The sequence below is a fragment of the Crotalus tigris genome, unplaced genomic scaffold (assembly GCF_016545835.1).
Source record: "Crotalus tigris isolate CLP2741 ecotype Arizona unplaced genomic scaffold, ASM1654583v1 scf7180000017977.1317863, whole genome shotgun sequence".
NCBI lineage: Eukaryota > Metazoa > Chordata > Lepidosauria > Squamata > Viperidae > Crotalus > Crotalus tigris.
Genome location: NW_024096755.1, coordinates 1,100,999 through 1,173,087, shown reverse-complemented (window position 1 = coordinate 1,173,087; position 72,089 = coordinate 1,100,999). Strand labels below are relative to the sequence as shown.

General features: G+C 36.8%; 1 protein-coding gene and 1 pseudogene across 1 annotated transcript; one reads left to right on the top strand and one right to left on the bottom strand.

Moving 5' to 3' along the window:
• Nucleotides 1-6,861: 6,861 nt before the first annotated feature.
• Nucleotides 6,862-9,968, bottom strand: LOC120309060 (annotated as a pseudogene).
• Nucleotides 9,969-36,091: 26,123 nt separating this feature from the next.
• LOC120309059 (vomeronasal type-2 receptor 26-like) lies at nt 36,092-63,954 on the top strand. The gene is made up of 8 exons (XM_039345854.1): nt 36,092-36,416; nt 36,459-36,643; nt 40,627-40,817; nt 41,509-41,800; nt 51,035-51,829; nt 52,196-52,423; nt 62,488-62,614; nt 63,050-63,954. The coding sequence occupies exons 1-8, from the start codon at nt 36,092-36,094 to the stop codon at nt 63,952-63,954; spliced, it is 3,048 nt and encodes a 1,015-aa protein (XP_039201788.1).
• The last annotated feature ends 8,135 nt before the right edge of the window (nt 63,955-72,089 follow it).

Below are 72,089 nucleotides of genomic sequence, written 5' to 3'. Positions count from 1 at the left end.
GCCACACTTACTATCAAACAAGGAAAAATAGTGAAAACTGAAGGAATCAAGATGCCCCACGAAAATAACATTAAGAGTCTGGATGAGGAAGAGTACTACAAATACTTGGGTATCCTTCAAGCTGACAACATCAAGCACACTGAAGTCAAGAAAAAGATTAGAGGTGAATACATCAAGAGAGTGAAGAAGATCTTAAAGTCCAAACTCAATGGAGGAAATACCATAAAGGCAATCAACACCTGGGCAATCCCAGTCATTAGGTACACAGCTGGAATAGTGGACTGGACTCAAGCAGAACTAAAAGCAATGGATAGGCAGACCAGAAAAATAATGACAATGAATCATGCCCTTCATCCACGCAGTGACATTGATAGACTTTATCTACCAAGGCAAATAGGTGGGCGTGGAATGCTACAAGTACATCAGATGGTTGAAGAAGAAAAAATGGCTTTGGAAGAATATCTGAAGAACAATGATGAAGATGCACTGAAATTAGTATATCAGGAAGGCTTACTAACTACTGGAGAGACCAAACTGGCCTACAAGAAAGACCAAATGAAGAACAAAATAGAGGCATGGGAAGACAAAGCACTACATGGCCAATACATTAAAAAAATAGCTGGGAAAGCAGATAATAATAAAACCTGGCAATGGCTAAGAGCAGGAAAATTGAAGAAAGAGACCGAGGGATTAATTCTGGCTGCACAAGACCAAGCCTTAAGGACAAATGCATACAAAGTCAAAATTGAGAAGACAGCAACAGACAGTAAGTGCCGCCTATGCAAAGAAGCTGAAGAAACAGTGGACCACTTGGTAAGCTGTTGCAAGAAGATTGCACAGACTGATTACAAGCAGCGGCATGACAAAGTAGCAACAATGGTGCATTGGAAGATCTGCAAAAAATATCATTTGCCTGTAAGCAAAAACTGGTGGGATCATAAAATAGAGAAAGTCATAGAAAATGATAAAATTAAACTGCTCTGGGACTTCAGAATTCAAACAGACAAGCACCTGCAACATAACACCCCAGACTTAACAATTGTCGATAAGAAAGACAAAAAAGTCTGGATAGTGGACGTGGCAGTGCCTGGAGACAGCAGAATAGAAGAGAAAGAACTGGAGAAGATAACAAAATACAAAGACCTACAAATAGAAATAGAAAGACTGTGGCAAAAGCAAGCAAGGGTAGTACCAATAGTCATAGGCTCCTTGGGTGCAATCCCAAAACAACTGGAGCACCACTTGAACACCATTGGCATTGACAAATTTGCTATTAGTCAATTGCAAAAGGCGGCCTTATTAGGAACTGCTTCCATCCTGCGACGATACCTATAATACCATCAAACATCTACTTCTGCCTATCCCAGGTCCTGGGTAAGGACTCGATAGGTAGACAAAATGCCAAATCCAGTCTGAACATCTGGCTGACTGTGCGATGATTGATAATAATAATAATAATAATAATAATAATAATAATAATGACGATGTTAGAAGGAACCTGAGAGGTCTTCTAGTCCAACCCCCTGCTCAGGTAGGAAACCCTATACCATTTCAGACAAATGGTTGTCCAGTCTCTTCTTAAAAACTTCCAGTGTTGGATCATTCACAACTTCTGGAGGCAGGTTGTTCCATTGATTAATTGTTCTAACAGTCAGGAAATTTCTCCTTAGTTCTAGGTTGCTTCTCTCCTTGATTAGTTTCTATCCATTGCTTCTTTTTCTGCTTTGGAGAATAGCTTGACTCCTCCCTCTTCTTTGTGGCAACCTTTATGATGTTGGAATTACTGCTATCATGTCACTCTTAGTCCTTCTCTTCAGTAAACCAGATATACCCAATTCTACAAAAGTTTTTTTATATGTTTTAACCTCCAGTTCCCCAATCATCTTTGTTGCTCTTCTATATACTCTTTCTTGAGTCTCAACATCTTTTTTTACATCGTGGAGACAAAAACCAGATGAAGTATTCCAAGTGTGGCCTTTCCAAGGTGTTATAAAGTGGTATTAACATTTCACGTGATCTTGATTCTATCCCTCTGTTAATGCAGCCTGTTGGAATATTCATGAGCAGGAAGAGTCATGTGGTAACTCAGTCAGCCAATGTGGAGAAAGTGCTACTGAGTCTGTTCAAAAAAGGTATTGAGTTAGGAGTTGGATTTCCAGTCTTAGGTTTGTCTCTGTATCTCTCTGTAAGAAGTCTTCAATTGAGCTATGTTGCTGTAAAGAAGAATGTATGGTATTGTAAATATTTTTATATGAATATAAAGAAGTTATTTAGAATCAGCTAAATGTAGTCAACTGTGAGAGCTTCTGATTTATTTTTCACCAATAGATAAATTAAAATTCTGTAACAGGTTATGGGCCCAGAGCTTACTAAGGACTGCATTGTAATTTAAAGCTGGAAGAAATTGCCTGTGTATAGAAAGTATAAGAACAAGGCAGAATTAGCAGAATGGCTGCAATGGAATTTGAGGAAAACTCTGTGCCTCGTTTGGGCCAGAAGAATTATATTATATGGGCTGCAAAAATGGAATGTTTGCTGAAAGCTAAAGAGCTGTGGTATATTGTAGAAAATCCACCACAAGGATTTGCAGCTGCTGATCAGAAGAGTCATGATCAAGCAATGGCTTATCTCATCTTGAATTTTGATGATGAACAATTTCTAAATGTTGCAAATTTAAAGACTGCAAAGGAGATTTGGTTGAAGTTGAGAGCTGTGCACGTGAATGTTTCTGCATGCAATATAGTGCGATTGTCAAGAAAACTTTACAGGGCCTGTTTGCAACCAGGTGAATCTGTGGAACAGCATTTAAATAAAATGCAAAGTTTATTTTTGGACTTAGAACAACGTGGGATTAAATTCCCTGAGTCCCAGAAGGTTTTATTGGTGTTGAACAGTTTGGATAAAACCTGGGACACAGTTTCTGCAATATTTGAGTGTAAAGAAGAGCAAGAACTAAATTTTGAGCCTTTAAAGGCATGTTTGCTTAATGAAGAAAAAAAGCAACATTTTAGAAGCAGCCAGGAGGAGGTGAAATTCCTGAGGAGGGGGTCCAAACTGCAAGTCTCTGAAGAAGAAACATTTTGCAGGCAGAGTGCTAAGCAAGAAAGGAATTGCTACATTTGTGGAGCAAACACACATCTGAAAAGGAACTGTTTGCAACAAAGGACATTTGTGCAACCAAAAAGGACTGATTTGCAAAAGGAACATTTTGGTGTTGCAAAAGTTTGCTATAGCAACAACAGAGACAAGTGGCTAATAGATAGTGGGGCAAGTCAAACAATTGTTAATGATTCTGAATTATTTTGCAGGTTTGTTCCAGTAGCACAAGAAGCTGTGGCTTTGGCAAATGTCCAGAAAGCAAAAGTCATTGGAAGAGGCGATGTAAAAATTCCATATTTGGAATCAAAGTTTACCAATGTGCTTTGTGTACCTGAGATGGAACATAATTTGTTAAGTGTGTCTAATTTAGACAAACAAGGTTTTAAGATCATTTTTGTAAATGGGAAGTGTCTCATCAAAAGGAATGGGAATATTTGTGCAGAAGCATAAAGGAAGATAATCTATATGTATTGCAGGGACAAAAGGTTCAATGTTCCCATATATTTAAGAACGTTGCAGAGCATGATTCATGTGTTCATCTTCTACATAGAAGACTTGGCCATGCAAGCTTTAAAGTTTTGCAGAAAAATCCAAGATTTTGCAGAAGGGCTAAATTTGAAGGGATGCAAAACATATTTGGACTGTGCAGTATGCAAAGCATCGAAGTCAAAGGCATTCCCAGTTAGTAAATGTAGCACAAGACAAACAAAAAGAGTTCTAGAGCTGGTCCATGCAGATCTGGTGGGACCTATGCAAGCCAGTTTGGGAGGAGCAAAATATGCACTGGTAATTGTTGATGATTATAGCAGGTATAGTTTTTGCTACTTGCTTAGAGCAAAGACAGAGGTGCTACAACAATTCAAACAGTGGGTAAGTTTTGTAGAGAGAAGGTACAGACAACAAGTGTGTCTGTTGCAAACTGACAGAGATACTGAATTTATGTCAACTAAATTCCAACAATGGTTGGGACAGTTGGGAATAAGACACAGATGTACAAATCCTCACACAGCAGCAGAGAATGGTGTAGCTGAAAGAAGGAATGGTGTTTTGCAAACAATGAAAGATTCATTATTAGAGGATTCTGGTATGAGCAGGTCATATTGGGGAGAAGCCATATTGACTGCCAATTATATAGTTAACAGGCTGTGGAGTTCCTCCATTAATAATACTCCATATGCCATTCTATATGGGAGAAAGCCATCACTGGCACATTTCAGAATTTTTGGAAGTACTGCATGGGTACATATTCCAAAAACAATCAGAAGAAAGGGATAAAAAAGGCAAGAAACTTCAGGTTTGTGGGCTATGAGCCAGGATCAAAAGGATATCATTTTAGCAATGGAAATAAAAGAATTGTAATTTCAAGGTCTACTAATTTTTCAGAACAAAATTGGGACAGAATTAATGCAAATTCTGGGTATGTCTCACTTAATGATAGTGATCTATTTAATGACAATAACTCATCTAATAATAAAAAATGATTATTGAAGATGTCAATGTTCAGGGAGGAGAGGCTGAACAAGACATGAAGCCAGATAGACTTGAGACACGGGAGCAGTTATTACCACGTAGGTCAGAGCAATGTAATAAAGAAATTCTGCCTGATAGGTATTCTGCCAGCAAGGTAAATGTTTGCAATGTGTGGTATGAGCCAAGAAGTTATAAAGAAGTGTTGGCATTACCAAAAGCTGAACAAGAAAGATGGAAGGAGGCCATGGATAAAGAGATGAAATCCACGGGAGACCATGAAGTATTTAAATCAGTGACTTTGCCACAGGGAACCAAAGCTGTGAGTTTTAAGTGGGTATATAAGAAAAAGATATTGCCAAATAATGATATACAGTATAAGGCCAGGTTAGTGGCACAAGGTTTTTCATAATTAAAGAATATGCACTACGATGAAGTATTTGCGCCAACTGTGAAAAGTGAGAGTATAAGATTAGCACTGGCGTTGGCAGCAGCATATAAGCATAAAATCTGACACTTTGATATCACAACTGCATTCCTCAATGCTGAGTTAGATGAAGAAATTTATATGATCCAAGCACCAGGATATGAAATTGCAAAACCTAACATGGTATATAAATTAAACAAGGCTATTTTGGGGCTGAAGCAGTCAGCCAGAAACTGGAATATCTGTTTAGATAATGCTTTAAAGGATACTGGATTTAAAAGTTGCAAAGCTGATAACTGTATATATACTGGACAGTTACAAGGAGGGAATTGTCTACTGTTATCATTTGTGGATGATCTTTGCTTCATCGCAAAGGATGCATCACAAGTCAAAAAAATTGCTGATAAATTAGGAAAGAAATTTGAATTAAAGAATTTGGGAGAAATAAAAAATTATCTCGGTGTAGAGATACAGAAAAATGAAAAAGGTGGTTATATTCTCAATCAAAGGAGAAAAATTGAGCAGTTATTGGAGAAATATAATATGAAAGATTGCAATACTGCTCCCACACCCATGAGTGCAGATTTTTATAATAGTTTAAGTGCGGACAAAGGTGAAACCTGTGATCAAGAGATATATCACTCGGCAATAGGGAGTTTGTTATATCTATCACAGTGGTCCAGACCAGACATAGCTTGCGCAGTAAGCATTTTGAGTCGTTTTACTGCTGCACCTACAATGTTACATTGGATGGGTATAAAAAGGGTTCTCAGATATTTAAAGGGAACTATAAATTTGGGTCTTCAAATACAGATTACTGAAGAATTGAAATTAAAGTGTTATGTAGATAGTGACTATACAAATGACATAAACACAAGGAAATCAAATTCTGGGATTATAATATTGTTTGGAGGGATTCTGATTGGATGGAAGTCCAGAAAACAAACAACTATTGCTATTTCAACAGCGGAAGCAGAGTTTATTGCTTTATCTGAATTGTGTTCTGAAGTAACATGGTATGTACAATTGTTGCAAGATTTAAATATTAATGAGAATATTAAAGAATCTGTAAAGGTATTTGAAGACAATGCTGCCTGTATAAAAATGGCAACTGGTGACAGGGTGAAGAACAGAAGTAAACATGTAGACATTAAGTATTGTAATGTCAGGGAAGCTGTAAACGGAAAATTGATTAGTTTACATCATTGTTCTTCTGAGGATAATTTGGCAGACATGATGACTAAACCATTGGGTAGTGTTCACTATGGAGAATGTATTAAGTCAATAGGTCTGATGTCTCTTCCTGTCATGAAGGGAGAAGTGTTGGAATATTCATGAGCAGGAAGAGTCATGTGGTAACTCAGTCAACCAATGTGGAGAAAGTGCTACTGAATCTGTGCAAAAAAGGTATTGAGTTAGGAGCTGGATTTCCAGTCTCAGGTTTGTCTCTGTATCTCTCTGTAAGAAGTCTTCAATTGAGCTATGTTGCTGTAAAGAAGAATGTATGGTATTGTAAATATTTTTATATGAATATAAAGAAGTTATTTTGAATCAGCTAAATGCAGTCAACTGTGAGAGCTTCTGATTTATTTTTCACCAAAGAGAAATTAAAATTCTCTAACACAGCCTAGCATTGTGTTTCATAAACTGAAGTTAACATAGTTGCAAATAATATAGAAAAGTCTATCAGGATATTTCAGATGCACTTAGCTTTATATGAATTGTCAAAATGAGAAAAAAAGGAGGAGGATTATTGAAATCACCATCCACAATGGAAGGGAAAAACAAAAATTATTTTTATTATTATATTAAGAATGCAAAATTGATACATTTTAAATAATAGCAAAAGGCACCCTCAGTTAAACTCATTACTTTTTTCTATTCATTAATTGTTCCCTGTTGTTAAGGTTGGGCTTGAACACAATAATATAACATTTGGGGAAAAAGATGCAGCCCAGCAAACCAGCACTAGAGATTAAGATGGAGAAGATCTCCACAGCTACCATGTACTTTCCTTTAGTGCTCAGATAAGTTGGAACAAAGGATATCCAAACACTGCAGAAGAGCAACATGCTGAAAGTAATGAACTTGGCCTCATTGAAAGTATCAGGTAACTTCCTAGCTAAGAAAGCAACAATGAAACTAATAAAGGCCAAGAAGCCCATATAAATTAGGACACAATAGAACATAATCTCAGATCCCTGATTACATTGCAGAATGCTTTTTTCAACCATCGAATGCATGTCTAAATCAGGGAATGGGGGAGATATTGCCAGCCAGAACATACTAATGATTGTTTCAATAAGAGAGCAGGAAATGACCATGGAGTTGGCAAGTCTCTTTCCCACAAACATTCTCATTCTGGAAACTGGCTTGGTGGCCAGGAAAGCCAGAACCACTGTGACAGTTTTTGCCAACACTGAAGAAACAGCCATGGAGAAGGAGATGCCAAAAGCAGCTTGTTGGAGAAGACATATCACTTTCTTGGGCCGACCAATGAATAATAATGTAGAAAGAAAGCAGAGCAGGAGGGAGAAGAGGAAAATATAAGTGAGGTCTTGGTTATTGGCTATAATAATGGGAGTGTTGTGGTTTTTCATAAAGATTACAAGCACCATCACTGATACCAAGGAAAAGAAAAAAGCAAAGAAGGCTAAACTGATCCCCAAGGTTCTCCATAAGACAAAAATATGATAATTTTAGGATTGCAACTATCTTGATTTCTGTTTGGATAGCTTCCATCTTTACAAGCATAGCATTCATTACTATCTGAAAAAAATGAAGAGGCAGACAATGAGGTTTTCATCTTAGGAACCTTTCAATAACGCACATTGTATAGTTCAGCAATATACTGCTAGATACTGTATGTGGCAGGAAGGAGCATCTATAATGTATAGTGTATGTTCTTTATGCGTTTACATATATTAAAAATAATAAATGTAGCAATTATACACTTATCTGTGCATATTTGTATATATAAAACAGTTACATAGATATATTCATATGAATAGTAGTAACAATATTGTACCTCCACTAAAGGAATAGTATCTCATTATGATGAAGGCCCTGCATGTTCTAGTGATGCTAAGGGTTAAACTGAACAGATGCTACCTTATTAGAGACATTGAATTGAAGAGTCAGCCTAAAACTATTCTCAAACACCATTTAATGTGGCAACAATATGATTCAAATTCCATGCCAGATTGAATATAAGGAACAGTATCTCATTGTGATGAAGGCCCTGCATGCTCTAGTGATGCTAAGGGTTAAACTGAACAGATGCTACTGGGGTGGGATTCAGATATGTGAACAACTGGTTTTCTGTGTGGATGATGCTTCCGGAAGTCCATTCTAGGCCTGGGCAACAAAAAATTAGCTACCGGTTCTGCCGAACTGGTGTGAACCAGCTGAATCCCACCACTGATGCTTCCTTATTAGAGAGATTTAGCCTAAAACTATTCTCAAACACCCATTTAATGTAGCAACAATATGTGATTCAAATTCCATGCCAGATTGAATGTTGCTCAGATTAACAAGAGTCAATTTGATACTAAATCTTCTGGGAATTCACTGAAAAATGTGCTACAGGGCTCAGTTTCTTCTGTAAGGCAACCAGGGCATGGAGCTGACATGGAGCATGGAGGTTACTGGAAGGCAATCGGAAGAATAAATTTGGTCAAAGGAACAAAAATATTTCATTATGGAATCCTTTCCATCAATCAAAACAATTGAAATGAGGGATTCAAAATTAAATGTACCAGCTTTGGAAAGAAAGACATCCAGATTTAGAGATTAATGAGCAGAGACTGATAGTCCAAGGTGCATAATTTTGAAATACAGGTTTTATTGCTGAATTGAGGCAATTGAAAAACAAAATTCAGGTTTATTTAGAACTGTCCTCTAGATTAGATTGTCACCATTTTCCTTGCTGAATCCAAGCAACACATTTCTTACCTTTCTTCTCTAAAATCTTCCCCTCTGGGCAAGGAATGCAGTCATAACAGCAAAAGGGTTCTCCTTCCTTCACCTTTTTGCTGGAACCAGGATGGCAACTGTCACTGCATACTGAAAGAGGCTGAGACTAATATATAAATATAATAATATAGTATAGTATAGTATAGTATAGTATAGTATAGTATAGTATAGTATAGTATAGTATAGTATAGTATAGTATAGTATAATGACAATCTTGAGTATTTGACTTTGAGATATCTTTTCAGATATCTTTATTATTAATGGGCTCAGTTGCATGCACTTTAGTAGGTGCTAGTATTTATATTTATTGCAAGAATTAATATTGTGCATAGGAGTTTAGAAAACTTTTTTTCATTTAGGAAATGCAGTGGTCAATTCATTGCTCAACACTGAGTGAGAGTAGGTATTAAAATCCCACTAGCTAAAACCTAGTGGCAGACTTTACCATCTGTATAATTGTTCCTTGTCTTGATTAACAATCTATTACACTTAGATAAAAGTATTATGTCATTATGATTAATGTTCTGGAAACTACATTTTTATTCTGATAGACAGTAAATAGAATAAAAATAAAATTTTACAATACCGTTTTAAAATTATATGTTCATAAATACAAAAAGTGAGGAAGAAACTTGAGGAGCCTTATCTTACTATAATTACTATTTGTTCACAACAACATGAATTCACAGCTACCAATTCTTAAGGTGGTGTTGGCGTTAATATGCATGGTTGATGTTGTCAACTTGAAGGATGTTTAGGTATTTGTAGTAATCATCTTCATCCAGATTCTTGATGTTATTTCCAAAGAGCATCTTCATTACTTTAGTTTTTAATATTTACCTGTTGATGATCAGGCACACTTTCCAGTCCAAACCATACTGCAATAACCTGTCTGAATATGGACAGAGTTCAGCAGTGATTCCATTTCACATAGTGTTTTTTCTAAAGCTTCAGTTGACTGATGTAAAGGAGATGGGACAGCCTGGTAGATGTTTTCCATGTTTGATAGCTATGGCTTGACTAGTTCAATATCCTTGATGGAGGGATTAGTGCAATGACAAATAGTAGTGGTGATTGTTAATATCTTTGAAAGCTTCTTCTCTTAATATTAACCTCTTTCACTCTATCATTGTTGAACTTTTATTATGAATAGAACAGAACAGAATAGAATATTGTAGAATAGAATAGAATAGAATAGAATAGAATAGAATAGAATAGAATAGAATAGAATAGAATAGAATAGAATAGAATAGAATCTTTGAATCTTTGAATCTTTGAATCTTACCTGGTTAAACCAGCTGTGCCATGTTATGACATCACCGTTAATTGTGAAACTTTGATTTGTGGAAACTCCAGAATCTACCTTCCCAACTTTCACTCTAACAAAGGACTTGTTCAAAAAAAGAATCCAGTTCATTACATCCAGACCAGCTAGTAGTTCTCCATTGCAATTAAGAGAAACCTCATCCCCAGCACTATTATTAAATGAAAGACTTTTCAAGAAGTGATGCACCTAAAATAAAAAAAAAGGAAAGGCAGAGTTTTAGAAAAATATAGTGGTATGTTTGGGGGAAATATCTAGTAGGGCAAGGAGGAATGTGGAACTCATAACTCAATTGAAATAAAATTTCCTGTTAATAGGAAAGAGGAATGGAAATGGAATAAAAGATGGTTTAAAACCTCATTTAGAATATGTTACTTGAGGATCCTCTTGATATTTACAAGAGCATTGTAATTTACCTGATTACCTGAGGATATTCTTGCCATTTACCTGCCAGGCAACTTGATTAAGAAGGTTCAAACTCCCTTCAACTATTGTATTCCTATGTCTAAATCTAGTGACAACATGGCATGTAAAGCATAGGCCACTGCACAGACAGAATTATAGATGCTGTAACTGTGACCAATCATGCTTGTTTCAAAAACAATTTTAGGAAGGTTTTCCATATTTTCTCTCCCAGTGCAGAGATCTCCAACCACCTTGTCAACCAGTGAAGTTTGAAATATACAATTGAAGGCATGTTGCCAGAAGTCTATGATAAAGCCATCTGTTTTTGGCTTCAGAGGATTTCTACTTTCAAGAAAAGACTTGAATTCTGGGGGGTTGTGGCTATGAATTGTGAAGGACAGAGCACCATGGATTATTTGAGTATCCCAGTCCTTTTGATAGACAGTTGATGCAAGTTCTGCTTGAGAATTCAATATCCATACTTTTCCTTTTGTTGCATCTCTATCATGTTCTTTGTTTGAAAGAAATGGTAACCATCTTAGGAAAACCAAGGCATTGGACTCACCATAGATAATCATAACATTGCTTTTGGTTGTCATGATTTTATCATATAATTTTGCACCTTGTTCAAAAACAGAAGATAATCCATTAACTGAATATAGGTAGGCAATTCTTTTTATGAACGTAAAGCAAATGCCATGCTTAGAAAATAGTGGAATGATCATATCTAGAACTCGTTCTCCAATATCATTATCCATCACAGTAATGCCAATCCATGTCCAGTTGAAATGGAGGAGCAAAGATAGAATCCCGTCATACTGAAGTCTTTCCATAAGGTTCATTTGGAAGAAGGAAAGGTCTGGGGTTTTATAATTCATGATTGGAGCAGAGCCATAGATGAGCTGAACCAAGTTTTTTGGGGGGCGGAATGAAAGAGGGAGAGAGAGAGAGAGAGAGAGAGAGAGAGAGAGAGAGAGAGAGAGAAAGAGAGAAGGAAAAAGAAATCTGTTTCACAGATTTAAAAAATCTTGTAGACATATAAAATGATAGTATTCTCCAATACTTATATATACTGTGTTTCCTTGAAAATAAGGGATGCCATGTAGTACATTGCGCCATTGCCACTGCTCACAGCAGGATGCTGCATGGTGCTTCAGCCACAAGTGGCAGCAAGCAGCCACAGAAGTCAGGTAGCTGAGTGACAGGTATTGGGGTGTGGGAGATCTGGCTGTGGTGTTCTAAGGTAAGACACCCTCTTAAAATAAGACCTGGTGCCTCTTTGGGAGGAAAAAAATAATATAACACTAGTTAAGTAATTGGGTGGGGGCGTGTGGGGCAGCTTCACCGCCTACCTCTGCCCTAGCTCGATTTTTAGGGGTGTACCTCACACTAAAACTAGGGCTTAGTTTTGGGATAGGGCTTATGTTAGGCCCACCCTCAAAAATCAAGCTAGGTTTTATTCAGCTAGGGCTGAGTCTTCTTTTCGCGAAAACACATTATATACTGAGGCTGATATACTCTACCTGTAGATATCCAAGATATTTGCAATGTCAATTGAGGTTTTAGAGTCTAGTCCCCCAATCACTGCTATCAGATTATTGTGGATGCCATAGATGTAGTTAGGAACAAAACTCTTCAAGTTGTAAAGCAATAACATTATGGCATAGTAAGTCTTCTGTGAACTGAAATAACTGTCAAAAATGTGAAACCCAAGGTGACATTTGGTAAGAGATGAGGGTTTTCATTGATCTCTTTTACTGAAAATACCAAGGCTATGATGTGTTGGTAATTCTTCGGCACTAAACTACAATAGAAATTAGACTCTATGTGAAAATATATAGAGCTTTCCTTAAAGAAAATTAAAAGCACCAAAACCAATCCAGTCCTGTCTCTTCCTTATAATCACATTTTTATATTCATCATTTCTCTTTTATTAGCTCATTATGGCTCGTTCTGTAATTTAATCATTTTCAGAAATTTATATCAATATAAAAATCTTTATTAATTCTGTTTTCTTAACAGAAAGTATCAGTTAGAAAAGATTGCAGATTTCAGAGCATACTTTTTTAATATTAAATAAATAAGATCCTTTTCTTATTTCTTGAGGATTTTGATGATTTAGCCCGCTTTCTTATGTCCCATTATTTTAATACTGCAAAGATCTCTACAATTCACTAAGATGATTTCTGAATTAAATAAATCAGTATAATAAAGTAGTCTTATACATATGGTAGTTTACTATTAAATAATTTCTTGTATTAAAACCGAATATTTCAGGAGGTAATATATAACTCTGAAGAATGGATATAAGTGTAGAAGAAAAGACTCTCTAAAGAAGAAAAGCAAGTTTTGTCCCATCTCAAAATCTAGAATTGGAGATAGATGATCTAATAATGTGTCTGAATATACAGAAATCCTTGAGGAGAGAATAGAACCATATACTAAAGTGGGAAAGTTGATGGACAGTCTATATAGACATAGGAGAATTTTCTCAGTCTTTAGTATTCTTTCCTGATGATCTATTTACCAGGTAAATTTGCAAACTTTACAATAATTTATTGTTGTACAACGTGCTGCCTTTTATTGCTTCGGGCTTCCACAAAACATCTTCTATGATATGAGTTTACTATAGTGAGTTTCATGTTTTCTTAATTTATTTTCACAAAGAAGGTATCCTTCAAAAAATAGTATGTTGATAAAATAAAGCAAAACTAGGAATGAAAGATTTTTAAAAAGACAAATATAACTTCATTCCAATACATTCTTATTTTCTAATATAGAATTCTCTACTTTACAACCTAGTATTTGGGGAAATTAGTAAGTATCTTCTAAGAAATAAACATGAATATACAATAAAATTAATTATCAAATGAAAGAATCAAACTATGTTTTTTCTTACATTCAAAATTAAACATGGAGAATATATACGGTATATATATCACTCATTAATAGAAATAGTACATCAGAGGTGAGTTTAATGATATATGTAATTGTTTTTGACTATTAAGCATAGATTTTTTATTGTTTGCATTAAATTTATTTATAAAGGTTGAATAAAGCAAATTGGTGTAATTATACTTTAAATTTGCTTCTCAATATTACTTAAGAGAAATTAAATCCAAGAATGATTATAGGTCAAATGGCCATAACTCATGGCTAAGTACATACTTCGTTTAACAAATTTTACCCTCTTATGAAAAACTGACTAACTGGAAAAAGAAAATTCCTAAGGAATTAATTGTAGTAAGAAAAGGAAAATCAGATATCTGGTTTCTGAAATGAAACCCTTATTTTTTTCTCATTTCACTCTTTTCTCTCTCTCTCTTATTTTGTTTGGTACTTTAATTGTTGTCAAATAATATTTTGTTTGTCCACTTTTCTTTTATCAATATGTTAAAAATCCTTTAAGTAAAATACAATTGAGACCTTAATAATAAATACTAAATAAAGAATGAACACTTTATTGTACAACAAATACTTTAATGCCATCTGTAGTGGGATTTTTTATGTTGTATTCATTAACATTCACTAAAGCAAATTTATTCATTCCTTTAATGCTATATTCATTCTTGTTTAAAAAAATATTACACTTAATAACATTGATATTCTAAAGTTTAGTTAATAGTTAAATAATATATCTGTTTATTTTATTTTCTAAATTATTTAAATATTAGCATATTAACAATCCTCAATCAATACTAAAAATATTACTGCATCAAAATAATTGAATGTATTATGATTTACAGCAACATAATAAAAACTTCAAGGAGGAGCTCCATTTATTTAATATTCTATTCTATGAGTATTTTCTATATTAAGCTAATTAAACTTTATTTGGGCTGCAGATATTCTTTTGGACTGCTAAGTCTTCTAAGAAAATATACAGAAGTAAAATTTCTTACATAAGGTCTTCATACAAAGATGGTGGGGGATCTTCCTTGAAATTTAAAGCATTGTTCATGAAATATGCTAGAGTTGCTATGCTGCCAATCATTACGTCTCCTGATTCAGGATAAGTATGCTGCAGCTTATTAAGAGTTTGAATTTTACATTTTATATTATAAGCATTGCATGCTTTAGGAGACAACAATGCTACTAGCAAATGTACTACAAGGAGCATCTTTAGTGCAAGTCAAATCTTTTTTCTTCACTGGCATTTATTATTTATTTGACAGACATTTAATTCACAGAATTTTAATTGGCAGAAACTTAATTCACAGATTAATGTGATATCTTACTATAAGTTCTATTACAATCAGAACTCTTGTGATTAAAAAAAAGAAAAATATACCCCACATCAAGTTAAAGATCTTAATATATTTTTATTCTTTCTTCAGTTTAAATAGATGCCTGTATTTTCACCTTCTTTTGTACTTGGAAATGGAAAATCCAAGGAAAATGGAACCAAGAGAAATATTAATTATCAGTCTTGGAATAATTAAGGTAATTAAAGAGTAAGATATTGGCCAATTCAGTCCCCATGGTGCATGAGGAAAACCTGTTGCCTTCCACTTTTAATGAACTTCAGCTTTATCAAAAAGAACTATATACTAAAATATCCAACAGCTAAATAAACAAACAAATAAACAAATAAATAAATACTGGAAATATCTAAGCCACCCTTGCCCAACATGGCATCCTCCAGATATATAGAACTACAGCTTGAAAATTTCCTGTCATATAGGAAAAAATGAGAAAATTATTCAGATATTAATGGTCTGGATGTTGCCAAATTCAATGCTGCATTTTTTAAAATTCCATTAAAGATTTGGGAGGGAATTGTCTTGATCTATCTTTCCACCATAAGCAGAAGTCACCAATCCTCACAGATATACAAAAATAGCTAATTTGTGATTATACTTGAGTATATTGGGCCTTCCCTGTTTTCATTCTTCCACCTCATTTTTTTGATCATTAACAACTTAAAAAGGGAAATCAATCTGTATTTCAACTATAAGATCAGCAGTCAGGAATGAATGAATGAATGGTGAATGTGATATCTAAAAATTTCAATTATTTAAAAATAGAGTTTTTAAAATTAAGGTTTTGATTTCTGTGTTTAGATGTATTGCAAATAAAAATCACAATTAGATAGAAATAAGAAGACTTTGGGATTTAGCATACCACTTGGTTGTGTATTTCATTTTAAACAGACTGAAGAAAAAAGTAGAAGGGAGATAACAAATGGTAGACTTGCATTTTGAGAAGAATAGAATATGGAAAAGCCAACATTATCATAAGATTGAAAGATTTTAAACCAAATTATTATCGATAATAATTGATAATAGGAACAAATTTAATAACTGTGTAGGATGAAGAAAAGCAGTTAGGGGGGGTTATTTTATACAATACAATCACCTAGAGAAAAAAAAATCCCAACAAAAAGATCCCTCTGGACTCTAAGGCAGAATATCAGCAAATAGCCCAAAACTGCAAAGATGAAATGAGGAAAGCTAAGGCTCAAAATGAACTAAGACTTGCGACAAAAGTCAAACACACAAAAAAACCCTTCTTTCAACATGTAAAAATAAGAAAAAAGTTAAGGAAATGATTGGTCCATTAGTGAGAGAAAGTGGCAAGAAGGTGAGAAGCAACAGGGAGAAAGCAGAACTATTTAACTTGTTTTTTGCATCCATCTTTACACAAAGGGAAAAAACATTCCAACCTATCAAAACAGAATTGTAAAAAACAGATTAGAAACATAAGTTAATATAGGCAAGAAAATGGTAAGTGAGCACCTGTCCACCCTGGATGAATTCAAATCACCAGGATCAGATGGATTACACTCCAAGATTCTGAAGGAATTGGCAGATGTGATCTCAGAACCACTGAACTATATCTTTCAAAGATCCTGGAACACTGGGGAACTACCAGAGGACTGAAAAAGAGCTGATGTAGTTCCAATTTTCAAAAAAGTAAAAAAAAAAAATGGATCCAGGAAACTACAGACATATCAGCCTGACCTCAATACCTGGGAATATTCTGGAAAAAAAATTAAGCAGTGAATCAATGAACATCTAGACGCAAACAAAATCATAACCAAAAGCTAACATGGGTTTGTCAAAAACAGATCATGCCAGACAAATGATATTACATTCTTTGACCAGATGAAAAAATTATGGACCAGAGAAATGTTGTGGATATCTTTTACTTGGACTTCAATAAGGCATTTGATAAAGTAGACCACAACCTACTACTTGATAAGATACAAAAATGTGGGTTAGATAGCACCACCACCAGATGGATTCATAGCTGGCTGACCAGTTGTATTCAGCATCTACATGGAAGGAAGTGTCCAACGAGGTCTCCCAGGGCTGTTTTGAGCCCAGGGCTCTTCAACATCTTCATCAATGATTCGGATGAAAGGATAGATGGGGAACGTATCAAATTTGCAGACCACAGCAAGCTGGCAGTAATAGCCAACACTCCAGAAGATAGGCTTAAGATACAGAAGGATCTTGACAGACTTGAACATTGGGCGCTGTCTAACAAAATAAAATTTAGTGGTGAAAAAGGTAAGGTTCTATCTTTAGGCAAGAAAAACCAAATGTACAGGTAGTACCTTGCTCAAGAATAGTAACAGTGAGAGGGATCTCAGAGTCCTAATGGACAATCACTTAAATATGAGCCAACAGTGTGCTGCAGCTGCCAAAAAAGCCAACCCAGTGCTAGGCTGCATTAACAGAGGGAAAGAATCAAGATCACGTAAAGTGTTAGTACTACTTTATAATGCCTTGGTAAGGCCACACTAGGAATACTGCATCTAGTTTTGGTCACCACGATGCAAAAAAGATGTTGAGACTCTAGAAGGAGTACAGAGAGCAACAAAGATGATTAAGGAACTGGAGGCTAAAATATATAAAGGTTGATGGAATTGGGTATGTCTACTTCAGGGGTAGGCAACCTTGGCTCTTTTGTGACTCCTGGATTTCAACTCCCAGGATTCCTGAGTCAAGGTTGCTTACCCTGGTCTAGTTTAATGAAGAGAAGGATTAGGGATGACATACTAGCAGTGTTCCAATGTCTCAAGGGTTGCCACAAAGAAGAGAATCAAGCTATTCTCCAAAGCACCTGAAGGCAGGACAAGAAGCAATGGATGGAAACTAATCAAGGAGAGAACTAAGGAGAAATTTCCTGACAGTTAGAATAATCAATCAGTGGAACAACCTGCCTCCAGAAGTTGTGAATCGTCCAACATTGGAAGTTTTTAAGAAAAGATTGGACAACCATTTGTCTGAAATGGTATAGGGTTTCTTGCCTGAGCAGGGGATTGGACTAGAAGACCTCCAAGGTCCCTTCCAACTGTCAGGGCCCACTTCAAAATCTCATCCCAAGGAATAGAACTCATGTAAGCAGTTTCTTCCCAAAGGATCTTTTATTAGGAGAAGTTGATAGCAGGCATACTAGACAGGATCTGAGGGTTTCCCCACTCAGTTCGATAGGTTAAAGTGTCCCATGCAAAACCCCACCCCATAGTTCATACGGTCAGTTGAAACAGCCCAATCCCCAGGTGTTAGGTTCCTCATGGGAAAAGGAGATGCGATGTTTTGGCAGCTCTTCGCACCTTCTCCTGAGAGCGCACCTTCGCACCTTCTCCTGAGAGCGCAGAGATAAACCAGTTGCCAGAGGTTGCATTCCATTATTTCCCTCCTTTTGCTAGCTGACATTAAGGGATGGGAAAGTTCACAGAAGAATAATGCAGGAAAGCAAAGAGCTACATTGTAGCGATAGAGGAAGTCAAGGGAATAACCCTCAGGCACTCTCCCCTCCCCACTAGGAGTATGACAGAACCCAGGAAGAGGAAAGAGTGAGATTCAGGTCAGGATGAAAAGTAAGAAAGAAAGGATTGGATTAGGGGGGGGGAGGATAAGGGAGCTTGTAGATATGGGTTCTATTGTTGTTGTTGTTCCAAAATCTTGCATCAAATTAAATTGTTACATCAACAATTGTCTATATTAACAGTTCAAGAAATAGAAACAAAATTGAATTATGTAAAGCAAAGACATTTTAAGTCTGCAAATAAACCAGGAAGATGTTTGGTGTATAAACTAAGAAAGGAATAGGAAAAGAGAATGATTGAAAAAAAATGTGAAGATAATAATGTAATAACAGATAATGACTCTATCAAAAAGTATTTCCATGATTTTTATTCTAATCTTTATAAAAAGAAGGAGCTATATGTGTCTAAAATAGATGAATATTTGTTAAGACCATGGTTACCTAAACTCTCACAAACTCAAAGGCAATTTATGAATGATTCAATAACTACCTTTGAAATATCAGAAGCTAGCAAAAATGAAATTGGGCAAAGCTTCAGGTCCACATGGTCTTACAAGCCAACATTATAAATGCTTTGAAGATGAACTTCTTCAGACACTAAAGGATATAATGAATGATATATTACAGGGGGGGAAATGCCTCAGACTTGAAAAGAAGCTAATATTCTTGGTGTTACCAAAGTAAGACCAAGATGTCACAAGGATAGTTAATTATAGACCAATTTCATTAGTAAATAATGACTATATAGTTTTTGCTGCAATTTTGGCAGAAAGATTAAAGAATATTTTACAGGCATATATTCATGAAGATCAAACTGGCTTTCTGTCAAAAAGATAGTTAAGGGATAACTTGATAATTGTTTTGAATATTATTGAATATTTACAGTATCATAATGAGAACCAGGAAACTTTAATATTTTTAGATGCAGAAAAGGCCTTGGACAATTTAAATTGGGCTTCTAAGTTTAGAGTTTTGAAAGATATGGATTTGGGGGAGAATTGTATTCAAGGGGTTAAAGCAGTTTATACATCACAGCAAGCAAAGATTCGGAGTCCTAGTAGACAATCACCTAAATATGAGCCAGCAGTGTGCTGCAGCTGCCAAAAAGGCCAACACAGTGCTAGGTTGCATTAACAGAGGGATAGAATCAAGATCACGTGAAGTATTAATACCACTCTTCAATGCCTTGGTAAGGCCACACTTGGAATACTGCATCCAGTTTTGGTCACCACGATGTAAAAAAGATGTTGAGACTCTAGAAAGAGTACAGAGAAGAGCAACAAAGATGATTAGGGGACTGGAGGCTAAAACATATAAGGAACGGTTGCTAGAATTGGGTATGTCTAGTTTAACGAAGAGAAGGACAAGGGGGGACATGATAGCAGTATTCCAATATCTCAGGGGCTGCCATAAAGAAGAGGGAATTAAGCTATTTTCCAAAGCACCTGAAGGCAGGACAAGAAGCAACGGGTGGAAACTAATCAAGGAGAGAAGCAACCTAGAACTAAGGAGAAACTTCCTGACAGTGAGAACAATTAATCAGTGGAACAGCCTGCCTCCAGAAGCAATAAATGCTCCAACATTGGAAATTTTTAAGAAGAGACTGGACAGCCATTTGTCCGAAATGGTGTAGGGTTTACTGCCTGAGCAGGAGGTTGGACTAGATGACCTCCAAGGTCCCTTCCAACTTTACTACTATTACTATTACTACTAATGGAGATTCAACCAATTCATGGGAATTTCAAAAAGGTACGAGACAAGGATGCCCCTTATCTCCCTTGTTTATATTGGTGCTGGAAGTCTTGAACAGAGATATTAGGCAAGGTGAGAAAATAGCAGGTATAAATATCAACAGGGTAGTTTACAAATTGGGGCATTTGCTGATGACCTGGTTATATTTTTGCAAGACCCCAAAAATAATATAGAATATTTGAAGAGAAAATTAAATGAGTTTGGGGTTTTAATGGGTTTTAAAATAAACTAACAGAAAACAACAATGCTTATTAAGAATATGACCTTCTGGGACTGTGATATAAGGTTAAAATCAGAAACTTTTGTTTTGGGTTTAATAGAAAAAGACTTGGAAAAAATAGAACTTTGGTGTTATATATGTTGATGGCAGCAAGATTACTTTATGCACAAAAATGGAAGGACATTTTGATTCCCACAATAGATGAATGGCTGCAGAAGGTGATGGAGTTAGCAGAGATGGCCAAACTGACTGCTTTGATTAAAGACAAAAACACAATTACTTTTGTTTCTACTTGGAAAACAATTCTGGACTTTGTGCTTGAGGTGGGAAAAAATGAAACTTTGATTTTGGATTTTAGTAATTAAATATGTTTGTTGTTATAAAAATGGCTAGTTTATACTATTATGTTAAAGTGCTTCCATATACTTAGATTTTCTGGACTGAAGTGGCATAGAAGTAAAATAAATATATACTACAACTTATGAATTTTTTTGAATTTTAAATATTTTTGTATTAATGTGACCTGAAATGTGTTCTGTTCTCTTAACAATCCCTAAAATTAGATAAACAAAACCCAATTAAACAAATAAATAGAAATTAATATGTTGGTGAGCTTCCTTGTAGGAACTTCCCACTTCAGGTCCTTCCACAAGAATTCTAAGGAATTAAGGTCAGGATTTTATTTGGTCATCACAACAGATTAACTTTCTTTTGCTTTAAGCATTCTGTATGGTTTGTGTCCTTTGGGTCATTGTCTTGCTGCATGACCCACTTTCTCTTGAGCTTTAATTTATGTTTGGATATCCTGATAGTTCAAATTTGTTGGTTAAATTCAGAATTTGTAGTTCCAACAATATTGGTAAATTGTCCTTCTTTTGCCCAGCAAAGCAGACCCAAACCATGTTACTGCCACCACGATCTTTCACAGATGGAATAAGGTTCTTTTGTGAAATACAGTGTTTCCCTTTCACCAAATTAGGACTTCTAATTCAAGCTAAAAGTTATATTTTGCTCTTTTCCAACAGCCTTTTAGCTTATCCATTTGCGATTTTGCAACCTACAGTACATGCAGATTGCAATGTTCTTTTGGAGAGTAATGGCTTTCTTCTTGCAATCTTGCATACCACTGTTGTTCAGGGTTCTCCTGATGATCATTCTCTCTGACTTTCACCAATGTAAGAAAGATTCACCCACCTAAAATATTATATGCTTTGAACTTGGTGTGATCATGGTTGTTCAACCATTTGGGAGAGGGGGGAATGACAATCAGGTTGAATTGGTTCCATTTGTACATGATCTGCTGACTGAACTTTTCCAGCCTGCTAAGCATCAACAACTGTTTCTGGAGGTCTTATTTGTTCAAGTCAACACCTTTCCACATCCTTTGCTGCAAAGGCCAGACTTTGATAATGAATACCCAGAATTTTGTTCTTCCAATAAAGCAGGACCTTCCAACATGCATATCTGATTCTCATGGCAATGATTGAAATGCCTGGTTCAAATGTCCTCTTTAAGCAAACTGATAAAATATGTAGCTTTGGATCATTATCTTCAATAAATAAATCAACAAGTGTAATGCTTGTAACATTTGTTTAATTATGATGTCATTAATCTAGGTTTGGGAAATGTATAGTCAACAGATCCTGTTTTAGAACATATTTATGCTGAAAATTTAAAAGGGCTTGCAAACATTTAAGCACTACAGTATTGTTATCGTAAACTGTCTTCAACATATAAATATTAATCAATATTTAAATTAATATAAATTAAACAAATTTCAGTTTTCAATTTCATATTGGCCTGAGATATGTAGGCTCATTAAAGGAGAGAATACCCAGTCCAGTAAAAGATGAATTAAATCTGTATGTACAAATATTGGACTTCACTATTAGACGTTCAGACATATCTTAAGAAAACTGAAGATAGATTTGGTCATCTTTTATCTGGGGAGTCAATGGAGAAGATTGGGAGAATCAGTATGTAATTAGTCTGTCTGCTACTTTGCAAATAGGAGAATCACATGATGTACAACAAACCAAAATTCTATTTCAGCAATGGAAACCAGACCTGGGAGAGAAATAAGACATTATCACATGTCTTATTTGTGAAGACAAGCAAAGTAGAATTATTTCTTTATTCTGGAAAAATATATTGGGTTGTATATTTTAGATGTCTTTCACCTGTAGGTCAAAAGGTTGGGGGAAGGTAAAGTAAAGCATAACTTTTTTGTTACTGATTATTTAAAGAATAAATGTTCTTTCTAAATGATAGAAAAAAGTTTGTTCTTTGTATGTGAACACAGATTAGATACAAAAGAGGTTACATAAAAGGTGAATGAAGAAGCAAGAACAGTGTACACCAACTATAGCTCCTGTAGAAAATGAATATTTTATTTATTGATTAAATGTATTTTATGCAGCCACAATCAAAATTATTCTTGAAGTCTTATGTAGAAACTATACAACATAAATCATTGGCAATAAACTGTAAATAATAAATACACAAATAATACAACAATGCAAAGAAAAAAGGATAATGGAAAATGGAAGTGTCAAAAGACGTCTGGGGAAAGACTGTCCAAAACATTTCAAAGGCCAAGAGCTTAAAAATTTTCTGCAGAATCAAGAGCCTCTTTAATATTCAATTGTTGAATTGTACACAAAACTCTATCAAGGGCCTCTTTAACATTTAATTAAATTCAGAATTTTCCCTGCTTAGAATTCTTCTTGGAAATGAATCTGCAAACCAAATTCGCAATAAAGAAAAGGGAAGGGGGATTTTTTTGGGCAACGGTAATTCTTACAACTATCCTGAATTGTACACAAAACTGGAGACATCTGTAGATATTTTCACAGCCCTCTTTCTGGCTTGTGCAGTATACAAGTCCTCAATGGAAGGCAGGGTGGTTATAATTATTTTTCTCTGCAGTCCTAATTACCCTGGTCTACAAGGAAAAAGCCTCGGAAATTAAAGTAACTAAATTTTACCAGAATTGGGTCACTAATAAAGGAAGATTAAGTCCTGGGTATTAATTAGCTCCAATTTCCAAGATATAGCTTCAGGTCAAAATTGCATCAAAATAATTCAAAATTACGAGGGGGATGTGCAATTATGCTCTGTGATATAGCAATGAGAATAGTGCCACATCAATCATTATAAATGTATCTTTTTGTTGATACCAACAACATAATTTTCCATTCATTTATTGTTTTTTCATGTAACATTTTCATGCTTTTCCACTCTGCAAGAGGTTCCACTGTTATAATCTGGAGCCTATAGTTCTGCCTTACTCTTAGGCAATTCCAAATTAGTTCACTCTGTGAAATTAGATGTGATTCAGTGGGAGCATACAGTGGGCTAAAGTTTGGGTCCTCTGACATAGATGACTCTGGACTTTTCTTCCATTGCTGGCATCCTAGACATAAACTGTATCAACTACTTCTCTCAGGATACCCTTTCAAATCATTACATGCCAAAACAACTAGACACAGAGACATTTTCCCCTTCCTTGTGCCACTACTCTGCTGAAGATCTAATTCACACAGTACTGTCTTATGTCTAAGTATATTATTATGGATCATCGCACAGTCAGCCAGATGTTCAGACTGGATTTGGCATTTTGTCTACCTATCGAGTCCTTACCCAGGACCTGGGATAGGCAGATGTGGATGTTTGATGTTATTACAGATATCGTCGCAGGATGGAAGCAGTTCCTAATAAGGCCGCCTTCTGCAATTGACTAATAGCGAATTTGTCAATGCCAATGGTATTCAAGTGGTGCTCCAGTTGTTTTGGGATTGCACCCAAGGAGCCTATTATTATTGGTACTACCCTTGCTTGTTTTTGCCACAGTCTTTCTATTTCTATTTGTAGGTCTTTGTATTTTGTTATCTTCTCCAGTTCTTTCTCATCTATTCTGCTGTCTCCAGGCACTGCCACGTCCACTATCCAGACTTTTTTGTCTTTCTTATCGACAATTGTTAAGTCTGGGGTGTTATGTTGCAGGTGCGTGTCTGTTTGAATTCTGAAGTCCCAGAGCAGTTTAATTTTATCATTTTCTATGACTTTCTCTATTTTATGATCCCACCAGTTTTTGCTTATAGGCAAATGATATTTTTTGCAGATCTTCCAATGCACCATTGTTGCTACTTTGTCATGCCGCTGCTTGTAATCAGTCTGTGCAATCTTCTTGCAACAGCTTACAAGTGGTCCACTGTTTCTTCAGCTTCTTTGCAAAGGCGGCACTTACTGTCTTTTGCTGTCTTCTCAATTTTGACTTTGTATGCATTTGTCCTTAAGGCTTGGTCTTGTGCAGCCAGAATTAATCCCTCGGTCTCTTTCTTCAATTTTCCTGCTCTTAGCCATTGCCAGGTTTATTATTATCTGCTTTCCCAGCTATTTTTTTAATGTATTGGCCATGTAGTGCTTTGTCTTCCCATGCCTCTATTCTGTTCTTCATTTGGTCTTTCTTGTAGGGCAGTTTGGTCTCTCCAGTAGTCAGTAAGCCTTCCTGATATACTAATTTCAGTGCATCTTCATCATTGTTCTTCAGATATTCTTCCAAAGCCATTTTTTTCTTCTTCAACCATCTGATGTACTTGTAGCATTCCACACCCACCTATTTGCCTTGGTAGATAAAGTCTATCAATGTCACTGCGTGGATGAAGGGCATGATTCATTGTCATTATTTTTCTGGTCTGCCTATCCATTGCTTTTAATTCTGCTTGAGTCCAGTCCACTATTCCAGCTGTGTACCTAATGATTGGAATTGCCCAGGTGTTGATTGCCTTTATGGTACTTCCTCCATTGAGTTTGGACTTTAAGATCTTCTTCACTCTCTTGATGTATTCACCTCTAATTTTTTTCTTGACTTCAGTGTGCTTGATATTGTCAGCTTGAAGGATACCCAAGTATTTGTAGTACTCTTCCTCATCTAGACTCTTAATGTTATTTTCGTGGGGCATCTTGATTCCTTCAGTTTTCACTATTTTTCCTTGTTTGATAGTAAGTGTGGCACATTTGTCCAAGCCAAACTCCCTTACAATATCTTGGCTATATATACGGACAGTGTTGAGCAGCGATTCTATTTCAGATGATGTTTTTCCATACAGCTTCAGATCATCCATGTAAAGGAGGTGGGATAGTCTGGCAGATGTTTTTGATGTTTGATAGCCATGTCCTGAGTTATTCAGTATTGTTGACAGAGAAAACAGTGCAATAACAAATAGTAATGGTGATAATGAATCTCCTTGAAATATTCCTCTCTTGATATTAACCTCTCCCAGCCTCTCACCATTGATCTGCAACTGTGTCTTCCATTGTGCCATCGATCTTTGCACAAATTTTCTGATGTTTCTACTGACTCCTGTTATTTCTAGGCACTTTTTTATCCAATCATGTGGCAGAGAGTCAAATGCCTTTTTGTAGTCAATCCATGCCACATTCAGGTTGGTCTTCCTTCTCTTGCAGTTTTCCAAGATCATTTTGTCTATTAGGAGTTGATCTTTTGTTCCTCTGCTATTGGGGCAGTTTCCTTTCTGCTCAGGTGGAAAGAGATTGTTTTCAATTAGATGCTGTTGCACTGCATCAGCTACTACACCAGTTAGTAATTTGAAAGTTGTTGGTAAGCAGGTAATTGGCCTGTAGTTACCTGGTGTTGCCCCTTTTGCTGGATTTTTCATTATTAGGTAGGTTTTTCCCAGTTGTTAGCCACTTTTCAATTTCTCCTCCTTGTAGTATATTGTTGAAATGTTTGGCAATGAGTGGGTGTATAACAGTTAGATGTTTCAACCAAAACCCATGCAGTTCATCTTCACCTGGTGCTGACCAATTTTTGATTTTCTTTGCTCTTTTTTCTCCCATTTTTGTTGTTATTACTAGTTCTTTCATTTCAACTTCTGTTTTATTTGCATCTACCTCTTTTAACCAAGCTGCATCCTTGTTGTATTTCTTTGGGTTATCCCATATCTGTTTCCAGAACTGCACTGTTTCTTCCTTGTCAGGTACTGACTGATTCCTTGCAGTTTCTCCATTGATGGATTGGTAGAAACGTTTCTGATTGGATTGAAATTGGAGGTTCTGCCTATAGTTTGCAATTCGAGCTGCATATCTACTGATTTTCCTGGCTATAGCTGTTATTTGTTGCTTTATTATTTCCAGTGCTTCCTTGATCTTCCTTGTTTCTAAGTGGTATTTCTTGATTAGGTATTCTTTGGTCTTCTTGTTCTTCAGCTTCTTTTCTTTCATCTGTTCTAGCTTGCTTGCATGTGATCTTAACTTGCTGATCTTATTTTCCAATCTAACCTTCCATTTTTGTGGTGCACTGTTTGTTTGTTTTTCTTTTTTGTTGATTTTACATCCCAGGTATTCTGTTATAACTGCAGCTGTGCTGTACATTAGTTGATTTGTTTCTTGCAGTGAATTGGTGCTTATACTTGATATTGCAGTATTTGCATCTTTTAATGCTTGTGCTAGCTGTTTCTTTGGAACAAGCTTCAATGCAGGCAGCCTTATTCTGTTGTTTTTGTTCTGTTCTAGATGCTCAATTATTCTTTGTTTCAATTCTTTTATTTCTTTAGTTAGAGGGTTTTGTTCTTCCTGAGGAAGAGTTGCCTGGTTTCCAAATGAGAACAGTTGTATATCTCTGCTGGATTCCTTCACTGCCAACTTCCCCTGGTTTGCCTCTACATTCTGAATTACTTCTGGTAAGGCTTTGATTTCTTTGCCCTGGGTAAACCTTTGCAGTTCGTCCAATTCTGTTTCTGTGAATATTTTATTTCGTGTTATAAATCGGCGTTGATCTGCTAGTATCTGTTCTGTTATTTCTGATTCTGGATGTTGTTCTTTCCAGAACTGGTGCATTCGTTTTAGATATCCTCTTCTTGTTGGACTTGATCTGTAGTAACAGATCATTATTTCTTTGTTTTCCATCACTGTTTATCTGCGACGGGTAAACACCTTTTCTTCCAGTAGTTCTGCAGCTGCTGGCCCTGGTTGCTCAGCCAACAGTCCTGAGTCCTGTACCCCATTTTTCACCAGATATCCAGGAACTCCGATATCTAGCGCGGACCTTGTTAACCCGGGCGACGTCCGAGCCAGTATGGCATTCTGCAATTTACGTCTCACCATATTTTTTAGGGGAGAGACACTCTTTGTCTGACTCCTCTGATGAGACCTGTCCAGTATGGTTGAACCTCTGGCATAGCTCTCATCTTCCTCAGAGTACACAAGCCCCACAACCACGTCAAGGTAGTGCCTCACTGGGGGTCAAGGTAGTGCCTCACTGGGGGTCAAGATAGTGCCTCACTGGGGGTCAAGGTAGTGCCTCACTGGGGGATTATTATTATTTTTATTATTATTATTATTATTATTATTATTATTATTATTATTATTATTATTATTATTCTGTTCAACTACCTTCTCTTATTGGTATCATTATTATGATGATTATTACTCTATTGTTTTGTAAGTACAGTTAGAGCTTCTGCACTGGAGACAAATTCTTTGGGTGTCTAATCATACTTGGCCAAATAAATGTGTTCTGTTCTATTCAGTTCTGCTCAGTTCCATTATATTCTATTCCAGGATTTCCACTGCACTAAATTCTTCTTAGACCCCCACCACCCCAAATTAAAAGTCATTTTCTAATCTTTCATCTTTTCTTTTTATCTAGCTACACTCCTGTTTAAAAGGTCTCTCATTTAATAACAGTGCTGGGGATCTGCTTTATATTGACTACAATAGAGAATTATTAGCTGGATATGATATACTGGATTGGATTGTTTCTTCTAATGAATCCTTCATTAGAGTTAAAGTTGGGAGGGTAAACCCTGCAGTTTTTTCAGACCAAATATTCACCATAAATGAAGCTATGATAACCTGGCACAGTTGGTTTAACCAGGTAAGACCCTTCTTCTGGGACTTTTACTTTGTAGCTAGATGCGTGAAAAGAATAATTCAGAGCTGATCAAATAAGAACATGTACTAGAATGCAACCAATAATGTCTACAAAGCTGTTGCTTCAGTTGGGCTTTTCATGAATTCATTAATTACTATGATGAAATAATATATTTGATATGATATCTGTGGAATGGGATTGGCCTACCTCATTTGTGCTGGCAGAAGGGGCCTTCTCCCGAACTCATAAGCCAAGGAATTTCAGCTGGTGGGACCCAGGCAAAGAGTCTTTTCTGCCAAGGCTCCTGCCCTTTAGAACATCTTGCAATGGGAGACAAGATCTGTCCCGTCTCTTTTAGCCTTCAGGAAAGTCTTAAAATGTGGTTGTGCTGGCTGGCATGGGGTTCTGAAGGAGAAGCTGTTGGCTGCTGGTGGTTGGTGCACCAACAGACAAGGTGCAAAATCCCCTCCATCCCTTGTTTTTTTAGTTTATTTTTATTACTGTAACCTTAATCTGTATTTATATTTATAATTGTCAGATGTATTTGTGTGTTTTCTTGTTGTAAGCCACTAAGAGTTGACAAATAGACAAACAGACAGAAAGATCAATATTTCATATATTTTTAAAAACCCTAGATTTTTAAAGATATAAATTTCAATTATATTGTTCATGGTGACTTAAAACAATTCATTATAATTATGACAGTTTATTGAAAAGAAATGTTTTGCATTTTAAAAATTTTATTGCATAACTGTGGGTCTGTGATAACTCCTTTTCTTTGAATTTTAATGTATAAATTATAGAATAAATGACATAGTGATTTGGTTAATCTTATCTGAATCTCTTCTTTGGCTATTTCAGTAACACATATACAAAAAGGTTTTGGTTTTTTTATCAATACTTACAATTAAATTTCAGCTGCACAAAATTTATGGTATTCTCACCCCAGTTTCAGGACTAAATTGTTAGTCAGAAATTGATCAATGAAGCCTGCTTTAACTATCTTTGGAATAGATATTAATTCGAATGGGAATTGGACGGTTCATTTTTTATATGAAACCCAAAATGCTGAAACAAGGAGTCCATCTCTGTTTAAGATTATCCAATCATGATCTAAGAAAAGCCTAAAAAGAAAATGCTGTATTTCTAATGTAGTACTTTATCTGGAAAAGGTCTGCCAAACTTAAAAAAATAATGTATGAGATTGTTTAATATGAGTAAACCTGAATTTCCAACCTCTGTGCTTGGCCTACTGATTCTGGTTGATTCCTTTCTTACACCCAGGAAATTATGGTGCAATAAAGTCTTCTCCTGAAGAAGCCTTTGGATATGGGATATGATCACGTAATAAAAGACAACTTGAAATGGAGATTCATTGATATACATAGGTAGGAAGATCAATGCAGAATTTCTGCAAGTGTCCCAGCTAGTTAAGTGACTAGGTATGTCCTCCTCAAAGCCCAATATTTTAAAAATCTCACTTTCTCAAAAGTTCTGGAAAATTTTCACCCTTCATCACTTTCATATGCTTCCATCAGCAATCCTTAAAGTAGATATGAGATCTCCCAGATTTAAGAACTCATCAAATCACAACAATAGCATCCCATCACTGGTCTTTGCAAAAAGCAAAATCACATCAACCAATACCAAAACTGCTCAGTCTGTCTCAATACACAGTGAAGAGTTGCTATCTTGGTGCCAGCAAGAAAATAAAAAAGGCATTATGTGGACATCCTGACAAAGGAATGATCATGTGACCTAGCTATAGGTTAATTGATTACAAGTAGAACTCAGTGTAGGACCAAAATTGGGAGTGAAACTTCCATTACTAAGGGAAGCAGTTGTTAAATGAATTGCACATGATTTGATGACCTTTTTTGCTATGGTGATGGAATCTGGCTGTGTGGTCACAAAAGGAGGTCATGTGACTGTGGGATACTGCAATCATCATAAATACATACCAGTTTCTAAGTGCCTAAATTTAGACCACATGACCATAGGGATGCTCTGACACTGTAAGGGCAAGCACTGAGCATAAGTCACTTTTGTCAGCATTGTCATAACTTCAAACAGTCATTAAACTAATGGTTGTAGGTCAAGGACTCCCTGTAGGTCTCACAATTGTTTTCCCTGCAATAGTAAGTATACTGCTGAAGTTTTGTACATTGTATATAATGTGTTCTGTTCTATTCAGTTCTGCTCGGTTCCATTATATTCTATTCCAGGATTTCCACTGCACTAAATTCTTCTTAGACCCCCACCATCACAATTGTTTCCCTGTAATAGTAAGTATACTGCTGAAGTTTTGTACATTGTATATAATGTCTTAAACATTATTTTTATGTAACCAAAAATGGCTAGTGAACAACTTCATGAATGGCTGTTGCAGTTCCTCTTTAAAAATAGCTGCAAAGCAGAATACCATACAGTAGATTGTCAAAGTAAATGTTTTGTATATTTGGAAAGGCTGGAAATTGATGCATATTTCAACAGACAATACTGTGGTAGTGGGGTGTATGGGGTATTCAGGGAGGGGTAGTACCTCTGGTGTAGGGCATGTCGTGCCTTTTAGGACAGCTCGTACATCTTTCGTCCCCACCTGACATTCAGCTCTCACCTGTGGCTCCTAGTAGCTGTAACATGCGCAGCGGCCACACCCCGGGCAACAGTTTCGACAGGCTGGCCAAACCAGGTTGAGAGTAGCTGTTGTGTCCTCGACACTCGGTGAGCAAGGGATTTGTCTATCCCAAGCATGTGAAGACAGACTCTGGTGGAGTGAGCAGATGAGATCTATTAAAATAGAACCGACGGTCATGAAGGCAGTTTCTGCAAGAGACGTGGTATGCTGAGAGCACGGCAAGACACGAAAGATGCCCTGGTCAACCACTGCACCCAGCTCATCTCCAATTGTCTTGACTTTTGTCCTGCCATTGGAGTAAGATGGAATCTGGGAAGAGAGAGTGAGGCTGACTATGCGCACCTCTCCCTCACTTAAATCCAATCCATGCGCAAGTCTTGACATCTTGACTTTCCCTAACTCTGATAAATCTTCAAAGTCCTGTGGCGATAGGTGAGCGAAGAAGCAGCAGGTGTGGAATCACTGGGAGCTGTGGACGCGGACCTTCACACAGGCGGCTCAGATCTAAAGGTCACTTCTTGCTGACGAAGCAACAGCTGGATTCAGCGTCTATCTGAGCGACTGAGCAGCCCTCTTTAGGATCATACTGCTCACCTCTGTAGTATGAAGAAGGGGCTAGAAAATGTGCCCTAAACATTGTTGCTTCTTTCAAACCCTGTCCAGCTTACTGCGGTTGGAGGGGATCCCATACCATGCAGTCAAAATACAAAATTTAAGACGAAACACACGGTATTACCACTTATTATTGGTACATGGAATGTACGTACGCTTCAAGACAATCCATTAGCAAATCGCCCAGAAAGAAGAACAGCTCTGGTAGCCATAGAGCTTGCAAGATTTAACATTGACATTGCGGCCCTGTGTGAAACACGTCTAGCCAATGAAGGCCAGCTCACAGAAACAGGAGGCGGCTACACATTCTTTTGGTGTGGACGTAGCAGTGACCAACGTCGTGAGTCTGGAGTTGGCTTAGCAGTTAAGAACCATCTTGTTCACCAACTTGCCAGTCTTCCTAAGGGTGTGAATGATCGACTCATGACACTGCATCTCCCATTACTAAGTGGAAAACAAGCCACAGTGATCAGTGCCTACGCACCCACAATGACAAATCCAGATGAAGTAAAGAACAAGTTTTATGAAGATCTTGATGCCCTACTTTCATCTGTGAAGTGCACCGATAGGCTGATTTTACTTGGTGATTTCAACGTGAGAGTGGGGTCCAATCACTCTACCTGGGATGGCGTTATTGGTAAAAATGGAATTGGCACGTGTAATAGCAATGGCCTGTTGCTATTGAAGACATGTGCTGCTCATGATCTGGTCATTACTAATACCATCTTTCACCTACCCACTCGTAAAAAGACGTCCTGGATGCATCCACGCTCCAGACACTGGCATCTCATTGATTATGTCATTGTGTGGAGGAAAGACATGCAAGATGTAAGAGTAACTAAGGCTATGCCGAGTGCTGACTGCTGGACTGACCATAGACTCATCATTTCCAAGTTAAATATTCACATCAAGCCAAAGAATCATCCACAGGGAAACAGAGTTGTGATGAAAAAGATCAACATCAGTACACTGGAAAACCCCAACGTAGTAGCTTCATTAGTAAAAGATCTTGACAATAAATTCCTGGAGCTGCAAATACAGGAAAATGCTGAGAAGGACTGGGAATGTCTCCAGGACATCTTGCATTCTTCTGCACTTAAGGTTCTTGGACCCTCATATAGGAAGCAGCAGGACTGGTTTGATGAAAATGATGAAGACATTAAGGCCTTGCTTGCCGAAAAACACTATCTCTATCATGCTCATCAGAACGACCCATTGTCAACTGCAAAGAAAAATGCTTTTATAAACACTTGCAGGATTGTACAGAGCAAGCTCCGCAAGATGCAGGACTCCTGGCTAAGTGCCAAAGCAGATGAAATCCAGAGGTTTGCTGATAGAAATGATGCCAAACGATTCTATGAAGCCCTTAGATCCCTGTATGGACCTCAGCCCTTAGGAAGCTCTCCTTTACTGGATTCGAGTGGTGCAACTCTTATCACTGAGAAGACCCTGATTTTACAGCGTTGGGCTGAGCATTTCCACTCTGTGCTGAACCACCCATCCACCATCAATAATGAGGCGATTGACAGGATACCCCAGGTAGATATGAACTATAGCCTGGATGCCCTACCATCAGAGGCTGAAACCTCACAGGCCATCAATCAATGTTCCAGTGGTAAGGCGCCAGGATCTGACGCAGCGGAAGTCTATAAGGCTGGCGGTGCTGTGCTTGTTGAAAAACTTACCCAGTTGTTTCGATCTTTCTGGAAACAAGGTTCCATTCCTCAGGAACTGAAAGATGCGTCCATTGTGCACCTCTACAAGAGGAAAGGAAATCGATAAGTCTGCAATAATTATAGAGGAATATCACTTCTCTCTGTTGCAGGCAAGATCTTTGCATGAATGTTGCTAAATCGCCTGATTGACCATCTAGAACAGGGTATATTACCTGAGACAGTGTGGTTTCCGCAAAGAGTGTGACACAGTGGACATGATATTTGCAGCTCAACAGCTCCAGGAGAAATGTCAGGAGCAGAATCATGAACTATACACCATCTTCGTGGATCTCACCAAGGCTTTTGACACAGTTAGTTGTGAAGGACTATGGCGCATTATGTCGAAGTTTGGGTGCCCTGACAGGTTTATTCTGATGGTACGACAGTTCCATGATGGCATGGCGGCTTGTGATCTGAGTAACGGTGGAGCCGTTACTAATGGTGTTAAGCAAGGCTGCGTGTTGGCACCAACCCTGTTTAGCATGATGTTCTCAGCCATGCTGTCAGATGCCTTTCAGAACAGCTCAGTGGGAGTTAATCTGAGGTATAGAACCGATGGGAAATTGTTCAACCTGCGAAGACTTCAGGCTGTCACCAAGGTAAAGGAGACTGTGCTATGAGATCTCCTCTTTGCTGATGACTGTGCCCTTAATGCAGGATCGGAGCAGGAAATGCAAGCCAGCATGGACAAATTCGCAGCCGCTTGTGACAACTTTGGCCTCTTCATCAACATGAAGAAAACTGAAGTGATGTACCAGCCAGCTCCAAAAGCCCAATATCAAGAGCCTACCATCACAGTAAAGGGACAAAAGCTGCAAGCAGTGGACCAATTTACGTATCTTGGTAGTACCCTCTCCCGTGCAGTGACAATTGACATCGAGGTCAACTGTAGAATTGCCAAGGCAAGTTCTGCATTTGGCAGATTGCGGACTAACGTGTGGGACTGCCGTGGAATAATTCTTGCTACCAAGCTTAAAGTTTACCAGGCAGCAGTGCTAACTACCCTATTGTATGCTAGTGAGACCTGGACAGTGTACAGGAGGCATGTTAGGCAACTGAACTACTTCCACATGACTTGCCTTTGTAGAATTCTGAGGATCCGGTGGCAGGATAAGATACCAGACACAGATGTCCTCTCCAGAGCAGGTCTATCATCAGTTTACACTCTGTTGATGAAAGCCCAGATGCGCTGGGCGGGCCATGTTGTAAGGATGCCAGATCATCACATCCCTAAACAGCTCTTCTATGGTGAGCTGTCTCAAGGAAAGCGATCACACGGGGGACAAAAGAAGCGATACAAAGACACGTTAAAAGCTTCTCTTAAGCCCCTGGATATTAACACCATCTCTTGGAAACTTCTGGTGCATGATCGACCGAAATGGCGCACCTTGGTGTACCAAGGTTGCCAGACATATGAACACAGAAGGACAATCTTGGCACAAGAAAAGCGAGCACTCCACAAAGCCAGAGCTGCAAATGCTGAATCAACAGTGTCTACATTTCTGTGTTCAGTATGTGGCAGAACATTCTGTGCTAACATCAGTCTTATTAGCCACCTACGGACACATCGTTGATGGCCCACAACCCACAAGATGTCAAGGTCTTCATCGAAATTGATGGACGAACAACAACAATGGTAGTAGGGTAGTGTCTATGTAAGTAGAAGACAGCATTTTAAAAAGATTATAGAAAACAATGATGCTTTAGTGGTAAAAGGAAACCAGTGGCTGGACATCATCACAGCTCACCCCGACTAGAGCATAGAACAACACAAAGAACTAGTGCAAGATCAGAAGATGTGGAGAGACCTGATTATAGAATCACCAAGAGCCAGACATAACTGAATGGATAACACCATCAACATGGTCATCATGATCCCGACCATCATCATAATCATCTAAATGCATGTTACATTCATTCTAATTCCCTTGTTTTATTGTTAAGAGCTATTGAATTGGATATCATACAAATTTAATAACTTATTAATTATATCCTCAGACTGATGTGATATCTCTAAATTGATGTTTGTTTGTTTCTGCTTCAGTCCCAGTCTGTTTCAGTATGCACTGAGAGTTGCCCTCCTGGTTCCAGCAAGAAAATGAAGGAAGGGGAGCCCTTTTGTTGCTATGACCGTATTCCATGCCCAGATGGGAAGATTTCAGAGAAGGAGGGTAAGAGATGTTATGTTGGGATTTATCCCACACAATGGTAGCAATTTTCAAATGCAACCATGTATACCTGAAGGCTCTTTTTTAACCAGTATTTTGTCCAATATTTTGAAAAGGATTGAGATACAGTAGTGTTAGAGCTTGCTGAAGACAAATCAGGTGACCATTATTATCCTATCCAGTTCAAATGCATAGATAATATGGAGAATTATATAATTATATAAAGAATTAAAATTATAAAGATCTTTTACACATCAAAGTTTTGAAATTAAAATACAATATCACTCTGATTAAACAGATTGTTTAAAGAGTTAGAGTATTCTTGAAATCTACATACTAATATTCATTTGTTCATTTGGGAATAAAAGCATTCTAAGTATTTTTAAAATATATAAAGAATATTGTTAAGATATACCTTGCTCAATATTCTTCAAAAATCTTCAAATCATTTCATTTTTCAGATACAAACAATTGTTATTTGTGTCCAGAAGGAAGCTATCCAAACAAGAATCAGGATTCCTGTATTCCTAAATCTTTGACATTTTTATCTTATGAAGAACTTTTGGGGATCACTTTTGTTTTGTTTGCCCTTTTCTTTTCTTTGGTCGCAGTGATGGTGCTTGGAATATTTGTGAAGAACCACAACACTCCTATCATCATTGCCAATAACCGAGACCTCACTTACAGTCTCCTCATCTCCCTCCTGCTCTGCTTCCTTTCTGCATTCTTATTCATTGGTCACCCTGAGAAGATGGTATGTCTCCTGCAACAAACGACTTTTGGAGTTGTCTTTGCAGTGGCTGTTTCTTCAGTGTTGGCAAAAAGTGTCACAGTGGTTCTGGCTTTCCTGGCCACCAAGCCAGGATCCAAGATGAGAATGTTTGTGGGAAAGAGACTGTCCAACTCCATTGTCATCTCCTGTTCACTTATTCAAATAGGTATCTGCATGACATAGCTAACAACTTCTCCCCCATTCCCAGACAGTGATATGCATTCGGTAATTGAAGAAATTATTCTGCAGTGCAATCAAGGCTCTGTGACTATGTTCTACAGTGTCCTAAGCTATTTGGGCTTCTTGGCTGTTATTAGTTTCATAGTTGTCTTCATGGCCAGGAAATTACCTGATACTTTCAATGAAGCCAAGTTTATCACCTTCAGCATGTTGGTATTTTGTAGTGTTTGGATATCCTTTGTTCCAACCTATTTGAGCACCAAGGGGAAGTACATGGTGGCGGTGGAGATATTTTCCATTTTGGCCTCTAGTGCTGCTTTGCTGGGCTGCATCTTTTTCCCCAAATGTTATATAATTGTTTTAAGGCCTGATTTGAACAATAGGGGAAATTTAATCAAGAGTAAACAATTCTGATTTTGATTCATAATGTCCTTTGTGTAGTTTATAATTAGGAAATTAGGAAAACTATATCATCTTTCTCCATAGTCATAAGCCTGCTTCATCAATTTTTCTTTATTAAACTAAAGAGATACAATTTTTTGTATATATACCATACTATTAAGAATTTATTATAAAAATATAGAGAAAAATGGGTATGGAAATTCTCAACAATTATATAAATTATAAAAACAAAGAAGTTTTAAAACTGTTGACCACATTGCTGAAAACTCTTCTTTTTCTGGTTCTCTACTGGGAAATAGAATAAATTACAATTTTTATAAGTAATACATATTGGCAATCCATTTGTTTTCTTCATCAAATTCAGATTTATTATTCCACTGAGGATTATTTTTTTTATGAGCATCTAGAAGTTTTTTAAGTTTTTGATTAATTCTTATTCCTGTCATTAAAGCAAAGGAACATATGCTGTCTTGACTAATGATGATCCTCAATTTATATTAGCAATCATATGGCTTTTACCCCATATATAGCAATGGAATGATAAGTTTAGACCAGTGGTTCTCAACCTTTTTAATGCCGCGACCCCCAACCGGTCGTAAGTCAAGGACTACTCAACCGGTCGTAAGTCGAGTTCTACTCAACTGGTGCAGCACCGTTTGTAGAATGGGATTATTGGTGGGATCAGCAGGGCAGAGATAGCCTGGACAATTCCTATTGGCTTTTGAAAGCCAATAGAATTAGACTCTATTCAAGAGAGTCTATTCTATTGGCTTTGAAAAGCCAATAGAATAAAAGGGAGTAGCACAGCTAAGGAAAAGGGGGGGAAAATGGCAGACTGCGTTGTTTGGCGACCCCCGTGAAATGGTCGTTCGATCCCAAATGGGGTCCCGACCCACAGGTTGAGAACCACTGGTTTTTCTCACCTATATTTTCTTAGAGCAAGAAATTGCAACCAATTCTTATTCAATATTTGTGCTGTCCTACTCAACTCACATACACATTACAGGTGCTAGAAGTCTTTATTTAGGCTTCCAAGCCTGAATTAGTATTCCCCAGCAATTTGTTTTCCAAAATCAGCACCGCTCCAATGAGTTCAACAAGCTACTCAAGAGAAGCCAGCATTAGTCCACAGGGCAGAAAGCAGACAAGTCCCATAAGCAAAGGCAGTCCACATGCCACATCTGGGTCTTCTAACAACTACTGGGGTGGACTGAGGCTAGAACAACTTTGTAGCTGATGTGTGAGAAAGTGTTGCCCTAAGCACCAGGAGTTTTTATTATAGTTGTTTAAATTGTTTGCTTGTTTGTTTCTGTTTTTATTGTTTTATGAACCACTCAGGGTTATAGTTCATAATATGGGTAGTTATCAGTCTTTTAAATAGATTCATATATAAGATTTTAATCAGTAAAACATCAACATTACATCTGCAGCCCAATATTTTCTATATGTGTCATATTATATTACAAACAAAGATTAAAACCAATTTTCCCATAGACCAGAAATACATGGTGGCAGTGGAGATGTTTTCCATCCTAGACTCTAGGGCTGGTTTGATGGTTGCATTTTTCTCCTAAAACATTATGTCATTGTCTTGAAGCCCAATGTTAACAACAGAGAACACATAATGAAGAGAAAGAAATTACAATGTGAACAAATGATTTTCTTGTTCTTTGTGATGAAGCAGTTGTTGTATGGCTACTAAGAGAATGTTCAAAAGGGCTCTTTCAACACTTAGCAACACATATGAAAGCCATCTCTTCTAACATCTGACAGTGAGAACAATTAATCAGTGGAACAGCCTGCCTCCAGAAGCAGTAAATGCTCCAACACTGGAAGTTTTTAGGAAGAGACTGGACAGCCACTTGTCCGAAATGATGTAGGGTTTCCTGCCCGAGCAGGGGGTTGGAGTAGATGACCTCCAGGGTCCCTTCCAACTTTACTACTATTACTAACATTAGGATCGCATAGTTGCTTTGGAAAATACTTTCACATTACTTTGTTTCATTGTGCATGAATAGGAACTTCATTTTGTTTTGCAAAATGCAGCACAAAGTGAATGTTCCTGCACAAACGAAAATGTTCAAAAGTTTTGGAAATTACAGTGGTTTGTGTATCTACATATACTAAAATGATTTAAAAAATCTTTATCAAAACTAAGTTAATGGGAATAATAATATTGTGTGAAAAATCATTTACTTTCTCCTATTCAGATTTATCTGCAAACGTTCTTTCAGTATTTTTGATTATGTCAGATTTTTATGGCTGAATGGATTACATATATATTTGTAGACCAATATCAATCATATTCACTTTAATCCTAAAAACTGGAATTCCAAAACTGGCCAGAATTTAGTGGGTTAATATATTGTCTGACAAGGTGAGCAATGGCAGTTGATGCAATCTGCAATTCCTTTCTTAAAGCAATGTGATGGTAAAGTAATTGTTGAAGATGAAATATATTAATATATTTGAAATAATTTAAGAAAATACTCTGATCTGAGCTGTGCTTTTGTGTTTATTTTGTATCTAATTTGTGCTATCTCTATTATATGTGTATGTGAAACTGTATTTCTCAGCTCTCAGCAAAGCAGTCTTATTGGCTTATTTTTGTCTTCTACTTAGCTAATTGTAAATAATTTACATAGAATTGCCAGAAAAAATTTACATGGTATTGCCAGCCATCTACAATCCTGAAACAACCAGCTCATGTGGGAGATGAAGAGTTGTTAAAAGTAGAGACTGATCTAATCAACAAGATCTTTCACCTCATAAAACCCAATAATCCAAATTAGAAAATCTACATCATCCCTTAAGAATACATTAATTCCCATTCCAAGACTGATGGTTTCTCAAAATCTTAAATAAACTTTTCTGAGGGATCAGTTCCATTTTCTCATTGACAACTATCCAGATGTTGCTGATGTTCCTTGCTTATGTATTTCAGATGCTATTACTTCAATATTAAATAATCCTACATTTTATCAATAATTTCATCTCCTTTTAAAAAAATCTTCTATGCTTATTGATACTACAGTATGACCAGAAATCTAAGAATACATGACAGAAAGAAAACTTTCATATTAATAAATAACCCCCATGCAATTAAAAAGTTGGGAAGTATTAAAAGCAACACAAAACTCCATTCAAAGATGACGAGAGTATCAGTTTAGGACTATCCATAGTTCAGTCATGTGGTGTATCAGCTATGCTACTGTCCAAATTTTAGAGTCACATTCAAGGTCATGCAGGACAGGAGTGTTACAGTTACATCATTCTAATACAGCATGTTTAACAGAACAGCTAAAAGCAGTACCCAACCTTTCTGTAGAATACAAGCTTGAGGGAACATTGTCTTGGGTATTTTTTTAAAAAAAAAATCTTTTTCATATTAAATGTCTTCATTTCAAATGAAATAGAAATATTTTTTCTATCAGTCAAAACATGTTTCCTACAATTCTCTTGAGATACATAAAGTAATTGGATACTATTTAATTTTGAAAGGATGGTAATTTATTTGTTTATGTTCAACCAGAAACAGAATTTCAGTGTCCAAGGACAAAACATAAAGAATATTATAAATGTCTCAACTTTTTTATGTTAGGTATAATAAAAGCACTACATTATACAGTACACTTTGTGGAAGCTTCTTACTCTTTTCTAAGGTTTGCAATATCAGCCTGTTTTGTTACCAGAATACTAATATCGTTGTCATCAAAGAAGCAAGAAGAATTTAGATGTCAGGGAAAAATCTGGCTTTTCTCCAAGAATGTTAGCTTTAATCACCTTCTCACTAGCCTTATTTTATCTCTCACTCACTAAATCACATAATAGCAAATGTAGAGTTCAAAGTCCTCATGATCCATTTCATATGTACTATCAGTCAGGTGATGTCATCGTGGGTCATCATTGTCACTCTCGCTGTTTTCCTACATGCTACCCTAGACTTCAGCAAAGTCCCACCACCACCATTGCTTGAAGACCTTATGTAAGGATTTTATGCTTAGTTCTACATTGTCTAACTGTACAAACTGCTAATAGAATAGATCATAATTCAATTAGTCTACTCTGTTTAAAATTGTATTAAAGCATTGCAGATTGTATAGTTTTTTGTTATTTTCCCCAGATAGTTATCCAATGTTATCTAATAAGTCTGGGCCAGACTATTAACGGAAAAATTCACTGAAATTTTTACTGTTTTATATAGATAGATCTAGCAAAGTTTAATTCTTCTCTGAGAATTTTACACATTCTTCGTGATTATCTTCCTCTTGATTTATGCATCATTGAGATACTTGTAGTAAAATGTGGCATTTCTTCATACATTTAATGATGTGAATAGCTGTTATTAATATAAATTATGATTATACCATATAAAATACAACAGAATTTTCAAAAGAGAAAAAATACAAATGGATTATGTAGATATTTGGAATAAAGTTGATAGTTTGCATAAATAAGTAGACATGCAAAATACTATTTGCTAAGTTTCCATGTATTATATCATATGAAATAACTGTTTTATGAAACCCTTACTATTAGCATGTATATTAGTTTCATATACATGCTAATAAGAATAAATATTCTGAGACTTATAACATGAGATACAATAATTATTATTTTTTCTTAAAAAAATCTTTTAAATATTTATTTGACTTTGAATTTATCTTCTATTTCAGATTAGTTCCTAAATATTATCAAAATATTGTGGCCCTGACATTTGCAGTCAATGAAATCAATAAAAACCCACAGATCTTATCCAATATCACTCTTGGCTTCAACATCTGTGACAGTTACTTCAATGCTCAGAAAACATACCATGCCACAATGTCACTGATTTACAACAAGAAAAGCTTTTTTCCTAACTATATCTGTGGTATCCAGAATCATCTGATTTCAGTGATTGGGGGACTAGATGCAAAAACGTCCATTCACATTGCAAATCTCTTGGATATCTATAAGATCCCACAGGTAAGAAACAGAGCATACCTGACTTTTTAGAACTTCTCAATTTCATTTGGTAAATTAGGGGCAGAAATTTGGATTTTTCTAAATAACATTGTACCTTATGTGCTTCTTTTCTGTTAACATCCCATTACTTTTTTATTACTTTTTTTTTAAAAGAAGGATAATGATGAGCCAAAGAATTTTAACCTAAGAAAAGAAACTACTTTAGAATGAATGAAAAATATGAATTCTTTTTCTGAATAAATGGCCTTGAGTGTTTCCACAGTCATGTTAGAACTGTGTAACCCAAATAACAAAAAATCTTCTAGTATAATTAATTTCACAAAGATATAGTTACATAAACTTTGCTCACAATATTATTCAGAGATGAGTTCACAGATTAGATACAAAAGAGGTTACACAAAAGGTGAATGAAGACGCAAGAACAGTGTACACCAACTATAGCTCCTGTAGAAAATGAATATTTTATTTATTGATTATATGTATTTTTATGCAACCACAATCAAAATTATTCTTGAAGTCTTATGTAAAAACTATACAACATAAACCATTGACAATATACTATAAATAATAAATACACAAATATTACAACAATGCAAAGAAAAAAGGATAATGGAAAATGGAAATATCAAAAGAAGTCTGGGAAAAAACTGTCCAAAACATTTCAAAGACCAAGAACTTAATTTTTTTTTTTTTTTCAGAATCAAGAGCCTCTTTAACATTCAATTGTTGAATTGTACACAAAACTCTATCTCGTATTTCTGACCTACAAAAAATGCAACAGTCAGAATATAATCTATCTAACATTTCCTGAAGTACTTATATTATAGAATTCTTTATTGGCCAAGTGTGATTGGACACACAAGGAATTTGTCTGTGGTGCATAAACTCTTAATGTAGATACGAGCAACAACCGACACTCATGATCATAATCATAAAATACAATCATCATAAATCATAAGATACAAATTGAGTGATGGCCATAGGATAAACAAACAAAATAAATCATATTAGGATACTAAATAAAGGCAATCAGCATAAATCATGAGATATAAACAACAAAGTTAAAACACAAGAAGCTAAGGAAATAGGTAATAGAAAAGATGAGAAGGATATTAGATAATACAACCCTAATAGGTGGTTTGACATCCTAGGACATAGGCAGTATTGTGGAAAATAGTTGTTTAGCAGAGTGATAGCATGGGGGGAAAAACTGTTTTTGTATTTGGTTGTTTTGGCATGCAATGCCCTGTAGTGTCATCTTGAGGGAAGAAGCTGAAACATGTCCAGGATGTGAGGCATCTGTAGATATTTTCACATCCCTCTTTCTGGCTCGTACAGTATACAGGTCCTCAATGGAAGACAGGCTGGTTCCAATTATTTTTCTCTGCAATCCTAATTACACTATTCTGCAAGGAGAAAGCCTCGGAAATTAAAGTAACTAAATTTTACCAGTCACTAATAAAGTAAGATTAAGTCCTGGGTATTAATTGGCTCCAGTTTCCAAGATACAGCTTCAGGTCAAAATTGCATCAAAATAATTCAAAATTACGAGGGGGATGTGCAATTATGCTCTGTGATATAACAATGAGAATAGTGCCACACCAGTCATTATAAATGTATCTTTTTGTTGATACCAATAACATAGCTTTCCATTCATTTATTGGTTTTTCATTTAACATTTTCATGCTTTTCCACTCTGCAAGATGTTCCACTGTTGTAATCTGGAGCCCATTGCCTTACTCTTAGGCAATTCCAAATTCCTGCCAGTTCATTTAGTTCACTCTGTGAAATTAGATGTGGTTCAGTAGGAGAATACAGTGGGCTAAAGTTTGGGTCCTCTGACATAGATGGCTCTGGATCAGCTGCATCCTGCTAATCATCTTTATCATCATCTGAGTCTAGAGCAGGGATGTCAAACTTGCAATGTCACATGACATGTCATGATGTATCACAACTTTTTTCCATTGCCGGCAATGCGATGGGCATGGTTTCACTGTGATTAATACAGCCCACAGGTTGGGAGTTTGATACCCCTGGTCTAGAGAGTAGGATTATGGTGGATCTGGAATTGGCAAATCCTCACCATGGGGTACATGACACAATGTGGATGAAATTTTGGATATTCCATGATCCACTTCTTTCTTGAGATCCATTTTGCAGTTGGGTGAACCATGCAAAAATAGCAGTTGCTACTATGATTGGTGGGTTCCCACCACACCAGTGGGACTGTGAAAGGCATGGACTTTTTCTTCTTGTTTAGCCAATGATGCAGATAAGTTGCACATGTAATACAACAATAATGAGGGGCCCAATTCTTGTCCTGATCCCCTATTTTGCATCCAAGATATAAATGGTATGCCTTTTTTTACCGCTGCCACCATACTGCACTTTTGAGATGCCAATCTAACCTCACCACAACTGTAGCAGAAGATACTTGCATCGTTTACACAGTTTTGAGGCACCTTGGTTTCTGAGGGAAAATATCTTGGAAATGTTAGGCAATGACACTTTCACAAGCCACCAGATGTAACTATATGATGCATAGATCTGACCAAGACAAATGTGCCTTGCAATAAAAGACAATAAATTATAGTTACATAATAATCTTTAGTCTCAAAGTGAAGATAAATTTCTACACTTCCATGTGGTACCGTTTTCATTGTTCTATGGTACTTTGTCAAGAAGTTACAAGGCATCATGATCATTAGACACCTCTCTCCCTCGTAGACAAATATGCTTGCCTGTGTATAAATCTTTACTGTGAAATATCTTGAAAACTTTAGCCAACCAGCACCTTTACCACCTGTTTTCTAATTCATCTAATCAAAATATGTAAGAATTAACACATTTTATCTTGGAGGTTGATAATTTCCCAAAATTTGTAGACCAGTGTTATCTGTTGAAATCTGTGTCTGTTTAGTTTGGTTGCTGTGCCAAACCTGACATTTATAAAAATATACAAATGATATACAAATATAGAAATGACAGACTCAAGAATTCCTTTGTAAAACTGTACAAGCATCTCCTTGGGCAATTCTGACATTTCTGAGTTGGTGCAGGAAGAACATTCTTTGTTCTGCTTTTTTGATGATGTTTATGTTAGGTGTCCATTTTAAATCCTGAGATATTAGAGAACCTAAAAATTTGGAGGTCTCTATTCTTGATACTGTGTTGTCTAGTATTGTAAAAGCTGGTAGAATAGGAGGGCTTCTCCTAAAATCTAATATCTCTACAGTTTTGAGTGTGTTCAGTTCAAGATTGTTCCAGCTTCACCACAGGGCCAGTTGTTCAACTTCCCATCTGTATGCAGATTCATCATTGTCTTGAATGAGACCAATCACTGTAGTATCATCTGTAATCTTCAGTACTTTAACAGGGGATCCTTTGAGATACAGTCCTTGATATAGAGAGAAAGAATAATGGAGACAGCACACAGCCCTGGGGGAACCTGTGCTAATTGTGCAGGTTTTTTATGTGATTTTGCCTATCTTCACTTGCTGCTTCTTATCTGTTAGAAACCTTATGATCCAATTGCAAATGTGATCAGGCACAGCTAGCTGAGTCAATTAGTGAGAAGAATATCTGAAATGATGGTATTGAATGCCAAGCTGAAGTCTGCAAAAATAACATAGGTCCTTGTAGATTCAAGATGTTATAAGATGTAGTACAGTGCCATATTAACAGCATCATCTGCTCATCTATTTGCTCTGTAGGCAAATTGTAAGGTGTGTAACAGGGATCTGTGATGGTTTTCGGGTGGGCCAGCACTAGCCTTTCAAATGTTTTCATAACTATGGATGTCAGAGCAACCAGTCTGTAGTCATTCAGCTCCTTGATGGAGAGTATGCTAGGCACTGGGATTATAGTAGAGCATTTGAAGCAAGAAGGAACATAACACATTTCTAACGATTTGTTAAATATGTGGGTGAAGATGGGGACCAGTTGGTCAGTACAAGCTTTCAAGTGTCTGGCCTGGCACTTTTCCAGGCTTTTGTCTGTGAAATAGACCTCACACATATTTTTCTGTGATCACCAGAAGTGGGGTGCCTAGAGGGATGGGGTCAGTTGTAGGAGACTTGGCTGTTATTTGTGTATCTGAGATGGAGAGGGTGGCTATAGTTGACAGTGGTTTCCTCTCAAACCTACAGTAGAACTCATTCAGGTCATCTGCCAATTGTTGATTCTCTTCAGCCTGGAAAGGAGGTTTGCTCCTCCTGTAGCCATTGATATCTTTAAGGGTTTTCCACACATTTGCTGGTTCATTTGTTGAAAACTGATTTTCAGCTTTTCAGAGTAGCTTCTTTTTGCTGCTCTGATGTTCCTTGTTAATACATTCCTGATGTGATTGTACAGCATTCTATCTCCTTTTCTGTAAGCTTCCTCTTTGGCATGTTGTAGCTGTTTAAGTTTAGCTGTGAACCAAGGTTTATTGTTGCTGTGTATTCACAAGCTTCTAATAGGTCTCCACAAAAACTATGTGTGCTATGTGTGATAGCACACATAGGTCTCCACAAAAACTAACATATGATGTCACAGTATCTGTGACTTCATCCAAGTCTGCAGAAGTAGTTTTAAACATGTTCCAATCTGTGCAGTCAAGGCAAACCTGTAGCTTTAACTTTGCCTCCTCAGTCCAAGACTTTACTGATTTAATTGCTGGTATTATGGTTTTAAGCCTTTGTCTATAAATAGGTACAAGGTGAATTGTACAGTGATCAGAGTGTCCCACAGCTGCTCATGGTAAAGACTGATAAGCATCTTTTTAGTATAACAATGGTCTAAAATATTCTTGTCTCTAGTAAGACAGTTGGCATGCTGGATGTAGTCTGGTAGCTCTTGGCTTAAGTTAGCACTGTTGAAATCTCTTAATACAATGAGAAATGACTCTGGATATTTTTGTTGATCCCACAGGATCTGGCCAGCTAGTGTTTGTAATGCATTGTTTATGCAAGCTTATAGTGGAATGTACATAGCAGCTAGAATAAACCAGGAAAATTTAATGGACAATAAAACAGTTTGCAATTGATAGATAATGTTTCTAAGTCCACATCACAAAATTTCTTTAGGGTAGTTACATTTTTACGTCATCAGTTGTTGATATAAAAGCAGAGACCCCACCATCCCTTCTTTTTATTGCACATTTCTGCAATTCTATCTGCTCTTTGAATCCGAAATCCTGGGATTTGCAAACAATTATCATTAATCGAGTACTTCAGTCAGGTTTCAATTAAATAGAGGGCTGCCAAGTTAAAAATTCTGAACTGTCTCTATTTAACAATAGCAGTTCATCTATCTTATTTACAAGTAAGTGAAGATTAGTTAGATGCAGATAGGGAAGGAAGATTTGCTTATTAAATATTAAGCAAATATTAATAAATTAAGCAAATATTAATAACAATTACTATTAATATTAAAGACTAAATGTAAGAGACATAGCTACTTGTAATAAAATACCATTCATTTATTCATTCATCCATTCATTCATTCAATTGATAATACTGCAGTGCATTTAAAATTGCTCAGATTGCACTGGGGAACTATCAGAGGATTGGAAAAGAGCTGATGTAGTTCCCATCTTCAAAAAAGGAAAAAAAAATGGACCCAGGAAATTACAGACCTATCAGCCTGACCTCAATACCTGGGAAGATCCTGGAAAAGATAATCAAACAACGAATCAACGAACACCTAGAGGCAAACAAAGTCATTACTAAAAGCCAATATGGGTTTGTCAAAAATAGATCTTGTCAGACAAATCTTATTGCATTCTTTGACCAAGTGACAAAATTAGTGGATCAGAGGAATGCTGTGGATATAATTTACTTGGACTTCAGTAAGGCATTTGATAAGTAAATCACAACCTACTACTTGACAAGATAGAAAAATGTGGGGTAGACAGCATCACCACAAGATGGATCCGTAGCTGGCTGACTGGCGGTACTCAGCATGTGGTCCTCAATGGAACTGCATCTACATGGAGGGAAGTGTGTAGTGGGGTGCCCCAGGGCTCTGTTCTAGGCCCAGTGCTCTTCAACATCTTCATCAATGATTAGGATGAGGGGATAGATAGGGAACTCATCAAATTTGCAAACGAAACCTGCTGGCAGGAATAGCCAACACTCCAGAAGACAGGCTTAAGATACAGAAGGATCTGGACAGACTTGAACACTGGGCACAATCTAACAAAATAAAATTCAGTGGTGAAAAAAGCAAGGCTCTACATTTAGGCAAGAAAAATCAAATGCACAGGGGGTACCTTACTCAAGGTAAGTCTAGGGGGTACCTTACTCAATAGTCTAGGGGGTACCTTAGTCAATAGTAGTAACTGTGAGAGGGACCTCGGAGTCCTAGTGGACAATCACCTAAATATGAGCCAGCAGTGTGCTGCAGCTGCCAAAAAGGCCAACACAGTGCTAGGCTGCATTAACAGAGGGATAGAATCAAGATCACGTGAAGTGTTAATACCACTTTACAATGCCTTGGTAAGGCCACACTTGGAATACTGCATCCAGTTTTGGTCACCGCAATGTAAAAAAGATGTTGAGATTCTAGAAAGAGTACAGAGGGGAGTGTCAAAGATGAATAGGGGGCTGGAGGCTAAAGCATATAAGGAAAGGCTGCTGGAATTGTGTATATCTAGTTTAATGAAGAGAAGGAAGAGGGGGGACATGATAGTAGTGTTCCAATATCTCAGGAGCTGCCACAAAAAAGAGGGAGTCAAGCTATTTTCCAAAGCACCTGAAGGCAGGATAAGAAGCAATGGGTGGAAACTAATCAAGGAGAGAAGCAACCTAGAACTAAGGAGAAACTTCCTGACAGTTAGAACAATTAACCAGTGGAAGAACCAGAAGCAGTGAATGCTCCAACACTGGAAGTTTTTAAGAAGAGACTGGACAGCCATTTGTCTGAAATGGTATAGGGTTTCCTGCCTGAACAGGGGGTTGGACTAGATGACCTCCAAGGTCCCTTTCAAGTTTATTATTATTATTATTATTATTATTATTATTATTATTATTATTATTATTATTATTATTATGTTGTTGTTGTTGTTGTTGTTGTTGTTGTTCTTGTTGTTGTTGTTATGGATAATCGCACAGTCAGCCAGATGTTCAGACTGGATTTGGCATTTTGTCTACCTATCGAGTCCTTACCCAGAACCTGGGATAGGCAGATGTGGATGTTTGATGGTAGTACAGATATTGTTGCAGGATGGAAGCAGTTCCTAGTAAGGCCCCCTTTTGCAATTGACTAATAGCGAATTTGTCAATGCCAATGGTGTTCAAGTGGTGCTCCAGTTGTTTTGGGATTGCACCTAAGGAGCCTATTATTATTGGTGCTACCCTTGCTTGCTTTTGCCACAGTCTTTCTATTTCTATTTGTAGGTCTTTGTATTTTGTTATCTTCTCCAGTTCTTTCTCGTCTATTCTGCTATCTCCAGGCACTGCCACTTCCACTATCCAGACTTTTTTGTCTTTCTTATCGACAATTGTTAAGTCTGGGGTGTTATGTTGCAGGTGTTTGTCTGTTTGAATTCTGAAGTCCCAGAGCAGTTTAATTTTATCATTTTCTATGACTTTCTCTATTTTATGATCCCACCAGTTTTTGCTTATAGGCAAATGATATTTTTTGCAGATCTTCCAATGCACCATTGTTGCTACTTTGTCATGCCGCTGCTTATAGTCAGTCTGTGCAATCTTCTTGCAACAGTTTACCAGGTGGTCCACTGTTTCTTCATCTTCTTTGCATAGGCGGCACTTACTGTCTGTTGCTGTCTTCTCAATTTTGACTTTATATGCATTTGTCCTTAAGGCTTGGTCTTGTGCAGCCAGAATTAGTCCCTCGGTCTCTTTCTTCAATTTTCCTGTTCTTAGCCATTGCCAGGTCTTGTTATTATCTGCTTTCCCAGCTATTTTTTTAATGTATTGGCCATGTAGTGCTTTGTCTTTCCATGCCTCTATTCTGTTCTTCATTTGGTGTTTCTTATAGGCCAGTTTGGTCTCTCCAGTAGTCAGTAAGCCTTCTTGATATACTAATTTCAGTGCATCTTCATCATTGTTCTTCAGATATTCTTCCAAAGCCATTTTTTCTTCTTCAACCATCTGATGTACTTGTAGCATTCCATGCCCCCCTATTTGCCTTGGTAGATAAAGTCTGTCAATGTCACTGTGTGGATGAAGGACATGATTCATTGTCATTATTTTTCTGGTCTTCCTATCCATTGCTTTTAGTTCTGCTTGAGTCCAGTCCACTATTCCAGCTGTGTACCTAATGACTGGAATTGCCCAAGTGTTGATTGCCTTTATGGTATTTCTTCCATTGAGTTTGGACTTTAAGATCTTCTTCACTCTCTTGATGTATTCACCTCTAATCTTTTTCTTGACTTCAGTGTGCTTGATGTGGTCAGCTTGAAGGATACCCAAGTATTTGTAGTATTCTTCCTCATCCAGACTCTTAATGTTATTTTCGTGGGGCATCTTGATTCCTTCAGTTTTCATTATTTTTCCTTTTTTGATAGTAAGTGTGGCACATTTGTCCAAGCCAAACTCCATTACAATATCTTGGCTATATATACGGACAGTGTTGAGCAGCGATTCTATTTCAGATGATGTTTTTCCATACAGCTTCAGATCATCCATGGAAAGGAGGTGGGATAGTCTAGCAGATGTTTTTGATGTTTGATAACCATGTCCTGAGTTATTCAGTATTGTTGACAGAGGAAACAGTGCAATAACAAATAGTAATGGTGATAATGAATCTCCTTGAAATATTCCTCTCTTGATATTAACCTCTCCCCACAACCACGTCAAGGTAGTGCCTCACTGGGGATCATCATCATCATCATCATCATCATCATCATTATTATTATTATTATTATTATTATTATTATTATTATTATTATTATTGAATGAAGAGATTAGCTTGGGTGTACATAATCCCTTCAGAGGGACCATAAAAAATTTCTCTGAATGATGCCATATTTCATCCTCTCTAGCAGTAGACCTGGCTTTATCTCTCTTTTTTGTCCTTTCATTCTAACTTCAGCAATGCTATGTTTTGCTCATTCACATTAGAATTTCTTGTATTGCTGTACAAATGTATGACATGTTTTTAAAAAGCTTGAAAATAACAATTAAATTGACTTTCTATCCCTTTCCTTTGTTCTCCATCCTTATGCAGCTTATCTATGGCTCTAGTCCCATTATGAATTATAAAACACCAGCCCTTTTTTTCTTCCAGATGAGCCCACTGGAAAGACTTCAATATGAAGGGATTCTGTCTTTGCTTCTCCATTTCGGTTGGACATGGATTGGGATAGTTGTAATAGCCAATGACAATGGAGAAAGGGTTATAGAAATGATTGTTCCATTATTGTCCCAGCATAACATCTGTTTTTCATATAGAGAGAGAATCGGTGAAGTAACAACTGTTCATGATATTTATGACTTGTTCAACCGTGGTGCAGAAATACATGATAAAGTTATGGATAGCAATGCTAATGTTCTGATATTTTATGGAGAATCTTATACTATGGTAAGACTGAGATGGATAGCATATTTATCAAGAAAAAACATAATAGATATTGTCAAAGGTAGAGTGTGGATATTTACAGCACAAATGGAGCTCAACTCACATGTATATCAGAGAGATTGGGATACAGACATAATGAATGGTGCTCTGTCCTTCACGATTCATGCTAATGACCCACCAGGATTCCAGTCATTTACTGAAAGTAGAAATCCTTCTATGACAGAAGATGGATTTATCAAGGATTTTTGGCAGCAATCCTTTGTTTGTGCATTTAAAATGTCAAATGTAGGTGAGGGAGCTGGTGATCTTTGCACAGGAAAAGAGAAACTGGAAGATCTTCCTGTAACTTTTTTTGAAAAAAGAATGACTGGTCACAGTTACAGTATTTATAACTCTGTCTATGCAGTAGCCCATGCATTGCATGCCATGATTTCATCCAGATCTGCCCAGCGGTCAGTGGCAAATAAAGGGAGGCTGAAGCTTCAAAATCAAGATTCATGGCAGGTAATGGACTGAGCATCATCTAGAAGAAAAACATTATTTGTATAAAGGAAAATGAGCCCCATAATTTAAATTATAGGAACTCAACTCTTCTCCTCAGGATGCAGCTACAGGGCATTGCAGGCTAAAACAACTAGATACAGAAACAGTGTTTTCCCTCACAATAACAATCTGCTGAACACCTAAAATACACTTTACTATCTTATATCTAGGTATATTTAACTACATAGATAAAGTATTCTATTCTATTCTATTCTGTTCTGTTCTGTTCTATTCTTCTACAACTTCCACTGCACCAATTTTTTCTTAGACTTTCCCCCCCAAAATTAAACACCATTTGCTAATCTTTATTTTTTCTTTTCCATCTAGATGCACTCCTTTTTGAAAGGTCTCTCATTTAATAACAGTGCTGGGGATCTGGTTTCTATTGACTACAATGGAGAATTACTAGCTGGATATGATATACTGAACTGGATTGTTTCTTCTAACGAATCCTTCATTAGAGTTAAAGTTGGGAGGGTAAACCCTGCAATTTTTTCAGACCAAATATTCACCATAAATGAAGATGTCATAACCTGGCACAGTTGGTTTAACCAGGTGGGATACTTTGGAAAATTTATAGCAAATTTACTTTTTAGCTAGATGGATAAAATCATTAATTCAACCTTGATCAAATAAGAATATGTACTATTATGCAACCAATAATGTCTCCAAGTTGTTGCTTCAGCTGGATTTCTTATGAATTATTTATTATGATGGAAGAAAATATTTGATATAATATCTGTGGAGCCACCCTTTCTCAATGAGATTGGGCTGCCCCACTTCTACTGGTAGAAGGGGCCTATTGCTAACCCATTAGCCAAGGAATTTCAGGTGGTGAGACTCATCAGAAGAACCTTTCTGTCACAGCTCCCACCCTTTAAAACAGGGGTTACAAACTGCAGGCCCACAGACTAGATGCGTCATGGCGAAACCTCACCCACCCCATTGCTGGCAATGGAAAAATGTCGTGATATGTTACAACATGTCATGTGACATTGTGAGTTTGACACCCCTGCTTTAGAACATCTTAACACATGAGATAAGATCTCCCATCTTTCTTTTAGCCTTTAGAAAAGCCTTAAAATCTAGTTGTGGGGGCTGGCAAGGAGAAGCTATTGGCTGGAGGTGATTGGTACACTAAAAGATAAGATACCCTTACCTCTCCCCTGCAACCACTTGGTTTTTTAGCTAATTTTCATTTCTCTCATTATAATCTGTTTCTATATTTATAATTGTCAGATGTTTGTGTCACTTTTTTGCGGTTATAAGCCAAATAAAGTTGACAAATAAATTTGATGGATAGACAGACATATTCCTCTAAAAAACTAGAACTTGCTTTTCTATACTATAAATTTCAATTGTATTGTTCATGGTGACTTACAACAATTCATCATTATTATGGCATTGTCAGGGCTCACTTCAATACCTCATCCTAAGAAAGCAGAATTCGTGCAAGCAGTTTCTTCCAAAAGGAATTTTTATTAGGAGAAGCAAATAGCAGGCATAATAGGAGTTGAGGGTTTCCCATTCAGATCAATAGGTTAAATGAGTCCCGAACAAACCCCACCCCAATAGTTCATCCGATCATTTCAAATGGGCCAGGTGTTAAGCCCACTGTGGGAAAGAGCTGATAACACTGGTCTTTCCCCACTCGTGTTGTTGGGGCTTTGCACCTTCCCTTCAGAAATGGGAGATGAGCCAGATGGCTGGAGGCACATTCCTTTCTCCTCCCAAGGTGACATGAAGGAGAGACAGTTCCAAGAGCAAGTATGCAGAGACAGCAAAAGGGATACATTGTAGTAATAAAGAGAAGACTAAGAGACAGCCCACAGTGTCTTATGCACTCCACTCCAGGAGTAAGACAAAACCCAGAGTAATAGAAGAAATAGAATTAGAAGGAGTCCCCTTAATAATATGGGTTCTGACATCCTGCCTCCCTTAAAAGAAAGAGAGATCCACCTGTGGGAAAACAGAGACAAATAAAAGATATGGATTAGTCTGGTTTGTTAGGGTATGTTGTGTGAAATTTTCTAAGGAGCTTAGGGGTATTAACATGGCATTTTTGAACTCACTCATTTTGATAGGGTGGAAGATGCTTCCATGCTCTTAGGTATTGGGTGGAGCCATGGTGTTTCCTGGAGTCTAGTATTTCCTTAATTTCAAAATGCTGTTCCCCTTCCACCATAATGGGAGGAGGGGGAGGAGCAACAGCTGGTCTTAATGGTGACTGTTGCTCGCATTTTAGAAGGCTGCAGAGGAAAATTAGATGAATCTGTCTGAAGGATTTTGGGAGTTCTAATTCTACTGTGACAGGGTTTATGATTCTTGTAATAGGGAATGGTCCTACATATTTGGGTCCTAGTTTCTTGGAGGGAAGGGATTTTAGGTATTTGGTGGACAGGTAAACCTTCTCCCCACACTAAAGGATTTTGGCTCAACTCTCTTTTTATCAGCTTGTGTTTTATATGCTTGCCTAGCTTCATCTAGAGCTTTTCTGACTACTGGCCAGGTGTTCTTGAGTTGTGTGATCCACTCCTTCAGAGAAGGGATTGCAGGCTTGGCTGATGAGAATTCAGACATTGGGTTAAAATTCTGTCCTGTTGCTATTTGAAAGAGAGTGTTCTGTCTCCGTGAGCTTTCTTGATGTGTATACACAGTGTTGTGATGTCCCTTCATCATTTTCCTGCAAAAGTACAGCCTAACACAACTACATCACTAGCATCAGCCTGAATCACAAAAGGTTTGTCAGTGTTGGGGTGCCTCAAAACCGGTTCTGTGGAAAAAAAGTCTTTTAAGTCTTTTGAATGGGGCTTGGCATTCTACTGTCCAATTTAATGTTTGGCTTGGCTGAGCTTCCCCTCATCTCTGGTTTTCAGTAAATTCGTAACTGGTAATGCAATTTGGGCAAAGGAAGAGATGAAGTTAGCAAAACCAAGGAAACTCTGCAACTGCTTTCTGGTGGAGCCCATTTAAGTATTGCTCAGACCTTCTCAGGGTCCATCTCTATGCCATTTGGTGATATGCGATATCCCAGATAATCAATTCTCTCCTTATGGAATTTGCATTTAGAAAGCTTGGCATAAAACTGAGCTGCTTGGAGTTTTTTTAGGACTGCTGTGACCAGCTTCACCTGTTCTTTCATGGTCTCAGTGAATAACCAGATGTCATCTAGGTAAACAAGCATCCCTTTGTACAGGTTCTCCTGTAGTATTTATCAGTTGCATAAATACTGTGGATGCTCCTTGTAACCCAAAAGGTAGAACCCAAAACTGGTAACATCCTAAAGGGCAATTGAAAGCTGTCTTTCATTTGTCCTGTTTTATTCTGATCCAGTAATAGGCTTGTCTCAAATCTAGCTTTGAGAAGATTTTCCCTTTTGATAGGTGGGACAGCATGTCTTTCATGGGAGATTGCTTTCCCTCACTACATTCAGAGCTCTATAGTCCACACAGAGGCGAAGAGTCATATCTTTATTTTCTTGGAACAGCATAGGGGCAGCTGTTTTTGGCTTTGCCGACTGTATGAAATCCCTTTTTAAATTTTTGGTTATGAATTTCTGCATCTCCTCCAATTCTTGTGGGCTCATGGAATACAATTTGGGCTTGGGGAGTTTTGTACCTGGACAGATTTCTATAGAACAGTCCATGGCTTGATGAGGGGGAAGTTCATTGGATCTTTCCTTGCTGATTACTTCAGCCAGGTCTTTATATTCCTCCAGTATATCTGCTGGGGTTCCACCATTTCTCTGCTGGTCTGGTCCCTTGGCTGATTTCCCTTTTGGGAATCTGAGTTCTACCATTCTCCAGTCCACCTGCAGGTTCCACTTGGCCAGCCATGCCATGCCCAGGATAAGGGGCATTCCATGCCAGGGGTCACCACAAATGTTATAATCTCTATGTAGTCCCCTATGATGAGTTGAACTGGCAGTGTGGCTAGTGTAGTGGGCATCCCTCCTGCTATGGACCCATCTAATTGACCAAAAGAAATTGGTTTCTTCAGCCTCCTCACTGGAATTCCTAAATTCCCTACTAATGTTGGGCTTATGAGACAGCGGATGCAGCCAGAGTCAATTAATGCTCTGATTTTCACTTTCTCAGGCATGCTGGGGGTTAATAATTCTACAGGCTGGGTGAGGGGTGCAATGGGTTCATTCTCTGAGTTGTTGTCCGACGAGTTGGATTTTCCTCTTGGATTGGTCAGAGTTTCCTTTCTTCATTGGGCCAAAGCAGGGGTGAATGAGCAGCACTCAGCTATGTGTTGTCCCTCTTTCCCACATCCTGAAGTTCTTTTGGTTGCTGGTGCTTGCTTCAATAACTCGCAAGTTGGCTCTGATGGCGATCTTCCCCATGATCTCTCCCCTCATCATTGCCTCTTTGCTAGGTCAATCTCTGCCTCCTCGGCCAGGGTGTACCAGTCCTGCAGCAAGTAGGGGTCTCCCCAGGGGATGCAAGCCTCGTAGAGATGATAGTTTAACCTGTCCTTGAAATGGCTGATCAGGATGTCTTCCAGCCAATTCAGTTTGCTGGCCAGAGCTTTGAAATCCTGGGTATATTCCGCTACGGGTAGCCTACCTTCTTTCACTGTCTTTATTAGTTCCTGTTCTTTCCGGTCAGTTAGGTGGTCTTCAGATTGATGCCTAAGTGCTGCCATGAATTGATTGAAGTTTTGCAGCTCTGGGGCATCTGTGTTATGTAGGTCCATGACTCAGTCTGCCACGGTGCCATCTAGGGCTGCTTGCACAATGCGAACACTGGCTCAGTCACTTGGAATGTTGCGGCCATATTCCTTCATGTAGTTCAGCACTTGGGTCAGGAAAAATCCCAAGCATTATTGATCCCCCTGGTATTTGACTTCCAGTCGCGGGAACTTCTGGATGGATGGATGCCTCTTCTTCTGCTTGTGTCATCTCCCATCTCTGTCCATGGTTGCTGTTCGGCGAGGGGTGGCAGCGACGACAGTTGCTGTCTTGATATTGCTTTCGGAAGGCCCTGGCTAAGTCCCTCCTTCATCTGTCCCTTCTGCAGAGCCTAGGCTAATGGTGCCCCGGCATGGGTCGGCTTTCTCTCTTCTCATGGAATCGAGCGCTATTTTTATCATGTTGATTGCCTGTTCCAGCATTCAGCTGGAATGAGTGACCATCCTCCTCATCTTTGCTAAGGCAGAAAGATCTCTCCATCTCAGCTTTCCAACCTGGTTGATGACTGCCTTGTCTGAGCATCACCTTCCTGGCTTTCTTCTCCCAGTCCTCTTTCTTCCCAACACCCATTGACCACCTGGGCTTGTGGCTGCATTCTGTGACTACTTCCTCTTCCAATGAGCTCGAGGATTCAGAGCTGGAGTATTTGCAGGGGTCTGCTTGGTGGGAGCTCCCTCCCCATTGCAGGTTCTTCCCTCTGCATTCCAATGTCCAACATCATAAGTCCCCTGGTAAGGGTCTTCCTTCTGGGCTGACTTTTACTGCAGATCCTGTCTAATGTCAGATAGCATTTTATTTTTTAAAAAAAACAAATAGTTGCAGTTTTGCTTTTTAAATATTGTATTTCATAATTGTGGGTCTCTCATACATTCTTTTCTTCAAATGTTAATATATAAATTAGAGAATAAATGAGCATAATGATTTAGTTAATCTTATTTGAATCTGTTCTTTGGCTATTTCAGAAACACACATACAAAAAGTGCTTTTTGGATCAATATTTACAATTAAATTTCAACTATACACAAATTTATGACAAATTTGTTAGACAGAAATTGAGCAAAGAGGCCTGCTTTAATTATTTTTGAATGGATATTAATTCAAATGGGAATTGGATGGTTTGTTTTTTACATGTGTCCCAGATAGCTGAAACAAGCAGCCCATCTTTGTTTGAGACTATCCAATCCTGATCTAAGAAAAATCTAAAAGAAAACTACTATACATCTGCAGCACTCTGCCTGGAGACAAATGTGCTCAACCTTAAACATTGAATGTATGAGATTGTTTAATGTCTCTAAAGTTAAATTTTCTACCTCAGTTCTTGGTCCCATTCATTCTGGTTGATTCCTTTTTCACCTAGGAAATTAGATCCAAGCGAAATATGGTGCAACAAGGTCTTATCCCCAAGAAGCCTTTGCACATGGGATAAGATTCCATAAAAAATATCTTGAAATGCAGACTGATTGATATACATAAGTAGGTAAATCAATGCAGAATTTCTGCAAGTAGCTTGTTAAGTGACTTGGTATACTGTACATTCCCCAAGCAGCTCAATATTTTAAATATCTCACTTTCTCAAAGTTCTGGAAAAGTTTCACACTTTATCACTTTTATATGCTTCCATGAACAATTCTTAAAGTAGATATAAGATAGATATGAGATCTCCCAGAGTTAAATCAAATCACAACAATAGCATTCTATCACAGGTGTTTGCAAAAAGCCAAAAGTACATCAACCAATAACAAAACTATTACTCAGGCTATTTGGAAAGAACCATGGTTAGGATTATTAAAGTCATGAAGCTAGGATATGTACCAAGGTAAGACATGAGAAAATAAAACCTAAAGGAAAATTTCAGGAAAAATCAATTACCACTCCAGGACAACATTAACTGTAGTGAAAAAACAAGCTAGCAAAAAATGAGAAGTTGGTAAATTTGACATGAAGAACAGTTAAAAAAAAAGTAGTCCCTGCCAATTTTCAATTTTCAATAATCAAAGAGAGAAGCAATCTAGAATTAAGGAGAAACTTCCTGACAGTTAGAACAATTAATCAGTGGAACAACCTGACTCCAGAAGTTGTGAATGTTCCAACACTGAAAGTTTTTAAGGTCATTGAACCGTGCTCATCTCCATTTTAAGGTCATTGAACCATTTCATGTGGCCAGCATATATAACTTTTTCTTCCCATCTATTTATCTACTTACATTTGCATGGTTTATGAATTGATAGGTTGGCAGGAGCTGGGGTGAGGATGGGATCTCACCATATCGGGTCTCAAACTGGGTTGCCAATGTTCCAGCTGAGAAGTCCAGCCAGTTAACCACTGAGGCACCACACCCCTTGAAGAGCAGTGAAAGCATTAAAATCACAGCCTGTGAAGCCCAGTAATTGCCAAATAACTCTCTGAGAATACAGAGTAACACAGTTGAAAGGGATGTTGGAGATCTTCTAGTCTAATACCCTGCTCGACCATGAGACCCTGTACTATTGCAGACAAATGGCTGTCCAATTGCTTCTTAAAAATCTCCAATAATAGAGCACCCACAACATCTGAAGGCAAGCCATTCCATTGTTTAATTGTTCTTACTATAAGGACATCTCCTAAATTCTGGGTTGAATCTCTCTTTTATAATCTTCTATTTGTTATTTCTTGTCCTTCCTTCAAATGCTTTGGAGAATATCAAAGTTTAACAGAACCAACTGAGAGACAACTTTAGAGGGGTTAAAAAAACAAACAAAAATGCCAAGTTTTTTCTACTTATCTCAAGATAGATAAGGTAAGATAAGATAAGATAAGATAAGATAAGATAAGATAAGATAAGATAAGATAACCTTTATTGTCATTTTTTTACCATGGACACAACGGCACACATCAAAAATGAAATTTAGTTGCCCGCTCTCAAAGTGAAACACATACATGACACAACCTAAACATACTATGAACAACATATGTACAGACCCATTGTTTTAATACAACAGAATATGGCCAGTATAGCAACTTCATGAATGCCTTATTCTAATTTACATTCAAAAATAGCTGAAAAGAATAACTTAGTAAATCCTGTTGTAAGATTTTTATGCATATGATAGTGTTGGAAAATTCTGATTCCTATTTTTGTAAAGCAGTGAACAAATATTAATACAACCCGAGGCTACCATCTAATAACTTGCTAATTGAATGCATATTAAATATTTTTATATTAAAAGCACTTCTCAAATTCTTCAAGCTTATAACTCTATAGATTCTTTAAATTGTTCTTTTTTGCTTCTGCACCTTCTGCTGATTTTATGATCTTTTTTGCCATGGTCATTATGTGAAATACACAGTCATTAAGCAAATACAGCTTCCAAATTGACTTTGCTTGTTGGAAGCTGGCTGGTTGGTCATGTGTCTGTGAGACACTTCAGTCATCATAAATATATGCCAATTTCCAAGTGCCTAAAGTTTGATCACATGACCATGGGGGTGCTGTTACATGGTAAGTGCAACAACTGATTATAAGTCAGCATCATCATAACTTTAAACAATCTTTAAACAACTGGCTGTAAGTCAAGGACTATTTTTAGTGCTTACAGTTTTCTCACTGTAATAGAGTAGGTAAAGCTGAAGATTTATACATTGTATATAATGGGTTAAATATTTTTATTGTTGTTTTAAATATTCAGTCATGTCCAACTTTTGGCAACTTTATAAGCAAGTGTTCTCCATGCTACCTTTTCAAGCACAGCTTCCTCCAACTGTTGGATGTTCATCTTGGTATCAGTTTTGATGTTATCAAGCCAGCATGTTCTTTGCTTGTCCCTTCTTCTTGTTAGACTAACTATTCCTAGCATCATTGACTTCTCCAATGAATTTGCATGCATGACATCGCCAAAGTAAATCAGATATATTCTTGTGATTTTGGCTAGTTTTATACAATTTAGCACCTCTCTGTTGGTTGCTCAGGCTGTTCATAACATATGCAATAATTTATGCCAGCACCACAGTTCAAAGGTTTCAATTCTTCTTTTATTAGCCATTCTTAGTATCGAACTTATTATCATACATCACTTTAGGAAGGACTATTGCTCTAGCTAGCTGCTTTTTATATTTATATCAATATCTCTGCTTTTTCAGATCTTATTCATGTTAACTATGACCTAAGGTTATCCTTTGTTTGATTTCAAGAGAACTGCCATTGTGAGCAAATTTTGATCCAAGGAAGATAAATTCTTGAACTAATTCAATTTCATCTTGGTTGACTTTGAACATCTCAGGTCCATCTGCAGCTGTTGTCATTGTCTTTGTTTTCCTGATATTAAGATTCGTTTCTACTTTTTCACTTTTGTCCTTGATTTTCCAGATCATTTATCCAGGTCTTCCTTATTTCCAGCCAATAGTGTTGTATCATTTGAATATTTCAAATTATTTGTGGTTCTTCCCTCAGTCTTCATTCCAACATCAGGCAGTTCCAAATCAAATTTCCACATGATCACTTCAGCGTACAAATTGAAAAAAATGGTGATAGAATACATCTCTGTCTAACTCTCTTACTGATCCTGAACCAATCTGTGTCACCATAGAATATTCTCATTGTTGCCTCCTGATAGGAGTACAGTGATCTGATGAGTCTGATCAAGTGGGTTGCACTTGATCATGCAAAGCCACCCATTGCCTATAGCGTTCTACACAGTCAAATGTTTTCTGTAAGCAATAAAATACATATATAGATCCTTTTGATATTCACATGCCTTTTCTATGAGCCATCTAATATTGGCAGCGTGATCTTGAGTGCTGCACCCTTTTCTAAAGCCAACTTGTACATCAAGTAATTCTTGATCGATGACATTCTGTATCCTCTGTTTAATTATCTTTAGCAGAATCTTACTTGAATGAGAAATCAATGCAATTGTGAATAGTTGGACCAGTCTCTGGCCTCATGTTTCTTTACTAGTGGGATAAAAACAGATCTTTTGCAGTCCTGATGCCATTGACAGATAGGCCATATCTCTTGACACAGGAAGCCCTATCAATACCTGGATCTTTCACTTCAGCAATTTCACCATGTCTTATTCTATTTCTTCTTTCATGATTAATTGGGCTGTCATCATTGTCATCTTGATAGTAAGTCAAATTGCTATAGAGGCCTTCTGTGTATCTTTTCTACCTGTTCTTGATCTTCTGTTGATCACTAAGTACATTCCCATTGCAGTTTTGGGAATGTACTTAGTGTAAAACTGGATCACATCATTTTCACTCAAGCAAACATGACCTTAAAATGTCCCTTCCTGCCATCTTCCATCAATTGTTGGGCTTTCTGAAGTCTTTCCTTCAACAGTCATAAAATCCCTGACTACCAAAAGGTAGCTGTTGCTCTTCTCTATAGCCTGCAGGGTCCACTGTTGGTATCCATATTTGAGTCATGTTGAGTTATTGTCATAAAAAAATCTATTGAGATTTTTTACAGGTAGTTCACCATTATTTTCCCTAGCCTTCCCCATTTATCCGGGCTTGAGACTGGCATATATTTGATGAATCAGCCAGAAGACTGGGTTAAACATTATTTTTATGTAACTGAAAATGATCAATGGAGCAATTTCATGAATGGCTGCTACAGTTTTTTTAAAAACAGCTGCAAAGTTGAATACACTAGATTGTCACAGTAACAGTTATTTATATTTGAAAAAGGGTTAGGGTTAGGGTTAGGGTTAAGGTTAGACAACACTGTGCATAGTAGGCCAGTGTCTACATAAGTAGAAGACAGCATTTAAACAACTTTATAAATTAAATGCATATTAATTTCATTGTAATTTCTTTGTTTGATGGTTATGAGCCATTGAGTTGGGCAGCATACACATTAAAAATATATCATTAATTATATCCTAACTCAGACTGAAAGGATGCCTCAGAATTGTTGTTTGTTTGTTTGTTGTTTCTGCTTCAGTCCCAGCCTGTTTCTATATGTACTGAGAGTTGCCGTCCTGGTAGCAGCAAGAAAATCAAGGAAGGACAGCCCTTTTGTTGCTATGACTGCATTCCATGTCCAGATGGGAAGATTTCAGAGAAGGAGGGTAAGAGATGTTATGTTGGGATTTATCCCACACAATGGTAGCAGTTTCCAAATGCAACCATGTATACCTGAAGACTCTTTTTTAACCAGTATTTTGTCCATTATTTTAAATAGGATTGATATAGTATTGTAGTATTAGAGCTTGCTAAAGTCAAATCAGGTGATTATTATTATCCTTTCCAGTTCAAATGCATAAATTATATGAACAATTATATAATTATATAAAGAATGAGAATTCTAAAAATATAATATCACTTTGAATAAACAGATTGTTTAAACAGTTACAGCATTCTTGAAATCTACAGATTAATATTCAAGTGCTTAATTAACAGGGAATAAAAACATTCTAAGTATTCTTAAAAAATGTAAAGTATATTATTAAGATGTACCTTACTCTATATTTTCAAGAATGTCCTCAGATCATTTTATTTTTCAGATACAAATGATTGTTACTTGTGTCCAGAAGGAAGCTATCCAAACAAGAATCAGGATTCCTGTATTCCTAAAACGTTGACATTTTTATCTTACAAGGAACCTTTGGGAATCAGTTTAGTCTTCTTTGTCCTTTTGTTTTCTTTGATCTCGGTGATGGTGCTTGTAATATTTGTAAAGAACCACAACACTCCTATCATCATTGCCAATAACCGAGACCTCACTTACAGTCTCCTCATCTCCCTCCTGCTCTGCTTCCTTTCTGCATTCTTATTCATTGGTCAACCTGAGAAGATGGTATGTCTCCTACAACAAATGACATTTGGGGTTATCTTTGCAGTGTCAGTTTCTTCAGTGTTGGCAAAAACCGTCACAGTGGTTCTGGCTTTCCTGGCCACCAAGCCAGGATCCAAGATGCGAATGTTTGTGGGAAAGAGACTGTCCAACTCCATTGTCATTTCCTGCTCTCTTATTCAAATAGGTATTTGCATGACATGGTTAACAACTTCTCCCCCATTCCCAGACACTGACATGCATTCGGTAGTTGAAGAAATTATTCTGCAGTGCAATCAAGGCTCTGTGACTATGTTCTACAGTGTCCTAAGCTATTTGGGTTTCTTGGCTGTTATTAGTTTCATAGTTGCTTTCATGGCCAGGAAATTACCTGACACTTTCAATGAAGCCAAGTTCATCACCTTCAGCATGTTGGTCTTCTGCAGTGTTTGGATATCCTTTGTTCCAACCTATTTGAGCACCAAGGGGAAGTACATGGTGGCGGTGGAGATATTTTCCATCTTGGCCTCTAGTGCTGGTTTGCTGGGCTGCATCTTTTTTCCCAAATGTTATATAATTGTTTTAAGGCCTGACCTGAACAGCAGGAAAAAATTAATGAATAAAAAACAATTCTGATTTTGATTCAGAATGTCTTTTGTCTAGTTTATACTTAGAAAAACTGTTATGTAGTGAATTCTTGAAGGCAATGACCAGACCGATCTAATGCAACATGTTTTATTGCAAGTATAACAGAACTGAACTCAACCGACAAACTGACAGATATTTATACATGCTGCCACTAAGTGGTGACCAATCAGATTTACAGTTGGTTTACCACTCAAATATAAACTTCAGTTTCCCTCCAAAACATTTGGAGACACATTTACCTGAACACATTAACAGTCAATATCAATACATAACAAAAACAGTATCATTTTCTCCAGATTCTTAAGGTTGCTTTATCAACTGCTGCACTCAGGGGTGGGATTCAGCTGGTAGAACCATTAGCTAATTTTTTATTGACTTTGGTGAACCGGCTGATGTCCTAGCCCTTTTTCGCAAAACACAGAATGGACGGCCAGAAGTGCGTGGACACAACTTCTGGAAGTCCTTTCTGAGCCAGGGAGGCCTCCCAGGCCCAGAACAGACCACCAGAATTGTGTGGACACCACTTCTGGAAGTCCATTCTGAGCCGGGGTAGCCTCCAGGCCAGGAACGGCCTACCAGAAGTGTATGGATGCCACTACCAGAAGTCTGTTCTGAGCCTCAGAGGTTTCCCAGGCCCAGAATGGTCCACCAGAATTGTGTGGATGCCATTTCTGGAGGCCCATTTTGAGTCTTGAAGGCCTGGGGAAGGCCTCCCAGGCTGACAATGGCCCTTTGGAAGTGTGTGGATGCTACTTCCAGTGGATAGTTCTGGGCCTGGAGGGCCTACCCAGCTCAGAATGGACTTCTGGAAGTGGCATCCATTCAGAGAACTAGTTGTTCAGGCATTTGAATCCCATCACTGGCTGCACTCCTGATTTCCATGTGCAGGTATTGGTGCTTCAGTTCACTATGAGAAAAGTGCAAAATGGCTGTACATGTGCATAAGAGGTAGCCCCTAACACAGCCATGCAAAGCTAATGATATACTTAATAACTGGAAAAAGAAGTTTGTTCCACTTATGCTACGTTGCCCAAAACATTACCTAAGGGGATCGCATAGATATAACTATTTCAATGCAGTGGAATATAATTTTTAAAATATTTCTTTATTAAATTAAAGAGAGGAATTTTTGTATTCATATCTTACTATTAAGAATGTGATGTAACATAAGAAATGTACAGAAAAGTGGGTATGAAAATTCTCAAAAATTGTTATAATTATAAAAAACAAAGAATTTTGAAAAATGGACGACCAGGTTGCTGAAAACTCTTCTTCCTCTGGCTCTTTATTGGGAAAAAAGAATAAAATAAAAATTTTATAAATAACAACTTATTGGCTTTCCATCTGGTTTCTTTATGAAGTGTAGATTTATTATTCCATTGAACATTGTTCATTCTTATAAGCATCTACAAGTTCTTTTTTAAAAAAAAACAAGTTTTTTTAATTTTCCAATTTTACAAAAGTCCAAGTATTAAGGAAGCAACATGGTGATTGGGTAATCCATAATACATTAACAAGCTCTTTCATATATATGTCAGGTTACATCATCAAAAATTTCCTCTCTATTTCCCTTGCTTATTATATCACATTCAAATTCAAATTGCTAGTTATAACTCAATCAGTTAAGACATTTATCCAAATATTTTAATTTATATGCCTCTATGTCCTGTTTTTAAGTTTTACCTAATTTCAGTTACAGTATTCCAGTTGGCTTAATATCCATAGTATTTAGATTTCAGGTAGCCCAAAGTTCCCTTAGTTCATTACAAAATAGTTGTCATGTCTAAAATACACATTATTTACTCAGATAAATTCTTACTTTATTTCACAAACATATTCCATTTCTTATCCTAATACCTCATTACTTACCGATAAAATAACCTTTATCATCTCAATCCAACTTCTATATTATAATTCAAAACTATTATTCTAGTGACTATTTTTTATTTCCCTTATAAGTCTAAATTGTAAATATTAAATCTATTAGTATTTTTTAAAATCTCCTTAGCCCATTAAATCAGATTTTAAGCTCTTCCATTATAGGTCACATAAAAAAGTCCCATTTTTTAAGTCTAACTCTAGTTTTCCTTTTGTGCCAAGCAGACTTCCATAGCAGTGCCTTTAAATCCTCAGATGGATCTCCCTTCATTCCTACCCATATCATTTGAATCAAGGGAGACCATCCAGTTATCAATTTTTCAAGGGAGCTGGCCCCTTCATAGTCATTGGATTGTTGGCCTAATAATTCATGTCTCCATATTTGACTTAGTATATTTATTGTCAGTTCAGTCTGGTCTTCTTCTTCCAGTTTCACCTGCATTAAGTAAAAAGTCATGTTCAATGTTGTAATTGTTGTTTGGTTGTCTGGGTTGTCTAGGTTCTCAATGTGCTGTACATGTAAGTCTTCAGCACTTTCCATCTTAGTATTGCTTTCTTCTTTCTGTTGCTGTTTGAATTGCAGATTTTTTATTTAAGATCAAGGTTTGATTATCTGGGTTCTCAGTAGGTTGTAGCTGGTATTCTTTAAAGTCCACTTTAATATTAATTCCTTCCTCTTCTGTTGCATTTTGGATTGTAAATTCATCAGTTGAAATCTAAGCTGCATTTTGTAGCTTTATGGTGGCGCCTTTATCTTTCAGTCTGGAATTCATTAGCTCAGTAGCCTCAAGGATTTTTTCAAGTATAAGTTTGTAGTTAAGTTGTGGGTAGTATTCCTCCATTTCTATGGTTTTTACAGATAGTCCTTTAGTGGAGGCTATTTTTGATAAAAGTCAGTAAACATCCGCCTCTACTATAAAGAGTTGTTTTCACCACCCAGCTGTTTCAAATTCTTATCTTTTTTGATAGTGCCAGGTCTCCCAGTCAAAAAGAAATTCATTTGCTGTACCACATTTCACCACAAGATGACCCCGGTAACATGTAAAGTCTTTTTCCAAACTCAAATTAGGCTTTTATGCAGTTTAAATATATATATTCTTTTTTTTTCAACTTAGCAGATAGATAAGGTAATAGGTCTCTGTAGAAATAGGAACCTTTTGGGACTCCAAATATCCAAAAATTGCAAGTCCAATTATTTAGTTGTTTAGTTTAGTTGTTCTTTTTTATCCCAAAGCTTTATATTCCCAGAATAGGCAGAAGCTGCAAAGATAAGAAGGGGGAAGAACTTTCCAAAGGCTCACCCAATTCCCCCGCATTGCTTTCGTTGTGCTTGGTAGTGCTTTTGGCTTTTGACTGGTACGGCTTAGTGATTGGCCATGTTAATGGCCGATCTTTTCTTTGTCAGTCCAAAGGAGCTGCTTCAGATTAAACGGAAGAACTCCCAGCCTTCCGCGATCTGTTGAAGCTCCTCCTCACAGTGGTCACCCCTCCAGAGTGACTTTCAACCCTTTTCAGGTTCTTCCAACAAAAGAAAACCGGACGGCAGAGAAAGCGCTCTCTCTCTAAACGTCCACCGATGCCGTGATCGCAAACCGGAAGCCTAGCATCTACAAGTTCTTAAGGTTGTGATTAATTCTTATTCCTTGGATTGCATCCAAAGGGACATATGCTGTCTTGACAATCAATGATCAATCAATGATCAATCAATGATCAACTTCAGCCATCATCTGGATTTTAGCCCCATATATAGCAATGCAAGTTTAAAATATAATTTTCTCATACCTGTATTTCATTTCTTACAGCAAGAAATTGCAACTAATTGTTATCCAACGTTCTTTTTGATGTAAAAATAAATATTACACAGTATTTGTTGAATGGATATAAATGAACTGAGCCAGTTTGGTCTAGTGATTAAGACTAGAAAGCAGAAGATTATGAGTTCAAATCTCGATTTTGCCATAAAAGCCAGTTTGGTGATTTTTGGCCAGTCACCCTCTCTTGGGCCAACCCACCTCACAGAGCTTTTGTTGTTGGGAAAATAGGAGACGGAAGGTTTGTTGGATATGTTTGTCATCTTGAAGATCTGGCTCTTCTAACAATTACTGGGCTGGGCTGAGGCTAGAGCAAGTTTGTTGCTGATGTAAGAAAAAGTGTTGTCCTAGCACCAAGGGCTGTTTAGTTGTTGTTTTTTTCTTTTTTTAATGAAATAATTGAAATAATTTAAGCAAGTACTTTCATCTGAACTGTATTTTTGTGTCTATTTTGTATCTAATTTGTTCTATCTCAATGATATGTGTGTGTGTGAAACTGCATTTCTCAGCTCTCAGCAAAGCAGTCTTATGGCTATCTTATTGACCTCTTTTTGTCTTCTATTTAGGTAATTGCTGGAAATGCCAGTAATAATTTACATAAAATTGCCAGCAATCTAAAATTCTGAAACAAATAACTTATGTGAGAGACAAAGAGTTGTTGAAAGTAGAGCCTGATCTCATCAACGAGATCTTTGTTCACCTCACAAAACCCAATAATCCCAATTAGAAAACCTACAACATCCCTTAAAAATACATTAATGCCCATTTTAATCCTACTATGATGGTTTCTCAAAATCTTAAATAAACTCTTCTGAGGGAATCAATTCCATTTCCTCTTTGACAACTATCCAAATGTTGCTAATGCTCCTTGCTTATATCTTTCAGATATTATAATTTTAATATTAAATAGTCCTATCTTTTACCAATATTTTCACACTACCCTCTTTTATAAAAATATCCATCTCTGCTTTATTGATATTACAGTATATACAGAACTCTAAGAATACATGACAGAAAGAAAAGTTTCAGAATAATAAATAATAAACAATGCCCCATTCAATTTGAATGTTGGGCAATATGAAAACAGTACAACACCCCAATTAAGAATGACCAGAGAACATGCCTGAATTTTGGGGAACAAGGATTTTGTATTCTTTCTGATATTAGGAGATCATAAAATCTATGAAAGGAGATGGACGTGGGCTGTGCTTAAGACTATCAGCTTCTATTCTATAGTTCATTCATATGTCCAATAAGTTATACTATTGTCCAAATATCATATGATCATGCAGGACAGCAGTCTAACAGTAACATCATTCTAATACAACATGTTCAACAGAAAAGCTAAAAGCTGCCCTGGCCTCTCTGGAGAGCACAGGTATGAGGGAGGATTGTCTTGGATTTATTTATTTTTTTAAAGAAACTGTCTTGTCCATTTCAAATGAGATAGAAACATTTTTATTTCAATCAGTCAAAACATGTTTCCTTCAATTCTCTTGAGATACATAAAGTAATTACATACCTATTTAATTTTGAAAGCATGGTAGTTAGCTCATTTATGTTCAGCCAGGACAAAGCATGAATATTATATATATATATCAATCTTTATATGTTAAATAGAATAAGAACACTACTATTAAACAGCATAGTTTTTACTAAGGTTTTCATGATAACAACCTTTTGTTAGGGTTACTGTCATCAAAGAATCAAGAAGAATTTAGATATCAGGGAAACATTTGGCTTTAATCATGTTCTCACTAGCATTATTTTATCTCTCACTTTCTAAATCACATAATATCAAATGTAGAGTTCAGAGTCCTCATGATCCATATCACATGTACTATCAGTAGGGTGATGTCATCATGGGTGGCATTGTCACTTTAGCTGCTTTCTTGCATTCCGGCTTAGAGTTCCGCAAAGTCCCACCACCACCACCACCATTGCTTGAAGATCTTGTGTAAGGATTTTATGCTTAGTTCCACATATTCTAATGGTATAAACTGCTACTAGATCATAATTCAATTAGTCCACTCTGTTTAAAATTGTATCAAAGCAATGAAGATTTGCACAATATTTATTATTTTACTCAGTCAACCACCCAATGCTTAATGATAACTCTGGAGCATAATATTAAGGGGAAAACTTCAGTGAAATCTTTACTGTTCTAAATGACAAAGTTTAATAGCCTGCATCATCTCTGAGAATTTTACACATTTTTCCTTATGGTTTTCTTCTTTTGATTTATACACCATTGAGATAATTGTAATAAAATGAGGAATTTGTTCAAGTTTTCAATGATGTGAATAGCTGTTATTAAGAAATTTTATGACAATATTATTCCATGTCAAAAAAAACCAAAGAATGATTTCAAAAAATAATGGAAAAATACAAATAGATGGATGACATACTAATTGGATGCTTTAAATAGAGTACCAAAGTTGTAAAGTTCATATTTTGCATGAATAAGTAGATACGTACAAAATACTAGTTGCTAAGTTTTCCATATATTATATCTTATGAAATAACTGCTTTATGAAACCAGATCTTATCCAATGTCACTCTTGGCTTCCACATTTTCCACATGACAGTCACTTCAATGCCCAGAAAACATACCATGCCACAATGTTACTAATTTACAACATGAAAACGTTTTTTCCCAACTATATCTGTGGTATTCAGAATCATCTGATTTCAGTGATTGGGGAACTAGATACCAAAATTTCCATTCACATTGCAAATCTCTTGGATATCTATAAGATCCTACAGATAAAATTCAGAATATACCTCGCTTTTTTAGAATTTCTGGATTTCATTTGGTAAATTAGATGCAGGAATTGGGATTCCTCTAAATAATATTGTATCTTGTGTGCTTCTTCTTTGTTAAAATCTTCTTACCCAACTTCTTTAAAAAAGGACAATGACAAGCTAGATAATTTTAACATGAGAAAAGGAACTATTATAGTATAAATAAAAATATTCACTCTGATTAAACAACCTGGAAATATTTCCACAATCATATTAGAACTGTAGTTCTAGCATTGTTCAATCTCTCAAAGATATTATCACATAAAGTTTCATTAAGTACATTACATTATTGCAGAGATGAGTAAACAAATTAGATACAGAAGAGGTTACAGAAAAGGTCATTGAGGAAGAAAGTACAGTATATATCAATTATTTATTGAGTGATTAAATGTATATTTATATACATTTAATCACTCAATAAATAATTGATATATATAACCATAATCAAAATTACCCTTGGGGGCTTATGTAGAAAATATGCAACACAAATCATGCACAATATAAATAACAACAGAGGAAATTCAACAGTACAAAGAAAAAAGAATAACGAAAAATGGAACTATCAAAACAAATCAGGGGTAAGATTGTCCAAAACAGTTCAAAGCCCAAGAGCTTTTGAAAAGATCCTGCAAAGATTTTCTGCAGGAACAAGAGCCACTTTAAGATTCAATTCAATTCAGGATTTCCTTTATTCAGAGTCCTTCATGGAAATCAATGTGCAAATCAAATTCACAATAACAAAAAGGGAAAGAGGCTGTTCTAGACAATGGTGATTCTTACAACTACCCTTAGTTGTACTCAAAACTCTCTCACATAGAAAAAATACAAGTCAGAATATCATCAAACTAACATTTCCTGAAGTACTTTTCTTAAAGCCTAAATTTAACAGACATAGTTACTTATCATAAAATATAATTCATTCATTCATTCAATTGATAGCACTATACTGCATTTGAAATTGCTCAAGACATGCTTACTTGTGAATGAAGAGATTAGCTGGGGTGAACACAATCTCTTCAAAGAGGCAGTCAGAATTGTCTCTGAAGTTGGACAATTTTTTCCATTTTTTTTCTCTTCAAAACTATCTCTCTAGCAGTGCTTCGTGTTTTATCTCTCTTTTTTGTCTTTTTGTTCTAACTTCAGAAATGCTAGTTTTTGCTCATTCATTTAAGCATATCTTTTATAAAGCAGTATGAATATATGATTTGTTTTTAAAAAAACTTGAATATGACTATTAAATATGACTTTCTCCATCTCTTTCCTTTGCTCTCAATCATTATTCAGCTGATCTATGGTGCTAGTCCCATTATGAATTACAAAACTCCAGGCCTATGTTTCTTCCAGATGAGCCCACTGGAAAGACTTCAGTATGATGGAATTCTTTCTTTGCTTCTCCATTTCAGGTGTATATGGATTGGGATACTTGTGATGGCCAATGACAATGGAGAAAGGGTTATAGAAATGATTGTTCTATTATTGTCCCAGCACAACATCTGTTTTTCATATATAGAGATAATTGGTGAATTAACAAATGTTAATGAAATTGGCAACTTGTTCAACCGTGGTGCAGAAATACATGATAAAATTATGGATAGCAATGCTAATGTTCTGATATTTTATGGAGAATCT

Excerpts from the sequence above, each read along its gene's own strand:
- LOC120309059 (XM_039345854.1), top strand. The coding sequence starts at position 36,092 with ATGGTGCTTGGAATATTTGTGAAGAACCACAACACTCCTATCATCATT. Across the intron at positions 40,818-41,508 it reads CCATTGCTTGAAGACCTTAT|ATTAGTTCCTAAATATTATC; the intron begins GTAAGGATTTTA and ends CTTCTATTTCAG. Across the intron at positions 51,830-52,195 it reads AAAATCAAGATTCATGGCAG|ATGCACTCCTTTTTGAAAGG; the intron begins GTAATGGACTGA and ends TTTTCCATCTAG.